Source organism: Myotis myotis, unplaced genomic scaffold (genome assembly GCF_014108235.1).
Source record: "Myotis myotis isolate mMyoMyo1 unplaced genomic scaffold, mMyoMyo1.p scaffold_m19_p_20, whole genome shotgun sequence".
Lineage (NCBI taxonomy): Eukaryota > Metazoa > Chordata > Mammalia > Chiroptera > Vespertilionidae > Myotis > Myotis myotis.
Window position 1 is genome coordinate 22,379,539 of NW_023416325.1, and position 69,638 is coordinate 22,449,176.

The 69,638-nt window shown below is 58.3% G+C and overlaps 1 protein-coding gene and 1 non-coding gene across 3 annotated transcripts in view; one reads left to right on the top strand and one right to left on the bottom strand.

Annotated features, from left to right (window-relative positions):
- Positions 1-2,061: 2,061 nt before the first annotated feature.
- FAM222A (family with sequence similarity 222 member A) lies at positions 2,062-49,549 on the bottom strand. 2 transcript variants are annotated; one of them, XM_036353988.1, is made up of 3 exons: positions 49,417-49,549; positions 22,602-22,722; positions 2,062-4,336 (listed from the first exon to the last, which is right to left on the bottom strand). In XM_036353988.1, exons 2-3 carry the CDS (start codon positions 22,681-22,683, stop codon positions 3,075-3,077), a joined length of 1,344 nt encoding a protein of 447 aa, XP_036209881.1. In that variant the 5' UTR covers positions 22,684-22,722; positions 49,417-49,549; the 3' UTR covers positions 2,062-3,074. The 2 variants fall into 2 exon arrangements, with proteins under 2 accessions (XP_036209881.1, XP_036209882.1); XM_036353989.1 differs by lacking the exon at positions 22,602-22,722 and having other exon boundaries at positions 49,417-49,542.
- A 20,024-nt stretch (positions 49,550-69,573) lies between these two features.
- LOC118678685 overlaps positions 69,574-69,638 on the top strand; it is a 133-nt gene continuing 68 nt past the window's right edge. Inside the window, exon 1 of the transcript XR_004974973.1 lies at positions 69,574-69,638. This exon is cut by the window's right edge and continues 68 nt beyond it. This is a non-coding gene — a non-coding RNA (small Cajal body-specific RNA 8).

The following is a 69,638-nucleotide window of genomic DNA, read 5'->3' on the forward strand; positions in this document are numbered from 1 at the left end:
TCCTCCCCTGGCTGCGCCTCCATGTTGTAATCAAGGTGATTGACCGTGTAAAGGGCAGGGGACGGGGGGGGGGGGGGGGGGGGCGCGATGCTGGAGGCCATTTGAGGTCAGCTAGCGCAGCTCCCAGCGAGAAGGAACCCCGCCCGCCCAGGCACCCAGGCCGCCGGTGCCAGGACAGGGTTAGAACCCCAGCGGGGCCTGGGCCCCCACCTGCAGTCGAGGGACCTGGCCTGGAGGGGTTCCCGTCCTCTGCTCCTCTCGATACCGCAGTGTGGGTGGGCCTGGCGGTGGGCCAGGGCAGGGGGCTCGGGCTACCCTGAGGCCATGCTGGTGCTGAGGTGGCCCCAGGGGTGCCACCGGCCAACACCCAGCCCTAAACCCGGCTGTGGGCCCCGGGGCCCTGCCCCCTCCAAGGACCCAGGCTGTGCCGTCTCCTTGGGTCCTCGTCTGGTCTGGCTGGGGTGTGATGGCTCGGGGCTACTGGGAGCAGCAGCGCAGGATTCAGAGCCCGCCTCCTGCCCCCTCCGGCTGCCCCAGCCCGCGATGCCCCCAGTGGCTTCGGCCAGGTCTGAAGGTGGAGGCAGCCTAGTGAGGGTGCGGGGGTGACGGCAGAGCCTGGCTCCTCCTCCCCATCCCTTGGCCGTGCCCACCTTCCCTGAGTCCTTGCTCATCTGTAAAGCGGGATGGTTGTACTTCACACCTGGGAGGGCTGTTGTGAGGGCGGCTGCAGTCACATCCAACCCGGAGGCCGCGACCCCCAGGTTGAGAACTGCTGTCATAGAGGGCGGCCACTTGCCAAGGCCACAGCTGGCGAGGGGCAGTGGGGAGGTGGCCTCTCACAGGACTCGTTTCCCTGTCACCCTGGTCACATGTCACCCGGGGCCATTCCCCTTCAGGCGTCACCACTCCCTTTTGACAAACCACGAATTGAGGCTCAGCCCGGCCGGCGTGGCTCAGTGGTTGAGCGTCGACCTACGAACCAGGAGCTCCCGGTTCGATTCCTGGTCACTTCTCCAGAGGGAGAGCTGGGAAGGGACTTAATGATGCAGGGGGGACGCCACCCCAGGCCCCTCCGCACGGTGCCGGGAAGGAGCCGCGGCCTGGGTGGTTCTGTCTCGGCCGCTCTGCGGAGGGGTCTCTGGCTGACCAAGGGGCTGATGTGTGAACAAGGCACACGACTGCGTCCACTTGAGAGCTGGGGGCGTGGGTGGCAGTGACAGCACAGGGGTGGCACCGGGGCAAGGTCCTGGCCTGGGAGGGAGAGTATGGGGGGCAGGGTCCTGGCCTGGGAGGGGGAGTATGGGGGAGGCAGGGTCCTGGCCTGGGAGGGGGGTATGGGGGGGGCAGGGTCCTGGCTGGGAGGGGGTTATGGGGGGGCAGGGTCCTGGCCTGGGAGGGGGAGTATGGGGGGGCAGGGTCCTGGCCTGGGAGGGGGGTATGGGGGGGGCAGGGTCCTGGCTGGGAGGGGGTTATGGGGGGCAGGGTCCTGGCCTGGGAGGGGGAGTATGGGGGGGCAGGGTCCTGGCTGGGACGGGGGTATGGGGGGGCAGGGTCCTGGCCTGGGAGGGGGGTATGGGGGGCAGGGTCCTGGCTGGGAGGGGGGTACGGGGGGGGCAGGGTCCTGGCCTGGGAGAAGGGGTGGGGGGGCAGGGTCCTGGCTGGGAGGGGGGTACGGGGGGGGCAGGGTCCTGGCTGGGAGGGGGACACGGGGGGGGCAGGGTCCTGGCTGGGAGGGGGGTACGGGGGGGCAGGGTCCTGGCTGGGAGGGGGACACGGGGGGGCAGGGTCCTGGCTGGGAGGGGGGTACGGGGGGGCAGGGTTCTGGCTGGGAGGGGGACACGGGGGGGCAGGGTCCTGGCTGGGAGTGGGGTACGGGGAGGTACAGGATCCTGGCTGGGAGGGGGGGCAGGGTCCTGGCTGGGAGGGGGCATGTTCCGCTCCCAGGGGAGGAGAAAGCGCAACACAAGCGCCGAACAAGCCACAGCGAGACGCCATCTGTGTTTCCTTTTTTTCTTCCTCTTCGTTTTTAAAACAATACAGTGCAGACTGCACTTCTCACAGTAGAATATAATGGTCAATTTTAGTATAAAAAAACATTCTCAGAGATTTGTAAATGCACTTAGTGCTTGAACAGGCCTTGGAGAGATACAGTACCGCTGCCGGGGCCGGCGGGGGAGCCCCTGCTGCCCCCCTCACCCCCGATGGTGCGGGCCGGCCCTGGGGGCACTGGCAGGAAGGGAGCTGCCCTGGGCCTCCCAGTTAAAGCCAGCAGCTCCCCTCCCTGGCTCCAGCAGAGAACCCCGAGGAAGGCAGGGCAGGCCCCCTGCAGCCCTGGGTTCCTTGTGCGAATGGGGGAGGGCACCCCTGCCTCAGGCTTCGGGAGGTCGCCTCCTAAACACACAAGTCTGGGTGCGAGAGGCGTCTCCTCAGACGAGGTGCCCTGTGCGGTGTGCGGCCACAGCTGTGCCAGCAGCCCCGTGGACGTGGACGTGCTGGAGGAAAGGGAAGGGGGCGGGAGCCCGGGGGTGGGGGGTGGGGATGGGGGGCGGTTTTTCTGTGCTGGGAAGGAATGGGGGAGGGGAGGAGAGTCTAGAGGAGCAGGGGGGCCGGTGGTCCCTGGAGCCCTCATGAGTGGCATTCACCTGGGTTGGCTGGTGGGGGGCCCTGCGGGACCGCCGACTCCCCCTGCGGCTTTTCCAGGTGTCTGGGGCTTGTGGGGAGCTGTCTGACCCCTGGGGGCACTTGGGGCCCTCTGGTTCTAAGCCCCGCATTTCTTCCTGCCTCCTGCCCTGGCCTGGGCTCCCCCCTGGGAGTGCCAATGGAGCCCTGGTGGTGAAGGTGGTCTCTCCCCTCCCTCGTCAGCGTGGACGCAGGGAGGCCCTCCCTGGGTCTTGGGGCCTCTGAAGTGGGGGGACAGGCCTTGGTGAGCAAGGTCACCTGCCAGACCTCCACAGACCCGGCAGCAGCCAGCCCCGCTGCCCGGGGGCACCAGTGGCCCCTGCGCGCTGACTGCTGTCCTCCGCCCGCCTCCCCGTCGGTGCCCTGTCCCTCCGTCCGTGCGGCACAGGCAGGCCTTATCTGTAGACAGGCAGGCGGATGTGGGCGTGCTGGTGGTCGAGCAGCCGGGGCACCGCCACGGTCTCGTAGCCCTTGCCCAGCATCTGCTCCTTGATGCAGGGCGGCCGGAGGTCGTTGATGAGATACTCCAGCGACTGCAGGCTGCTGCTCAGGGCCGCCGTGCTGCACGCGCTCCTGCTGGGCAGGCCGGAGAGGGCCTCCGCGGGCGGCCCCGCCAGCTCCCGGGCGCCCCCGGGCCCCAGCTCGGCCACGGCCACCGCCGGGTTGTAACAGTCGCTGGTGGGTGTCACCAGCACGCTGTTCCAGGGGGCGGCAAAGTACTGGCCCACGGTGAGGCCGGCAGGCAGCCCCACGCTGCAGGTGAGGGGGGACCCACTGGCCCGCTCGTATGCCCGCCCCCCACAAGCCTCCGGGGACTTGCTGGCCACCGTGCCGCCGCTGTAGGCCCGCAGAGGCTGGGGCGGCGGTGGGGGTGGCTTCTGTGGCCACAGCAGGTAGTCCAGGCTGCCATCCACGTACCCTGCGGGCTTGGCGGCTCCAGCCAACGTCAAGGCCGAGCTTCCCGGGCCCAGCTCGGTGCCTCTGCGACAGTCGGGCAGGCCCGCGGCCGAATAGGCCAGGCTGGGGAAGCTGGGCACTGGGCCGTGCTTGGCCGGGCTGGGCTGAGGCACAGCCACGCCCTGGCAGGCCGCGGGGGCCGCGCCCGGGGCCTGGCACTGCTGGTTGAGCTGGTAGAGGAGGCTGTGGATGGAGGGCAGGTTGGAAGGCGGCAGGGCCAGGCCGCGGCCGGGCAGGGGGATGACGGAGGCGGCCGTGGCGGCGGCCGTGGGCAGGCCGGGTGGCGGGGCGGGCGCCTCAGGAGGCTTGGGGTAGGCCAAGGGCCCCAGAGTGCTGGGCGCCGGGTAGGGCGCGATGCCCACCTGCACGGTGGCTGGCGACAGCTTGGTCCGCTTGCCCTCGGCGCTCTTGAGCACGCCTTTGACAGGCCCGGCGGGCGCGGCCGCGCTGGAGGAGACGGCGGCCTTGACGACGGCCAGCAGGCCCTGGTAGCCGGCGTGCTGCGGGTAGGGGCTGTAGCGTTGGCCGCACGTGTCGTAGCCGTTGACGGTGCGGCCCAGGTGCTTGTGCTGCGGCACCCGGATGGTGGTGGGGAAGATCTTGATGGACAGAGGGCTGTTGGCCACCTTCTCAGCGTAGGCGTCGAGCTCGGCCGGGCTCGGGTAGCGGGAGGAATGCATGGAGCTGGCCACCGCCTCGCCTGGGGGGACAGGGAAGAGAGGTGAGCGCTGAGCAGGTGACACGGGAGGCCTGGAGCCGCACTTGCTATTGGCTGCCCTTCCCTAGCGCCTTCCTCCATTCACCCCCTGGCTCCTCCCTCCTTCTGAGTTAAGCTCCATGGAGTGTAGGTAAAGGGATCAGGACACGCTCCTGTGACAATGCCTGGGCCCAGGGGTCAGGGGTGGGGCGAGGCCAGGGTCCGAGGGCCCCAGCCCTCCCGGTCGCCAGCCGCCAGGTCAGCGGCCCGCCTGTCTGCTCACTGCGAGAACCGGCGCCTGGTGTGTCCCTGGGGAGGTGGCGCGGGCGGCACTGGCATCGCGTCGGTGGCTAAAGGCTGCGTTTGTGAGGCCAGTGCGCGGTGTCTGCTCCTGGCATGGGCGTGTGCTCTCCGTGCACCTACATCAGCCTGCCTATCCCTCCTGTTACCGGTGGGAGTCGTGTCCCGGTCGGGGCTGACTCAGTGGCCCTCTGGCCCGGCGTGTGTATTCAGCGAGTTCTGTGGGAACATGGCCACGAGCAGAACCGCTGGGACACGGGAGGCAAATGCTCAGCGTTAGGAGAAAATGCCCCGACCGTTTGCCAAAGAGACTGTGCCGGGCACATGCCACCGGCAGAGCCCAGGAGCCCGGCTCCACACCCGCCGCGCTCGGTGCTGTCTTTGCTGCAGTGCCTGTGGGTGCCCACTCCTGCCCCTCCCCTCTCGGTGCCTCCCTTTCCTCACCCGTCAAATGGGGGTTTGGGGCATTGGCCTGTGAGCAGAGCCCAGCACGTGGCCTGGCGGGAGGGGCCACTGCTGTGGGCTTTCACCTGGCGCCACATTTCCTGTCCAGTCAGTAGGCAGGGGAGGGACATCGCGCTCTGGCTGCCCAGCCCCATCCTGAGTCTGCCCGTCACCTGCAAAGCCACCGCCTTTTGTGTGAACTGCGCTTTGTGTGCCAGTGGGCGCACCTGCCCCTGCCACCGGGAGGCAGGTCGCTGGTGGGCTGACCCCTCCTCCCATCCAGAGCCTCTCCCTTGGTCCCAAGACATTCCTCTCCTGGGGCCCTGAGGCAGGGGCAGCACCATGTGGATGGAAGGACCCTGCCCGGGCTCAGGGCTGGCTGGCCTGGCTGGAGGGCCCTGTGTAAGTTGCTTGCAAAGCGGAGCCTCAGTTTTCCCACCTGTGGAATGGGGGTAATGATCATGCCAGGTCTGCAGGGTGACCTCAACTGTAGCAAGGGGCCCAGCAGCTGGTGAGGCGCACAGTAGGTGCTGGGAGATCGGGACCTGTCTGGGCGCTTGGGTGAGGAAGACCCTACAAGGTTTCAGAGGCATACTGCCTTCCTGTCCTGTGGGCACCCCCAGGACCCGCCAGTGACTCCGGAGGGGCCTTCACCACCCGGAACCTCAGTTTCCACATCTGTAAAATGGGAGTGCTGCTAACACTACCTCCCAGAGTGGCTGTGAGGGTTTAACAAGTCGTTCGCAGTGGAGTGTTAGCAGAAGTGGGTGTTCTCCGTCTGTGGTCATTCCTTCCCGGGTGCCTGGGGCCAGGGCCTTGCGGGAGAGGAAGGGGCGGGGCTTGTGCGCAGGTGGGCCTGGCACTGTGGCTGCGGCAGAGTGTGAACGAACGTCCCACTCTCCCAGAGCCTCACCCATGGCGCCCTCCGGGGCCCACAGCCAATGTGGGCAAATGCATGCTGTGGGGGGAGGGCAGGCAGTGGGGGATGCTGGGGAGCCAACCCGGCCGGGCTCCGGAGATGGCTTTTTGGAAGACAGGACACCGCAGTTAAGGCCATGGTGAAAGGGGTGACGAGGGAGGCAGATGTCCGGTGGGAACTATAATTCAGAGGGCAGCAGCCGGGAGCAGCGTGCAGAGAAGCCCTGAGGCCTGGGCAGGCCGAACCAAACGGAGAGCGCTCTTCACCGAGGGCCGCAGCTCTCAGGCGTTCCTACCCCCAGGGCACGTGGCGAGGTCTAGAGCTGCATTAGATGCCACAACGTGAGGGGGTGCTACTGGCATCTAGTGGGCAGAGGGGCTGCTGAACATCCATGATGCACAGCACAGCCCCCCACAAAGAGCTGTCAGGGCCCCGAGTGCCAGCAGTGCGAGGAGAGAGGCCCTGCCCCAGGGCCTGGGCAGCCAGGGAAGATTAAGCAGGGAGGGCAGGGCAGGCAGCGCGGTAGGAAGGCCATCCACTCTGCCCCTCGGTGCAGGGATGGGGCCTGAGCTGGGCCGGGCAGCAGGGAGGGGAGGGGCGGGCAGCACCAGAGGAGGCTGAGCAGTGTTTGTCCTCTGGCCTGACCTGGGCTGGGCAGGTGGAACCGGCCAGAGGCCCCCATCCTGCCCCTGCCTGGGGCAGCCCCCACCTCAGTGGCCTAAAATAAACTCAGTGTGGAGAATGGAAATGTCACTTTGGCCAACGGGGGAATCTTTCTCAGGGATTGGATTTAAACTACATTATACAAGCAATTTCATGGGCACTTAGCACCGGGCGGAGAGGCCCACAAAAAAGGGACCAGCTCTTCATTTTCCAGCCATAAATCAGCAGTTGCTATAATGAGCACAAAAATGTCACTTTTATGCAATTTTACAGATGAACAAAACTGGTGAAATTAACTGTGGTAACCTACTATAGTCAGCAAAAGCAGCTGCCGGGGAAAAAATTATATCTGTCTGTATTTTTGTGCCTCTTAAACTCTCTTTCCAAGCAAGTTTCTGCCATTGTGGTGCGAACACTCATTTGTCCTCACCATTATACTTCCATTTGGAGTTTATCTTGAGTATCCAATGAGCCACCAACTGTGAACATGATTAAATCTACAAAATCTATCTAATGGATGGAATAAATTAGGTGTTTAAAACCTGAAGAAGGAGGGCGGGGAGCAGCGCCTGTCACTGTTCCCACTCATTGAGAGAAGGGCCCTGTCGGGCCCCGTCGGGCCCCGTCGGGCCAGCAGGCTCCTCGGCGGGCTGGTCCCTCTGGCTCTTCCTGGAGCCACTGGTGGGGGCGCAGCGGAGGCTGCCCGTGGGGGAGTGCTTGGCACATGCTGGGCCCCGAGCCTGTGGCCCCTCGGCCCCTCTTGTCTGGAGCACCTGGCAGCTCTGAGAGGTGGGAGGTGTCCCCCTTGCACAGCTGAGGAAGCAGACAAGGTGTGGCACCGGGAAGGTGGTCTCCAAGATATTCATGTCCTCTGCGGTCCCTTCCCGCTCCCAATGCGGCCGCCCTGTGCAACCTGCAAGGGGAGGAGTGTGGGGCCCGGGGTGTGTGTGTGTGTGTGTGTGTGTGTGTGTAAAAGGCACTGCGGCCTCCTCCTGGCTCATTCTCTCTTGGATCACTCACTCTGGGGAAGGCAGCTGCCACGTGAGGACGCGGGAGCGGCCCGTGGGGAGGCCTCCCGCCCCAGCCTGGGAGCCTTCTTGGAAGTGGGCCCTCCAGCCCCGGTCGAGCTTTCGGATGACTGCAGCTCCGGCCGACCTCAGACTGCAGCCGTGCGAGAGACGAGGAGCAGAACTGCCCAGCTGGGCCACTGCTGGGTTCCTGGTGCACACAGGCCTGGGAGCTACCGCACGGTCACTGATGCTTTAGCTGTGAAGTTCTGGAGCAACTTGCTCCCCAGCAACAGATAGCGAGTGCAGGCCCTCATTTTACGGAGGAGGAAATGGAAGCTCGGCGACCCCCAGGACCACACCACTGGCAGGGGGCAGAGCCGGGTGGGACCTGGTCTGTTTTCCAAGTCCCCTCCTCCCATGTCTCCTACCTCTCCCTCCGCACCCCAAGGCAGGCCTCACGGGAGCAGGAGACTCATGATGCTCTCCCTCCCCCTCCCCCACCACAGAATGAGGACTGCGATCATTTGTGGTGGTTGTTATTCCTCACCTGAGGGTATTTTCCCCTTGACTGTCAGAGAGAGTGGAAGGGAGGGGGAGAGACAGAGAAACATCCACGTGAGAGGCGCATCGATTGGTTGCCTCCCTCATGTGCCCTGACCAGGAGGAGCCTGTGACCGGGGTACATGCCCTTGACTGGAATTGAACTCACGACCCTTCCGTCGGCAGCCCGATGTCCTAGCCACGGAGCCAAAGAGGAGGACGATCTTGAGGAGGAGCCATAATCAGCCTCGAGGCTCAGAGAGACAGGTGACCCATCAGAGGCCACGCGGGCAGGCTGTCTGCCTGGCTTCTGCTTTGCTCCTCGAGGTGCCAGCGGCAGCCTGAGCCTGTCCTGCCTGGACACGGGCCTGGCTGGGCCTGCGCAGTGCTCTTCGGTTCCTGGGAGCGAGACTTCGGCCTCACACCCGGCCTGGCTGCGGCGGCCCCTGCTGCACACCTCGTCCCTGAGGCCCCGGGCGCTGCACACAGCCTTTCCCACCGGAGTATCCGGCCATGCTGGGTCCCTGGCCCCTCGGCCCAGCCTGGGTCCCTGGAGGTGGGCCCAGCCCTGTGTCAGTGCCACTGTGCAGCCTGGTTTTGGCAAATGCAATGACCCAGGCAAAGGCCTCACGTGAAGGAAGCAGCAGAGCCAGCTGTCTGCGGCGGCTCCTGAGCAAGGGCGAGATGGGGCAGCGCTCATGGGGTGACTGCGGGGCGGGGGAGGGGGCCCCATGGCGAGGGGACCCCCGGAGTTCCACGGCCTGGGGTTCGTCACCACCGCACTGACTGACTGCAGGGGCTGCCTCCCCCCCCCCGACGTGGGCTCCCTGAGCTGCTCGCTGCCGTGTCCCCACCAACATGTCTAGCTGCGCAGGGATGTCGTGTCGAATGGACAGCGAGGCTGTGGCCAGGGGCGCCCTCCAGCCTGGGAGCCCCGCTCACTGCGCCGCGACACCTAGGAGAGTTAGTCCTGGGAGGGGCTCCTCGGAGGCGGCCGTGGAGAGCGGCCTTCCAAGGCCTCGCCCCACCCATACCTGCCAGTGTTTCCCGGCCCCTCCTGGGCGGCGCTGTCCTGGGCCAGATAACTCTCCTCCCCACCTCACGCGCCCAGGGCCTCTCTGTACAGCCTTCCCAGGAGCTGGTTAGAGTGAACTCTGAGCTGCTCAGGGTGCATTCACGCCCCAGCCACCTGGCTCGGCCCTCCCTCTGCCTCCCCTCATGCCCACAGCCTCCCTCCCTGGGCCTCCCCTCATGCCCACAGCCTCCCTCCCTCTGCCTCCCCTCATGCCCACAGCCTCCCTCCCTCTGCCTCCCCTCATGCCCACAGCCTCCCTCCCTGGGCCTCCCCTCATGCCCACAGCCTCCCTCTGGCTTGCCCTTCTGCAGTCTCTGTGGCATCCTTGGTGGGTGGGCCCTGGGTTTCAGGAGGAGGTTGGACATTCAAGGAACCCGGTATCAAGCTGGGGCCGCAAATGCAAATTCCCACGTTTTTGCTGCCCCCTGGAGGACAGATTGGGCAGGGGATGAGCCAGAAGGCGCAGGCAGGAGAGGCACTGAGGTGGGCAGGGATGCGGGAAGGATGTGCAGAATCCCGTGGATGCCCTGTTCCGAGGCCTCCAAGAGGAACCGGGGCTCCGTGTGCAAACCCAGGCGCCCACCCTGTGCACGGGGCACCCCTGCCCTGCTCTGCCCACCATGGCCCCATCTAAGCCTCGTTGGGAACTTGAAAAGGCTGGCGGGGGTGCGGGCCAGTCATCACCCCCTTAAGTTCATGTCCTGGGCCTTTCACGGGGCGCTAAGTAGGCGGGGCCACCAATGAGCACATGAAGCCAATAAACAGCAGCCCTTTGAGTGAGAGTTGACGTGGCTGCGGGAGACGTGAGCGCAGGCCTGGCTCCTAGCCTTGGGGGGCTGAGCGGGGGAGTGGGGAGGAGAGGCGGGGGGGGGGGGGCGGAACGGGGCGCTCTGTGTGGAGCCTGACGGAGCAGCTGGGACCCGGGCTGGAGCCCTACGCCCAGCATGACCACGTGCTGCGGGTGACCTGGCAGCCGAGGACCGGGACGCTGCCTCCCATGTGCAAGGGAAGAGGGTGTGGACTCCGCACTGTGAGGCCCATCAGGGGCAGGTGGAGGCGGGGACGGGACGGTGGGACAGTGGTGGGTGGGGCAGGGGCCCGACGCCAGCCCAGAATTCCTGGTCCCCACACAGGGTTCTCTGTGGGAACCAGGCACCAGCTGTGGATGGACCTCAACCCTCAGGTACTGTGCTGAACTCGGGGCCTCCTGACCGCTGGGCACACCCCGGCCCCTCCTGACCCGCTGGGCACACCCTGGAGAGGCTGTTCCTTCAGCGACGTGGTTTGGGCTGGAAGTGGTGGTACCTGCAGCCGCCCACAGGGACCGTGGGGCATTAGAAGTGGGCTGGCACGAAGTTGGTGTTCAGCAGATGCCATTTGTCCTGCTGCCCCAGCTTTCCCTACTGCCTCCTCCTTGAAGGCTCAGGAAGTCACAGTGGGTGTGACCTGTGCTGAGGGGGGAGGGGTACCCAGGGCTGCTCCAGGACTGAGGGGGCCCCTGGGCACAGGCCTGGCCCTGCCCACAGGGAGGAGCAGCCTCAGCTGGGCTGCATTCCCCTGGCAGCTGATGTTCGCGGTGGCCCCTCTGCTCAGTTAAGGGGACATTAATTAGCTGTGGCGCCCGGAGAATCCCTAATGAGGCCGCCCAGGAGGGGCGGGGCCAGGTGCTGGGCCAGGGCAGGTGCAGCTGCTCTCTGGCCTCCTGGGGAGGACAAGGGGCAGGGTGGCTGCCACCCCTTTTCTGCCCCAGCCCCAGCCCACCGGCCCAGGGGGCAGCCCGAGGGTCTTTGATTTTCAGAGTCAGGTGTGAATCCTGGTACCAGCTACCAGCTGGGGGGCCTCAGGGAAGTGACCCAGCTCCCTGGCCTCCATTTCCCCTAAGGGGCAGAGTGGTGAGAAATGAGAGGATGCCTGTCAGAGGGCTGGGTACAGAATGGGTGCATGGGTGTCTGGCCCGATGAGGCAGTGCCGGGCAGTGGCTGTCTCTGGGCACAGCAGAGGAGCCTCTTAGTCTCCATGCGTGTGCACACATGCGTGGAAGCCCTCTCACACACGCTCAGACACTCAGGGACTTCCTGTACGTAAACACCAGCAGCTGCTCCCAGGCACACTCGGGTATCCACACCCCCAGGCTGGAGCTCTGGGGTGGCCACTGTGTCCCTGGAGGCAGTACCTCCCCAGCCCATTTCCCTGCCCCTCACTCGTGCCTCAGTTTCTCTCACCTGCTCCCTGACTGGGAGATGACTGCGAGCCGCGTACTCCTCCTCTCCCTGTACCCAGCCCGGTGTCTGTCCCTGCTCACCGCTGCAGAGCTGCCCGTCCGTCTTCCTGGCGGCTCTTTGCCTTCGGCCCTGCTGCCTCATCTCTCCCTCCTTCATCCCTACTCCCGCCTTCACCCTCGCCATGCTGGTCAGCTCACCTACCCGCCCTCCCACTGAGTCTGCCCCTCTCCTCCGGCCCGACCCCCCCCCCCCCCCCGGCTCCCTGCCCCTCCCACCTGCATCCTTCTGCAGCCACACTGGGCGCTCTATTCTGGATGCTGGTCCATTATAAAGGACTGCCGACACCCTCTCAAATGCTGGCTCCTTTTCACTGTTTTATGTACATTTTGCTGAGCCGCAGTGTTTGATGTGGTCCACTTGTCTCCTCCTCTGTGTGCTCCCCTCTCAGTGTGCCGAGCCTAACCACCTGAGGGTGACATGCCAGGGCGCAGCTCTCCCCGCACTGGCCCCTCATCGGCAGTTTTGCTTTCTGTGGTTTCAGTTACCTGCAGTCAACTGTGGCCCAAAAATATTAAAAAATATTTTTAAATGTCCAAAAGGACATTTCTTCAAAAAGGTATACAAAGGTGCTAAGTATTCTCCTTCACTATTAGAAATGAAAACCACAGTGAGATGCCACCGCTCACCCACTGGGGCGGCTGGAGTCAAAAAGACAGGTCCGTTTTGGGGAAGATGTGGAGAAACTGGAACCCTCGTAATTGCTGGTGGGAATGTCACATGGGGCAGCTGCCTTGGAAACCAGTTTGGAGGTTCCCCTCAAATCCAGCAGAGACTTCCCATGTGACCCAGCAGTCCCACTGCTAGGAGTGTGCGCAAGAGAATGAAAGCCTGGATGTTCACAGCAGCATTAGTCAGAACTGCCCCAAATGTGGGAACAACCTAAATACCCATCAGCCGATAAATGGGTAATAAACCATCGCACATCCATACAATGGGGGACTAGTTGGCAACAAGAAGTGAAGTGCTGATATATGCATGAACACACATATGTACATTCGACATGGATGAGCCTTGAAAACATGACACTAAGGGGAAAAGCCAGACGAAAGGCCACTTTGAATGGCTGAATGTATGGCACATACCATACACATAACGCTGTTTCCAAAAAACTGCACTGGCCTCTTTGTGTAAGATTTATGTGTCACTTCTTTGTTACAGGCGTTGAGCAGGAGTGTGCAACTCTGGCCTGCTGCCTGCTTTTGTAAATAAAGTTTTATTGGAACACGGCCACGCCCCTTCCTGTCCAGGGGGCTGGGATCGCTTTCACGCTGCAGCGACCAGTTGCGTGGTTACAGTGAGACCCTGGATCTTTACAGGAAACGTTGGCCAACTTCTGCTGTCGAGGAGGACAGTTTAGTTCGTACGTTGATCTTATCTTTGCGATCTTGCTGAATTCTTATTCTCTTGGGGTTTCTGCGCAGCTGGTTTTCTTGCTAACCCTGGTTCCCTGTCTTCCTGAGCCGGCCCGGACTGGGCAGTGTGGATGGAGGCAGGGACTGGGTCTCTGTCGTTCCCTGAGGTCACCCCTCGGGCGGCCTCTGGTCGGACACTGTGCCAGATGAAGGAGCTGCCTGCCTTCCTAGTTTGCTGAGAGCTCATTTGTATTTGTTAGTGGGGAGAGGGGGCTGACGCCATCGGCCCTGCCCTGCGTTTCCGACCTCTGTCCTCTCCCCCGTCCTCTCCCGGCGTCCCCACGGCAGGGCCGGGCCTGCCCTCCACCCCCGGCTGCATAATTGCATCTGCTGCCTGGCCAGAGGTTTGTTTTTAATGTTATTGGGATTGTAAATTGCTTTGTTTCTTCCGTATTTTATTAGTGTGAGTGGAAGCAGCTGCACCTGCAGGAATGCTCGCTCATGGGGCAGCGGCTGCAGCCTGTCAGGGTCAAGGACAGGGTCAGGGTCGCTGTGGAGGGCGGGTGAGGCCTGGCAGTGGGAGAAGAGCGCTCCCTCAGCTGGGGCTAGCAAGCCCATGGAAGCTGCCTGGGGGCCGTGGCCTCAGCTCCCCTCCTTGGATGGCAGGTCCCCGACTACCACCCCCCCCACATGCCTCTCAGAAGCTCCCTGCACAGCCTGCACTTTTGGCAGCACATGACGTCACTCAGAGTTTACAGATCAACACCACGATGAGAAAGGCAAGTATTTATCAGTGGGTCCTGAGCAGCTGTCCGGGGTAGGCAGGTCCTGTGTGGAACCCAGGGATGCCGGCAGCTGGGAGTCAAGCCTTCCCTCCCCCGACATCATTTCTCCTTTTTTCTTCCCCAGGTCACTTTCTCCCACCACCTGGAACAGGCGACGACTGCCAGCCGGCCACCCACACTCCTGGCCACAGAGCTGTCCAGCCCTGCCGCTCCCCTGCCGCCTGGCCTCCGGTCCTGGAGGTGAGCTGCAGCCTTCCTGGTGTGCTGTCATGTTCAGGGCTATGTGGTGGCCAGGCCCGTGCGGCCCTGAGTAGTCAGGCTGCTCTGATCCCATTTTACAGGAAGGGGAGGCAGGCGGGGCCCCATTCTGACATTGTCATCACAGATGGGCAGAGCTGGATGGCCCCTGAGGACCAGCTGGTCTGGCCCTTGACTTTACAGCAGGAGGAACCCAGGCCCTAACAGGCTGACCCACTTGGCCAAGGTCAGGCTGCACGTGGCCCAGTCCTGAAACTTGGGGCCTGACTGCCAAGAGTAATGCCCAGGAGGAAGGGCAGGACCCTCCCTGCCAGCTGTGCAGGCCTGGCTGGCGGCAGGGCGCCCAATTCAATTTGCTTATCTCCCTTCCTGCCTCCCTCTTCCCTGGGCGCTCAATTACAGGCTGAGTCAGTGTCTGCCAGCAAGTGCAGAGATGGCAGGGGAGCCGGGCGTGCTGGCTCGCCTCCCTCGTTCTGGCCTCGGAGCGGGAAGGCCGCCAGGTCATCATGCCTGTCCCTGCCTCCAGCAGAGGGCAAGGCCAGAACCCTGGCAGCGGGGCAGTAGCAATCAAAGGTCAAAGTGCACAGTCCCTGTGAGCTAGCGAGTGCATTCTGGGAAAACTGTTTTGCACAGACACACACACAAAGATGTCCGTGACAGCACCGTTCAGAACAGCGAGGGGCCAGGAGCAACCTAGGTGCCCACTGCCTGTGCCGCTGTGCAGCTGTTGGAAGGATGCGGGCGCGTCCTGTCGGATGGGGAACATCTGGAGGATATGCCCGTATTGGTAAGGAAAACAGCCAGGAGCTGAGAGCACAGGGGTGAGAATGGTTATGGAAAAGCATTTATTGCCCCTCAGCAGGCATCTTTTTCAGGAGGGTATTTTTTCTTTAAATCCTCACCCAAGGATATGTTTCTATTGATTTTTAGAGAAAGAGATGGACATCACTGTGAGAGAGAAACATACTCGCCCTGACTAGGAATCGAACCCGCAACCTTTTGGTGCAGGGGATGGCGCTCCGACCCACGGCACCTCCGGCCAGGGCTTCAGGAGGGCGTCCGAGAAGCTGCCGACACCGGTTTGCTCTGGCAGGAGAGCCATGTTTACTGTAAATGCTTATGCTCTGAAACGGTGCCGCGGACAACCAGGGGCAGTGAAGGACTGACTGTATAAACGACAGGGAGCTGCTCCCCCTGGAGGTCACATAAGGCGCGAAGGGGGACGTGCGTGGAGGACACATTTTCTGGAAACGGAAGGCCCTCCCAGGTTACCGGTCATTGGTCTGTTGGATGAGGCAGGCAGACAGTTCTCTAAACCCCTATTCCGGAAAGAACACCCAGAGGGCGCCCCCTCTTTTCCTGGGGATCCCCTGACAGCAACATGGATACAAACACCAATTCCAATATTGCCAAACCCAGGAGCTAGCTAACCCCCTGAACGAACAAACAGCAGAGGGGCAGGATGCCCAGTTGAGAGCAAGTGGGGCTGAGGGAGGAAGCAGAGGGAAGGTGCCATGGCCAGCGACTTCAGAGCCAGCCACCCTCACTTCCCGGATGTGAGGGACACGCCGGCGTGCAGAACCTCCGCCCCGTCTGCAGCAGTGAGACTAGCGGTGCACCAGCTGGCAGAGCTGTCCCACTGGGTTCCGAAGAGCAAAGGAGAGGCCAAGAGACCAGTCACGGACGTGTGGGACCTGCTTGTCTCTGTGGCAGCGAGGTGGGAGGTGGGCCCTGGGCTGCCTCCCCCCCCCCCAAGCCAGCTCATCGAAGCGGCACCAGCACAGCACCCGGTCGGAACATGTAAGAGAAGCGAGGAAAGGCGGCAGGTAAGTAAAGCAATGGCTGGCAAAACACTTCCCACCAGAAGAGAGAAAGACTGCGGCTAACTATTGCATTGTGAAGGGAAACGTAGTGACAACTGTTTCTATGAAGCAAAAACACAGCAGAGCTACAAGAGCAGAAGAAAAGTCTCATTGTGAAAGCAAAAGGGGACACGGGGACGAGGGCGAGGGAGGAAAGTGAGCAAATATCGGGGGCCTGGGCGAAGAGACGGCCAACCTGTGTTAGCTGGGCCCCGACGGAGGCGGCGGTGGCAGTGCAAGCCTAGGGTCTGTCTGCGGGAAGGGCGCGGGCCTGAGCTCCGGGAAATGAGCCGCGCACGTCCATCCAGGACACATGCCAGGGCAGGAGCGGCAGGAAAGAGGGGCAGGACCACAATGAAATTCAGAGGAAAGTCAGGCCTCAGCTTCTCCATGGCAACATTCCCGCGAGAGCAGAGCAAGGTCTACAGAAATCCTCAAGGAGACAGAGTGCCCGGTGACTTTACTCGCTGGAGTAGAAGGGCGGCCGACGGACCGTCCGAACGCTGGGGACTCCAGGAGTGCTGTGCGCGAGGCCTTAGGCCGCGGCCTGAAGGCCACCTTCCGGGTGACGGGAGACGGAGGCAGGACTGCTGGTGAGTACGGGCCCTGCTCACCCGGGAGGCAGGCTGACCGTGGGGGCGCTGTACCCAGATGCTAACATTACGAGCCCAGGAACGGGCAATGGCATCCCTCATGACAGAAGGGACAGGCGTGTGAGCACAGGTGCCTCCTCGTTAACAGCCGGGGTCAGAGGCATCATTTAAAGCTGACGTCAGGTAATAGAGGGTGAAAGTGAACTCCAGGAAATGAAGAAGGAAAAAGAAAATACAGTTGATCCTTGAACAACACAGGAGTGAGGGGTGCTGACCCCCATGCACAGTCAAAAATCCACATAAAACTTGACTCCCCAAAACCTCACTCTCAATAGCCTGCTGTTGACCAGAAGCCTTACCGATAATGTAAACAGTTGATTAATATAGATTTTGTCTGTTATATGTATTACATACTGTCTTCTTACAATCAAGCAAGCCAGAGAAAAGAAAATGTTACTAAGAAAATGATAAGGATGAGAAAATACATTTATGGTACTGTACGTATTTATTTTTAAAAATCCACATATAAGTGGACTGATGTACCTCAAACCTGTGTTGTTCAAGCATCAACTGCACACTAATTTCAACATTTTTTCATCTTAGGGAAAATAATAGATACTGTTCCAAAGAAATAGAAAGTCAGGGTATTATTTAAAGTTGCACCGCTAGACAGAAACACCAACCTCCCTCATGATTGGTGGGCGCAGAATAAAGCAGAGAACAGATCACTTAGGAAAGACTTTTGAAAGCAATTACAGCAAAGCACAAAATGAACTACGATGAGACATCTGTCATATCAATAAATGTAAATGGTCTAAGCTCTCAAAAATTTTTTAAAGGCATTCAGATTGAATCACAAAGCTTAATCCGGCTCTATAGTATGTGAGTCACACCTAAGCAAAGTAATTCAGAAAGGTTCAAATAAAAGGACTGGCCAAGGTTTCAAGAAAAATGTGAATTAAAAGAGCAGAGGTTACTATCTGAACAGATGAAATTGAATCTGCCCCCAAGGTATTAAATATAGTAAAGAAAGATGCAAGTCACTATTAGATTTAAGGTATTAATACCCGTGTGTTAAATAACACTGCATCGCCATTCATCAGGCCGAAGCTGTAGGTGCTACGAGAAGAAATAGACTGGAACACATTAGCAGTGGGCATCTAATTCATTTCTCTCCGTGACAGGTAGCTAAGGGTATAGAAGACGTAACTAACATAAGTAATGGGGTTGATATAATTGGTACACACCACACTCTGAATCCTGAAAACAGAGCCACATCTTCTTTTCCCCATAAAGCGTCAAAACTCACAAAAAATGACCATAGAGTCTATCGAAAAGAAAACTTTGATCATCTATACTAATAAAAGGGTAATATGCTAATTAGACCGGATAGACTGGACGTCCTTCTTAACAAAGCCAGGTGGTGGAGGTGGCCGGCCTGCAAACTGCTGGCAGCCCCTCATCCAGGCTGGCCCCACCCCCCAGCAGGGACCCCCACCCTGATCGGGTGTGTGGCCAGCCTGCAAACCACCCATGGCCCCTTGCCCAGGCTGGCCCTGCCCCCAGTGGGGACCCCCACCCTGATCAGGGGCAGGGCTGGCCTGCAAACCCCACAGCCCCTTGCCCAGGCTGGCCCTGCCCCCTAGCGGGGACTCCCCACCCTTCAGGGCAGGTCAGCTGGCCTCCACCCATGCACCAGGCCTCTATCTATATAATAAAAGGGTAATATGCAAATTGATCCTAACGGCAGAACGACCGCTGGATCAGTCACTATGAGGCACACTGACCACCTCTTAGTCCCTTCCCCAGGCCGCCAGGCACCGATCACCTGATGGTGAATGGGGAACTGGGGGTGGGTGGCGGCGGGGGGGAGGGGCCGGCTGCAGGCAGCTGGGGAAGATGGCCCTGATCGCAGGCCAGGCCTAGGGACCATACTCATGCACAAATTTCGTGCACCAGGCCTCTAGTCCTATATAATAAAAGGGTAATATGCGAATTGACCCTAATGGCAGAACAACCAGAAATGGTTGTGCACTGACCACCAGGGGGCAGACACTCAACGCAGGAGCTGCCCCCTGGTGGTCAGTGCGCTCGCACAGAGGGAGCTCCGCTCAGCTACAAGTCGGGCTGACAGCTGCGAGGGCGGTGGCGGGAGCCTCTCCTGCCTCGTTGGCAGCGCTAAGGATGTCTGCGGCTCTCCTCAGGGAGCGGGCCTAAGCTGGCAGGTGGACATCCCCTGAGGGCTCCCGAGCTGTCAGAGGGATGTCTTACTGCCAGCTTAGGCCTGATCCCCTGGGAAGCGGGCCTAAGCCAGCATGTGGACATCCTCCGAGGGGTCCCGGACTGCGAGAGGACACAGGCCGGGCTGAGGGACCCCCTGAGTGCATGAATTTTTGTGCACCAGGTCTCTAGTAATGCAGTAAAACTAGAAAAAACAAAACACAAAAGCACCTACTAGCTGGGTGGAGAAATGAAACTCAACTGAGCCTTAAGTCAAAGAAGAAATCAAATCCAAATTAAAAAATATCTAGGGAAAATACTACACATTAGAACCTATAGGATATAGGTAAAGCAGTGTTCGGAGCATTCAAAGCCTTAATTTTTTCTTGTTTATCAGTATAAAGATTTAAGCTTTGAAATAAAAAAACAAGGCAAGTAGGAAGATTTTAATAAAGATAAAGGCATAAATTAATGCATTGGAAACCAGAAAGGGGTGATTACTAATAAATCCTAAATATGGCTCCTTGGGACAAGGAGGCAAATAACCTCATTAGCTAACTAACCTAATCAGGAAAAAAGAAAAGAAAAAAGGGCCACAAAATACACAATTTAAGAAATAAGGGTGAGTTAATCATTTTAAAGGAATTATAAATTGTTTTGTGCAGCTTCATGCAAATAAATTTGAGAACCTGGATAAAACGAATACTTTTCTAGAGGAATATAATTTATCAAACTCATTCAATAAGCAGAACAATTAAAACATAAATTATTACAGAAGAACCAGAGAACATTATCAAAGAGCTATCCACCTACTCAAAATAAATGCACTCGCCAAGACTGTTTAATGGAAGAGCAGCCAATCTTTCAAGAACAGATAATCCATTTCCAGTTGAACTGTTACAAAGCATGAAGAAGGAAAGCCTTCATTCTCTTTATGAAAGAGCATAAACTGACAGCAAAACCCAACAAAACCGTTCCAACTAAAGACTACGCTCCTTGATGAAACTGAGGCAAAACTCCTCAGTAAAGGAGCTAATGCAATCCCTGCGTAGTATATTAAAAAGAAATATTCACCATAACCAAGTGGGATTCAACTAGGAATGCAAGGATGGCTCAATATTAAGAAATCTATATCATTATACATATTAATCGATCAAAGGAAATACCCATGTGATCATCTTCATAGATTTGGTAAACTTCAACTTGCATTCTTGATTTTTAAAATTCTTAATAAAACAAGAATAGATGGACACATATTTAACATGATATCTACCCCAATCCAGCATTTCGCTCATGGAGAAATCTTAGGAGCTTCTCATTTTTTAATGAGAAATGGGACAAAACAAGAATGTTTATTATGACCATTACTATTTTTCATTGTTCCGGGGATAGTAGCCAACCCTATTATATAAGACAAAGAAATTAAGGTATAAAAGTTCCAAAGTAGGAAGTAAAATTGTCATTTGCAAATGATATAACTGGAAAACCCGAGACTAAATTAAAAACCCATTACAAACAAAAGATTTCAGTAAGGTGGCAGGAGTCAACAGCCTTTCTATAAATAACCTCCATTTATGAAAGGAAAGACTTGACAAAAAAGGTTACGTATCCAGAAATAAACTAAAATAATGTGTAAGATCTACACGAAGCAAATATTAAAACATTCCCAAGGGATGCACAGGGAAGTCAGAATGCACAGAAAGGTATAGATCATGTTCTTGGAGGGGAAGACATCATCGTAACAATGCCATTTCTTCCTACACGAATTTATAAATTCAATGCAATCCCAGTAAAAACACAAACAGGATTTTTGTTCTTACCTAGGTAAATTGATCCCATAGCTCAGACAGAGAAATAAAGAGAACAGCCCAGGAAATTCCACGTGGGAGGATGGTGAATAGAGGAATAGCTCGCATCAGCAAGTGTTAAAGTGTGTTACGCTCCAGCTACAACATGGCTGAACCTCGCAAACGTTTTGCTAAATGAAAGAAGTGAGTCACAAAAGGCCACATAATGTACGATTCCGTCCTTTCATACACATAATGTATGAAAGCCCAGAAGAGGAGGTCTATAGAGAAGGAAGGCGGGCGGGTCAGGGAGTGACTGCTCATGGGTAAGACGGGTTTCTTCTCGAAGTGACAAAATGCTCTACAATGGACTGCGGTGAAGGTTGCAACATTCTGTAAACACACTGAAAGCCATCACCGTGTTCCCTTCAAATGGGTGGACTGTGTCGTATGTGAATTACACCCCAATAAAGATGCTAAAAAATGTAAAATGTATTATAACGCCACAATAATTAAGATAGCATTGCACCGATGCTGATTAACTTTGGATCCACGTCTCGAACTTTCCACCAGAGAAATTACAAAACAATCAGATATCATCTATTTAAAAAATTAAACCATAAAAAAACCTAGAAAAACCTGGGGGAGCTGCTTTAAAAGAAGAAAATCCCCATGTCAGCATGAGGAAGGACATTTCAAGTAAGACACACAATCCAAAGGCTACGGAAGCAAAAGGAAATGACGACCGATTTCTCTCCACAAAGAAAATCCCTCCATGGCGGGATCACAGGCAAACGACAAATCGGGGAAACACCTGCAATTCGTGTGACACACGGAGGTCTACAGCTACAGCAACAGGAAGAATGGACCGAACAGATCAGACAGACAGCAAAGTTACACGTGCACATGCCTCTGACCGGTGTGTCCACTCCTAGAAATTTACCCTGTGGTTTACCCCTTGTGGCGCACACCCCATGGCACTGTCTGTAAGGGCAGCAGGCTGGGTACAGTTCTACTGAAGCGACTGGTCAGGTGAGCTAGGGACCACCGTTGCAATGGGAAACTATGGCAAAAGGATGAGGAGGCTCTGTAAGTGCTGCCATGTAGGCTGTGCCGCTAAGTGAAAGAGTGAGGTGCAGGTCAGCGTGTAAACGTGTGTACAGCACAGCACAGCTCTGGGAGGGACACATGAGAGCTGACAGCACGGGCTGCCTCTGGCAGGAGGCGGCGGGCGGTGTTGGGAAAGGGAGGTTTTTGTCTGTACACCCCTTCATCCCTTTTGAATAGTGGACCCCAAGAACGTATGATCTAAAGATAAACACGTTAAACAAGAAAAAAGCATCGGTGTAAGCACAATGATAAATGGCAGCTGAGCCTGTGCCGTAGGAGAGGGACAGGGAGGGTAGGGACTGGAGAACTGGAGGTGTGTCCCCTTTAAGCGGCAACGGCTCAGTTCTAACCAATAGTCCAGGAACACAGGCCACTGTCACCGGATCCTCTGATTTGTTTTTTTCCCCAGGGGACACTAGAAGTCCATATTTTTATTCAAATCTCCCTGTTTTTAAATGTTTCCAAATACTTCAAAACGAAAACAAAACACCCAGCCTAGGGCGGCCAAAATCACCAGCTCAGAGGGCGGATCCCTGGCCCAGGGAGTCAAGGAGGACAGATGCCTGGAGGCTCCCAGTCCAGTCCTGCCCCGACACTGAGAAGCAAGGCCCCGAGGGGTAAGGACGTGCGGAGGTCCAGCGAGCAGGCCGGGGGCTGGGGCCCATCAGGACAACTGCTCCCCATTATCCCGGTTCCTGCGAAGCAGGCGTGTGATGGTGGCGACACAGACACGGCACATGCAGCGTCGCAGGAGGGGCTGGGGTGGGCCGCGGCGCTGGCAGTGGTCAGCGAAGGCTGCTAGGAAGTGGCCAGACAAAAGGCGCCACCGGCAGGGAGGGACCCCATGAGGCAGCACAGCCGGGCAAAGGCCTCGCGGAACACGGAGAGTTCAAGACAGGGTCGGGGAGGGTGGGCGTGCTGGGGTGGGGGCACTCCTGCCCAGCCGCTGCCCTGCAAAGGCCCGAGGTGGGAAAAGCCTGCCGTGTCCAAGAACAGAAAGAGCCCGTGGACTCAGAGTGGGTGGGGGGGGGGGCGGGGGCAGGGGCGCAGGGCGAGGGTGGCACTCACACTTGCGCCGCTCCAGGCTCTTGCTCGGGCAGGCCAGGTGCTGGCCCGGGGGGTTCTGGGTCCTCTGCAGGCAGGCCAGCATGGCTGAGCTGGGGCCGGTGCGCGCTCGGTGGCGGGGTCCCTGTGAGAGGAGGGAGGTGCGTCACACACTCACACACGCTGCTCCATGCCCGCAGCTCCCACCCCCTCAGCGGGAGTCCTGCCCGCAGCCTCCCCGCCCCGAACACCAGCCCCTCACAGCAGACCCGCTCCCCTTCCGCAGACAGACAGGGTGAGGCCCAGCAGGAAGGAAGGGGCCAGGTCTCCTGAGGGATGGACTCCCCCGCGAGGGGCCCTGCTCAGAGTGCGGTCACCGCCTCCAGGGTCCTCACCTCGCTCCCCTCCTCCCTCCGCAGGCTGTCCCCCCAGCTCCCGGCCAACCACCTGTGGGCAGAGCTGTGCACACCCCCCTGTAGCTCACCAGAGGCAAGGACCCCACCTGCCATCTCTGGAACCGCAGGGCGGGGTGCCAGGAGCTGCCAGTGAGCACACGGGGTTCTAGGTGACCGAAGGTGGCCCGCCGGTCTGGGGTGCTCTCACCGCACCCGCGGGCGATGTCCAGGACGGCGTCCCCCGGAGAGTGAGGGAGGCTCCGGCCCTGAGTGCTGGGTCCGGCCTTAGTCTCAGACCAAACCCTGAGCCCAGGCACCGAGCAGCTCCCTACCCCAATGGAGAGGGAGGCGCCAGGGCAGCCCTGCAGAGGTCTCCATAGGACGCAGCTCACCCAGTCGGATGCCCAGCGTTCACATGGAAACACGCATCTTTTCTCCACAAAATCCACTTTCCTGAGAACCCAGAGTCCCTGAGGAGCGAGATGACACAGGCAGGGAGGCCTCGGGGAAGGGTGGGGGTTCCCTGCCAGGCCCCTCCCTTCCTCTCTTCCCAGTGTGAGCTGAGCCCTGGGCACCTCTGTGTACCACCAGCTCCTAATCCCCGCCCCCCCACACACACACACACACACACACACACACACACACACACAACCTGAGTCCCAAGCAGCCAAGCTGGGCCAACTCAATCCTCACGCTGGTTTTTAAACCGAAATGAGAGTGTGTGTGTGTGTGTGTGTGTGTGGGGGGGGGGGTATTTAAGGGGAAGAAAAGGAAGTTACTTAATACTAAACAGGTGTCTGGAGCCCAAAATTCTGCCGCTTTCTTCTAATAATGAAGTATTCATGAGGAAAAGCCTCTTTCACTGCTTTCTTAAGATACTAATTTCACAACAAGCTCCTTGTTACCGCGCAATTATTCCAACCCGCACTTCCCGGGACGCCGCGGCCCGTCTGTCCGGCCTCCCGTAAATGAAAGACAATCACTAACCACCTTTCATTATGCTCTATTTTACTTTCAGCAAAGGTGCCCTGAAAGAAATGATTTACACTGAAAGGGACTTTTATTCAGTTTCAAAACCAATTTTCTCCTATTACTGTCTAAAAAAAAGAGGGGGGGGGAGAGAGAGAGAGAGAGAGAGAGAGAGAGAGAGAGAGAGAGAGAGAGAGAGAGAGTAGGGGGTGGGTGGGGGAGGGTAGGTGGCGCTCATCCTCTCCCCCGCCTCACCAGCTTTAACGCAGCGACGCAGTAAGAGCTGCAGCATCCACTTCCCGGCTTTGATTTCTGGTAATTGTAAAATATGCCATCACAATCAGGCAGGAATCATACAGTTTAAAAGGGAAAGGAGTGGGCTTCTCGCAGAGATGAAAGCCCTTCACTGCGGAACGAGGCGGCTCTTTGGGGACTGGGGCCGTGAGCGGGTGGGGGGAGCAGGCCTCAATGGGGCCCTTTAGGACACACCTGCACACACGGGCACACTCTGTCCGGCTCAGACCCCCGGGGACAGCCGGACACGCCTCCGCACGCACCTCCCTCATCTCACTCACCGCTTACGTCTTCTTGCAGATGGGCACACACTGTCCCGCCCTCACCCACACCACGTGACAAGCCCTCCGCGCCCTCCGGCACCCTCTCACGCACACACATGCAGTCCACGGACACACAGTCGTGTGCACACCTGGGGGGTGAGAGGCCTGTGGCTACCCCGCACACAGCCCGGCCTCTCCCCACTCCAGCCCAGTGCAGGGTCCAGTCTTGCCACCCTGATGCAGGGGCTGGGGGGCAGACGGGAGGCCGGAGAAGGCCAGCTGGCTGCAGGGCCCAAGCCTCGCCCTCCACAGAGAGGGAAACCCCAGCCAGAAAGCGGCAGCACCCTGCCCAGGGCCACCCACAAGCAGCGGCTGGGCGAGCCGCCCTCTCACCCTGGGCTCCTCTGCTGCCGGCACCCCGGGCAGGCCTGGGCCGGAGAAGAGGGCGGCCAGCGACTTGTGTGCCCAAGGAACCTGGCTGGAAGCCGGAGCCTCCCCAGCCCGTGTCCACTGTGTGGCCCAGGGAAAGCGCCGCCCTCTCTTATAACAGAAGCCCAGCCCTTCCCGGCCCCACCTCACAGGTCCCCCGGCCACGCATCCAGCATGCTCTGCAGCTGAGAGCCAGGCTGGGACCACAGTCGTCAGCAGGGAGGGCTCTGACGGCGGAAGCCCGGGCAGACCTGGGAGCTGAGAGGCCACCTGCCCCAGCGTGTGGCCACAGAGGACTCCCCTGGGGGTCTCAGCTCAACTTTTCCAGAGCAGCTGCCTGGATTCACCCCTAACTTCTGCAGTCCCGGCAGGCAGTGCGCTGCAGCCCACACTCGGTGTTCACTCCGAGAGGAGGGATTCTCTGCACCCCAGTTCCCGCCTCCCTGCGCATCCTGCCTGCCCGGTGGCTGGACAGGGGCCCGCCATGCACGAGTGGCCCGCCCATGTCGTTTCCATCCACCCATCAGCTACATACAAGACGCAGATCCCTCCTCGGCCTCACCGCCTCTCTCTGGCCTCGGAATAGAGCCCGACCCTCACTGCCTGGCCCTCATCCCTCCTAAACCTCCCTCTAGCCTGGTGCCTCACACCTCCAACCGCTGCCTGTGCAGGCCCCTCTGCCTCAGCACTGCCATAGATCCGCTGTAACTCCCATGCTGCCTCCCTTCTCTGGGTGCCCTCCCTCAGCCCCAATCGCACCAATTGTAACTGCCCATGTTCGCGTCTGTCTCTCTCCACTGGATTCTGAGTTTCTCAGGACAAGGACCAAGTCTTACTTGTTTCTTTCTTCCCAGGGCTTGGCCAAGAGTAACCTTTAATACACAGGCGTTGAATGAATGGTTGAACCAATGAATCGGTTACTGTCAGATGAAGCCCTGAGGCCCAGAGAAGCCAAGTGCCCTGCACAAGGTCACACAGCAAGCGGGGAACAGAACTGGGGCAGACGCCGAAAACACTCATGAACCCCCCCTGATCCCACCCTGCCCCTCTCTGCTTAGCAGCATCCCACCTGCAGACAGCCAGCCCGCAGAGCCCCCACCCGAACTCGTTACTGCCCAGCCAGAGGCCCTCCTGGGAGGGCTGCTCATTCTGAAACCCGCTCTGCAAATCGGGCTGTTTATAAGCACAACGTCTTTTGTGATTTTTATAATAAAAACGGGGGCGGGGGGGAAATGTCGAAAGCCTCAATGATTAGAATGCTTCACACCGTCCCTGACGCCGGGGCTGATAAGACTCCTTATCTCGGAGGCACCCCTAGGAAAAGGTCCCCTCCACCAGATAACGCCCCCAGTTGTCGATCTGCCCTTTCATAGCTGAGGATTTAGATAAAGGAAATGTGACAGGGGAGGGGAGAGAAGGGAAGGATTTTCCCGGTCCAAGGAGGAAGTGAGTCTGTGCTGCTCTCCTTGGCAGAACAATGTCTGGGAGAAGGGCATCGAAAGGCTGTCTTTATTTTTATTAAAAGAATGGGGAACTGGGGCCTTTGGCCCTGTCTGTCTTTTGTCATCTCCCCTGCCTGTCTGGCTGCAGGGGACTTTAGGGACCCCCCCCCCCCCCGCCGGTGGGAGGGGGCGACTCGAAACAGCAATACTCACCTGAGGGCTGAGAACAGCAGGGGGCACGTCCTGAGCACCGGGCCGCAGCCCGTGCCTCCTCTGTCATGCCTCACATCCCTCTGCCGGGCTCTGTTTTCAGCCCATTTTACAGATTAGGAAATGGCCACCGAGGGGAAGTGATCTGACAAGGCCCCACAGCTTCTAGGTGGCAGAGATGGGGTGTCAGTCCCCCAGAGCCTCACCCTGTACAGCCCCCCACATGCTAGTCGGCTGGGCAGGAAGGAGCAGAGGCAGAGGCCTGCGGCTCCCCATGCCCACACCTACTCTGGCTCTGCTCTAGGAGGCGAGAGTCACAGCGAGGAGGGAGGTGACAGGAGGAAGAGGCACTGACCCTTCAACACTCACCGAGAACAGCTTGTGGGCCTGCACTGGGCAGAGCAACCCCGAGATGAGGAAGCGTCGGCCCCGCCTCACCCATCCCTTCAGGCAGCAAACACCCCCTGAGCGTCTTTTGGGGGCCAGCCCTGTGCCACGCACACAAAGGGGTTCTAGATGCAACCGCCTGAGGGATGTCAAGTCTTGAGCGGGGATGAGACAGGAAGCGGGGAGAAGGAAAATCTATGTCCCGCAAACGGGAACATCCAACCAGAACTGGCTTCCCACCCCCAATCCAGCCACTCAAAATGGACGTCCTGGCCTCTCCCTCGGCCTCCAGCGTCTCCCTGAGGCGGCAGGTGGGCACTGGCCCGGGTGCATCCTACAGAGCAGCAGTCTGCTGGGCTGGCCCTGGAGCGGCAGCATGTGAGTCTATGGACTGTTCTTCCAGGCCCCACCCCCCGCCCCCAGGTGCTGTCCACTGTGGACTCTGAGGCTCCACTCAAGGGCTGAGACTGGCCGTGGCCTGGAGGGGAAGGCCATGCCAGGCCCTTCCCAGCATCCTGTGAGACTAGACGTTGAGAGAGGAAGGCTGACCCCGAGGCCTCAGAGCGGCACCTGCCAGGCAGCGGCCAACACCGGGGTTCCGAAGGCTGAGTGACCTTGAGGACCGCTCTCTCGGCTCCTCTCTGAGCCTCCGTCTCCCTCACCGAATCTCACTGAGGAGTGGGCCAGCGGATGGCAAGAGGGCCTTCCAGCTTGGATACGGGTGTGTTACCGTTTGGTTTTCACACACAGTCCAGCGCACTGGCTTCCATGCAAGACACAGGACTAGGTGCTCGGCCCATCGGCACACGAAGGAGGTTCTAGATGCAGTCCGTCCTCGGGGGATTCAGAATCCTGAGTGGGGACGAGACAGGAGCCGGAGAAACCCAGCAGGTCACGTAAAGCGCTGGATAGACTGTTAGGGCTCTGTGCTCCCCAAAAATATGCAAAGGGGATGCCTGCGATTCCCAGGGCTTCACAACCTTTTAAAAATATACATATTTTTATTGATCTCAGGGGGGAAGGGAGAGGGAGAGAGAGAGACATCAGTGATGAGAGAGAATCATGGATCGGCTGCCTCCTGCATGCCCCCTACTGGGGATCGAGCCCGCAACCCGGGCATGTGCCCTGACCAGGAATCGAACTGTGACCTCGGTTCACAGGTAGATGCTCAACCACTGAGCCACACGGGCTGGGCCTCACAACCTTCATGGAAAGGGGGCAGGAATGCTCCACAGTTCCCACCTCCAGCCCCGTGCTATACCTGAAGCCGCATTCTCCTCCACCCTGGCTTGGCACAGACCTGCCCACATGCAGGGGAGGATCTGAAGTGGTGGCAGGAGGCCCGAGGCCCAGGCCCAGGCCCAGGGCGGTGAATAAGCACTGGGCTGGGAGCCTGGGACAGCGGGGGTCAGATCCTGGCTATGTGGCCCTGGTCGGTCCCCACTACCCTGAGCCAGGCCAGCATGTAGCCTCAAAAGGCATCGAGGGGCAGGATTTGCCTGCCTTTGGCTGGAACAGAAAGGTGGAGGGACCCTTGCCCAGGAGGCCATAGGGAAACTGAGTGAACAGCCAGTCCCTCCTCCGAACAGGAAGATGCACTGTCTGTCTCTTGCTCTCCTGTCTCCATCCCCGTCTCTCACTCCACCTGCCTCCCTGTCCTTCTCCTCCTTTCTCGCTGTCGCCTTTCCCGCTCCCTTCCTGACCCCCGTGCTCCCTACCCCTACCCCCCACTCTGTCTCTCAGCAAGGCAGCCAGAGGAGAAGCCCTCCCCCATCCCTGTTCCAAGCCCAGGGCCTTCCAGGGGACCCTGTTAATAATTAAATGTTAATCTAAAAAGCAATTTGAGCTGCAGCTAGGCAGATCTGGTTAGAGATTACATTAGCATGGAGGAGGCGAGGGTAATTTTCTGTAACCCCTCTCCTGATCTCCCAAGCCCGGAATCTTCAAGTCACACTGGCTCTGCTGATTAAAGTGGCGCAGGGCTTGGCTGTGGATAAGGGGGCCTGTGAAAAGTGATTATTTCCCACTGCCATTTGGGCCACAGCACCAGACGGGGATTTTCACTCTATTTTAAAGGCTGGGGTGGAGGGGCGACAGTGCCCTCTTCAACTGGAGGCCGCATCTGCTGCCAACATTACTGCCGCACCCACCCCCACAGCCGGAGGTCTCTCTCAAATGCAAATCTGGCCACAGAGCACTCCTGGCTCCCCCTGGTCCCCGGACAGAAGCGCCAGCCGCTGGCCCAGGAGACACCCTCCATTGGGTCCTCACTCACTGTTCCCAGCCCTGGGCGAGGCACCGGAGCCACAGATGCTGGTCATTCTGGGCTGCAGGGGAGACCAAAGCTTGAACCAACAATCATGAGCTCTGGGTAGCAGGCAGCAGAGTCCGGAGGCGGCCTCCCTCAGGCTGCACCTCTCACCACCACCTGCCGGCCTTTGCCCTCACAATCCCTTCTGCTTGCAAGCCCTTTTCCGTCCCATCTCCTTGAAATTCTACTCTCCTTTCAAGTGAAGCCCAGGCCCTGAGGGCTTAATAAACGTCTGATGAATAATCGAATGAATGGGGCCCGCGTGGCTCTCCCTGATCCTCCTCCGTGCATAGTAGGCCCTTAGGAAACCGGCTCCTGAAGGGAAGGAAAGGCGAGAGGCTGGCCCAGGGCGGCAGAGCAAGGCGGGGCCCAGGAAGTGTCCACTGGGACACAGAGCTGCCATCTGGGGTGGCTGTTTGTTCAGGCGCTTCAGCACCACAGCCAGCTCCCAGCCAAGTGCCCAGGAGAAAGGGGCGGGGCCGAGCCTGGGAGCCTAGTGACGTCAGTCGCCATGGGAACTAACCATGATGCAGCTGCCCTGGGCAGCACTCCAGCCTCTGGCGAGGACATGACAAATTAAGCAACTACTGTGTGCTGGGGCCTGTGCTAGAAGCCGAGGCAGTGACAGGCCGACGGGGAAGGGAGGGGTCACAGGGGCAATTACAAGGCAGGATAACAAGCCATAATGGAGCCCCCTGCCTTTCCCAGGGGTGTCAAGACGAAAGCATAGTCCTCGTAAGGGTGCCAGTATTGTGGCCCCGGGCGTTGGCGCCAGACGCCTGAACTTTCTCTCTTCACTAAACCCCGGCTTTATCCCTTAATTCTGTGACCTCGGGCAAATCCCTCCATCTCTCTGAGCCTCAGTTTCCCCGTCTGATAAAGGAGTTAATTCCTTACCTTGAATTAGTACAAATAAAGCGCCAGGTTCACAGTGGTAACTCCCTAAGTGGTAGCCATTGTTAAGGTTTGTGATTCTCATCTACAGGTCGGGCGGAAGGAAACAGCCTAGAGAAGAAGGCAGGGGAGGGAGTCCCGAGCACAGGAAAGTGTGCGGAGACTTTAAGATACTGTTGTGTGTGGAGAACTTGAAGCAGCTGCTGGAGAAGACACCTTCTTGGTGAGCAATTGACAACACCCGCTCTGAGCGAGGCCAGGCAGAGTCCCCGGGACAGAGAGGACCAGCGCAAGGACCCCCACCCTCAAGGTGAGGGGCAAGCCACCCCCTGTGGACAAGTGCTGGTCCAGGCAGGGAGCGGCTGAGAAGGTCTCGGTGTACGGGCGGGTGCGCAGGGAAGGTGGAGGGTGGGGAGGAAGGCAGGACAAGAAGGCCCCGAGGCTCTGAAATCAGGAGCTGGGGGAGGCAGGGGGCTGTTTTGGGGGTGGGGGCCAGATTAGGCCTAGCCAGCCCTCCAGCAGGTCATGCCAGTGACTCTCCTACAAGAGACCCCTTTCCAACCATGTGCCTCCCAGCTCCCATGGCCCTGCACACATGCCCCCTGCGGCGGCCAGGCTGAGCTTTTCCATGTGGGCTGACTGCCTTGTCCACTCAGAACTCCCACACTGGCTTCCGTGGCATTTCCAGCAATGCCCTGCGTGGCCCTCTCCCCGACCCCTCCCAGCACTGTCCCTCCCCGGCCACCCTGCTCAGTGGCCCTCTAAGGGGCCGATTTACACGGGGTCTGTGGTCTCATCCCAGGGCCTTTGCATCTGCACTTTTATTTCCACCTAAAAATTCTACAACAATGCTCTCCAATGAAAATTTAATACATTTTCTAGGACCCACAAGAGAAATCATTTTTAATCTATTTTATTTAACCCAGTATATCCAAGATAGTATCACTTCAACATGTAATCAATAGTCAGAAAGTACTAATACGATATTTTTCTCTTTTTTTCATATCAAGTCTTTGAAGTCTGGAGTGGATTTTCCCCTTACAGGGCATCTCAGTTCAGACTGGGTAGCACTAACTCTCGGCGTCAGCTCCATCTCCTCGTTCACGCCTCAACTCAAACATTACCTCCTCCAAGAGGCCGTCCTCCATCACCCTGGCCACTATCCCATCACCGCTGTAGTTCCTTCACGGTCATCACCGCTGTGAAATTATCTTATTGCTGAGTGACTTAGCCTCTATCTCTACTGCACATTCTCTCCTGTGTTTGAACACTGGGGCGCACAGTAGGTGCTCAGGGTGGACAGTTGGCAGAGGATGGGGACAGAGGTGGCAGCCTGGGGCCCTTGTCAACCTACCTCATTCCAAATTCTACCCTCGGTAATGAGATGCAGGGACCAGTGTGCCCGTGTGTGTGTACACACGTGCGTGGGGGACGTACACACACAGAGACACATGCATACACATCAAGATCCCCACCCCTCCCCCATTTGTAAGAGCGGGCCCAGGAGAGGGGCCTCTTTTCAGAATCAGCCTGGCGCAGAAAAACGGCTGTGACAGCACAAAGCCGAGATTGAATCGGCGACGGGCCGACTGCCTGGTGACGGTTACAAATGATCTGATGTGGAAAAGACAGGATCAGATGTGTGCGGAACAACAGCGGCTCGGAGCCCCCCCTGCCAGACAATGGTTCCTGGCAGGCAGGTGGCTCCCAGAAGCTCAGGCCAGAACATGCCGATGGAGCATGGAGCAGGCCCTTCCTAGGGGTCAGGCCCGGGGCCAGGCCATGTCCATCAGCAACGCACACACGTGAGCCCTGCGTGACCAGGAGGGTCATTTATGCCAGGCGAAGTCAGACCCTCCCTGGAGGCCCGGCACCTGGGAGGAACGTCCCCATCATGAGACCAAGTGCTCAGCTCTGGGCAGTTGGGTGACGGTTTAATTTTTCTGCATCAGACTTGTCATTTCCAAAGACTAAAGGCTGTTACTTCTGTCATGGGAGGAAAAAAGGACCTTCCCCCTCCTTCGTGGACCCGGCCAGCCCCTAGCTTTTGCTCTCTGAGCCTCAGGAGGGCGGGCAGGAGGGAGCCACGCCCCCTGCCACTCACCGCTCCAGGACGGTCACTGGAACTGGCTCCTCCCCTACCCCCAAGGGGTGGAGCGGGGGTTTGAACCTCTGAGTGTGCAATTCCCGGGCTCTCAGCCAACTCCTACTGAACGTCATCTTCCCGCGACCCTCTCCACAGCCCTGTTTGAGGAGGCTGAGTCCAGAGAGACTGTGCAGCTTGCCCGGGGGAACACAGCAGTGAGGCGGCCTCACAGGCCCATCTCCGGTCCCTTTCTGCTCCGAGGCCAAGCACACGGTATATGCTCAGTAGGTCCCCACTCCACGACAGTCTCCTCTCCTCTCTGGTCATCTGCCTTGGGGTCTCTTCCCCCCATTTCACTGCACAGTTTACCAGCTCAACCCAACAAACCCCTCTACACATCTGGGACCCCTGGACCCCAGAGAACCGAGTGGGTGTTGGTCAACACAGTGGTGAGCGGGCAGAGGGACGGGGCTGGCAGTAAGCGGGCAAAAGCCTCCTCGGAGGCCCACTGCCACATGCCGCCCCACCCCCTCGCGTCCGGAAGCTTCTGAGGGGAGGAAGGCCCCCTGGGAGGTCTGGGCTGCTTCATCCAGCGGCAACTGCATCCTGCACACCATGTCTCAGCCCGGAGCTCACCTGAGAGGCGAGGGGCAGCAGAGGCTCCCAGAGGACAGGGTTTGCCCGAGGCCACGTGCTGGGGCTGGATGTGGAGGCAGGTCAGTGGGACTCAAGTCTGGGGCAGGCCATGCCGAGGGGAGGCTGGGATTCCAGGGAGCACCCCATGTCCTAAAGGACCGGCCGACCCTGAGGTGGGCACTGGGTCAACTCCCCCCTGGCCCTGAGGGGTCCTCATGACCGTAGAACAAGAGGCTGATGCCAATGAAGTTAGCTCTGCCAGCCCCACCAGCACGGCATCCTACCACTGGGCCTCACTCTCCAGGTCCTCGTGCACTGCCTGCCTCAGCCTCTGACCGCAGCATCCAGAAAGGGCTTGTCCAAGGCCATGGCTAAAGCACAAACCCAGAACTACTGTGTTCCAAACTGGCTCTGCCACTCAATAGCAGGACTCTCTCTCAAGTCACCGAGTCCCTTGGGGCCTCAGTTTCTCCATCTGAAGAATGGGGCTAGAAACCACACCTTCCTTCCTCGGCCATGGTGAGCACTAAGCCCGATGGTGCACACACTGAGTGTAATCACTCGCCAGGGGCAGTGGCTGCTCTGTTGCCCTCTCAGCTCCTTAAAACCCACCATCCACTGTGCCAGCAATGTCCGCCGTCAGCTTTCACCAGAGACGATAAAAACTCGAGGTGGTAAACTGTGCAATGAAATGAGGGGGAACAGACCCCCAAGGCTGATGGGCCAGAGATGACAGCAAGGGATTTAGAGAGGTGAAGGGATGTGTCAGTGGCCGCTCAGAGTGGGAGGAAGGGACTAGGGGTGTCTGCAGCCCTGGCCTGAGGACCCTCGAGTTCCAAGGACTAAAACCAAACTCCTGGCACAGTTTAACCTACAACTCCCAGGGCCAAGCCCCCAAAACCGCAGGTGAGAGTGGGGAGGAGGGACGGCTCCATCGCCAGACCTTGCTGTTGGCCAGGCTGTGGGACCAGAGAAGGCTCAGACACAACAGAGACGACCAGGCACACGCTGCCCAACAACCCGACCCTGGGTCAGGAGGAGCTTCGGAGAAGCCCAGAGAAGGGAGGTCACTCCCAGGAGGAGCAGCCTTCCGGAAGAGGGAGACTCTGAGCCCCGCGGCTGGATGCTCCTGGGGGCAAGGGTAGCACCTGACACAGCGCTGAAGGCACCCAGGGGGCTCAGGGAATCTGGTGAGCAAGTCTTTTAGGGCCAACTGAGCAGTGTGTGTGTGTGGGGGGGGGTGAGGGCAGCCCCCTGGAGGGACCGTACCCCATGCGTAGCCACCAGATGTAGTACATCGCAGAGGTTCACCCCTGAATTCTCCTGCCTCCCTGAGGTAGGAACTGTTATTATCCCAATCTTCCAGGAGGGGAAACTGAGGCACAGAGGAGCAGCCGCTTGCCCAAGGCCATCCAGGGAGGGACTGATATATCAGGCATGTGATACAAAGCCATTGGGCTGTGATCATGACCAGCCACCCACAGCCCTCCGGTGGGAGAGCAGGCAGGGCAGGGTGGAGGCGCGAGAGGAGAACGGACACAGGCTGGAAACCCCAGCTCTTCCACACGCCAGCTGTGCAGCCTTGGGCAGGTGAAGGGGGATACTGGGGGCAGATACCGGGGGATAAACTGTGCTTCAGTTTCCCATCCGAAGAAAGGGATTCAGATCAATGAGGTTGAATTTTGGCACACGATGAACTTGATGTGTTTCTTAAATTAAAAAACCAAACAAACCCCCGAAAGCTGGTGGACTGAGACAAGGCCCAGTCAGGTTTGGGGTAACCAAGTTGCTAGGCCTCGTGCACATTTTGGCCTCGGGCAGTGGGCACAGCCTGGCATACCTAGCCCAGCCCTGCCAGGTGGGTGCCAGGCGTGGAGGGGGAGGGTGGCAGCGGTGTCTTGAGCCTTCCGGGGCACGTGCCAGCATGTGCGTGCTCACGGCTGTGTGTGTTGCTGCAGCAGCTTCTATGCAAACATGTTAATTTGTTTTCATTTTGTGCGTTTTTTCCCTCACAGGATAATTGGGTGAGTTTGAAGTCTTGGCGAGGCTGCTGATTATAGCTATTTGGGTGGTGCCCTTGTGGGGCTCAGGCCCTGCCTCCTGCCTCTGGCGGTGAAGGCGGCGTCTGGGGGTGCCTTGAGGGGTGTGTGGAGCTGCCTCTGGGTTCTGGGGGCGCTTGCTGGCTGGGGATGGGGAAGGTGAGACGTCCTGGGACTCCCATCATACCCTCCACCCAGACAGCACCACATCCCTGAAGGTTGCGAACCCCACAAACACCTGCTCTGTGTGTCCTGTTTGCTGCAGTAACATTTAAATAAAAAAACTGTGACCTGGTTGCCAATACTGAAAAGAAAAACAAAACAAAAATTCCACCTAAAATTCTCACCGTCTGGTCTCTCTTGAACACAGATGAAAACTGGCCGCTGTGGAACCACTGAGTCCACATCCCCACGAGCCAGGTGGCCGCCGCGGTGTCCACCGTGCCACCTGGTGGGCCCGTGGGCACCTGCGGTTTCTGCCTTGGAGAGAGCCTGCTCCGGCCGAGGCTCCGCCCTCAGAGGCTGGGCGGCTCAGCCAGTGCTGCCTCCCTGAGTCTCCGGTCCCACCCGTCCCTCTGCCTTGCCTCGGGAGTTTTCAGGGGCACAGTCGGGGCTCGGAAGTGTTCGCTCCCTTCTTAGAGCAGGAGCCAGGGTGGGAGCGTCCTGCTCCTTGGCTGCCCTGCACTTGACCCCATTCCGGGACATGCAGCCTTGTCAATGGTCAGTTTGTATCTCATTCTCCCACTAGGTGGAGACTAGGTCCCAGAAGGCCAGGGCTGTATCTCTGTTTCAGATTTCATTGAAGGCCTACTATGTGCCATACTAAAGAGCTGGAAGAGAGATGAAAATGATTGGGGCTCTGGTAGCAGCGAGCAGGGTACAAGACTCCAAGCCTTAATGAACCAGGGGGTATTTAGGGAAGAGGCCAGTCGGAGTTACCTGGAGAGAAGGTGTGTGCGCACGCAGGAAAGCAGGGGGAGGGGTTAGGGCGCTCCTGGTGAAAGGCCCAGAGGAGGGCACGGCCGGCCAGTGACAGTGAGCTGGTCCCAGGAGGCTGCAAAACACCGTGGGAAGCCAAACAGCCTCAGGGGCTTCCAGTGGTGGTTCTGGGCGTCCCACAGCGCCGGGATCACACAGGGATTTGGTCAGTGTCTGCAGTGGACAGTTGCCCAGTGGGCCTGTGAAAGCCAGGAAAAGACTAAGGGCGGGGCTTCCAGGACGCTACCTCCCCTGGTGTGTGGCTCCATGGGACCCTGGGATCCTTGACCAGTCACTTAAGTTATCTGAGCCTCAGTCTGTGAACCTGTAAAATGGGGCTGAAGGAGGGACCCAAAGCGATAACCCGCTGCCATGAGCTGATGCTCCTGAGTTACCCCACACCCGTGTCACCGCCCACTGCTTCAGCTCGCCCGCTCACCTCTCCCAGGACATATTAGGGATGCGGGAAACCCAGGTCACGCTTGTGCAGGCTGACTGCGCGTAGTAGGCACTGTGCTCAGCTTTACCTGGGCCCCACACCCCCCAAGCCTGGAGTCTATTTCATTCCCATTTTCTCTGAGCCTCAGTGTCTTCATCTGTCACATGTGACTACTGCCCTTTACCTGCAGGGTTAGTGGAGTATTTGGCCCAGTGGTGGCACATAGTATGCCCACAGCAAACGTGATAAATGGCTGCCAGTAGCTCCATAGGAGCCAGAGGCCCCAGGAAATGAGAGGAAGGCAAATAATGGTGGCAGGAGGTGGCAGGGAGACGACGACAGGCTGCTGGCCAGCCCCCGGGTGGCAACAGGCCTCTGTGGAGGGCTCAGACCTCCCCGGTCGCACAGGGTGGCAGCTGGCAGCAGCCCTTCCCCCACTGAGCACCACACAAAGGGGCCTCTATTCCTGGCTCTGAGCATTATCCCTGGCCGCTTGGCTGCACTGCCCTCTCCCCACCCTGGTGGCTGCCCCGCCTGGCCCGAGCCTGCACAAAGGCTGGTGTGTCCCTGCAGAGCCAGCCCGGCCTCAGAAGACCCGTCCACAGGGAGCCAGAGAGCTCAAAAGGGTCTTGGGAGGGTTTGTAGTGTGTGGCAAGGCCACATCCAGGCCTCGATGGGGAGGGGGCTGGGAAGGCATGAGAATGACTTCAGAGTAGATGAACTTGGACATGCGTCTGACTCCAGCTTCCCCCCCTTTCTAGCTGTGTAACCTCAGATCAGTTTGGACCTCAGTTTTCTCATCCGTGCAGTGGAGACAATGATAATAACAGACCCACCTTTCTGGGATGCTGAGGGTTCAGTTAGGTGATGAGGGGCCTGGCATACAGTTAGCACCCAGCACCTTGGGGCCAGATCAGAGGCACCTGGGGGAGGGGGGGCGGGCAGGAGTGTCTGAGGATTTGGCTAGGTATGCTCTCAGCCCTTCCCTCCTTAGCCCTACCCTGAGACCTGGGGGGCACAGTCCCTTGGGGAGGGAGGGGGAAGGACACCACTTGTAGAGCCCTCCACCCTCCACTCTCCATCCAGCAAAGTCCATGTGTGTTGGTGCTGCCCCTCTGGCCAGGGCCTGAGCCGCCCACTGCCCCTGGCCTATCTGCTGGCAGTGGGATGACAATAGCTACTGTTCATGAAACACCTACTGTGTGCTGCGACTTTTAGCTCCCTCATCTCCTTTCAACCCATGGCTACCCTGCCTGGGAGGGAGGGCCTAGCAGGGTGATAGAATGGTTATGGGCTCTGGAGTCCAGCAACTCAGGTGCAAATCCCAGCTCTACTGCTTCCAGCAGTGGGACTCCAGGCCTCACCCTCCTGTTGGTCCTCGAAGAGTCTGTGCAACAGCCACATGAGAAAAGACTTGATGCCCAGCCCAGAGCCCGGCCCCAGCTAGTACTCACAGACGGGAAACTGAGGCCCAGCTGGCAAGCGGTGCAGTGCCTGGCGTGCAGGCGGCGGCAATAAACCCGATGGCTCATTCTAGGAGGTGGACTAGGGGCCCGAAGCCAGGTCTAAGGGACTCTGAGTCCCTCTTTCCTCCTTCAGGGTTTGGCAAACATTTTAGCAGATGGCTGGTTTCACAGACATCCTCAGCTCCGTGGGCCACGTGGCTGGGATGCGGGGGGTTGGGTGAGGGGGGGGGGAGGTAGGAGACTCAGCCCTGGAGGCTGACCCATCTCCCTGCTGACCCCAGAACTGCACCCTGCCACACAGAGTCCCCCTCTCTCCCTCATGGGCTCAGGGCGGCCAAGTGAGCAGCGAATACCAAGTAATTAAGTCAGCGCACCATCCGGGCGCCGCGAACACTGCGGAGCTTCCCTTTTATGTTTATAGCAATTGTATGAAAATGTGCAACATGAAGCCGCACCAGCTGACAAACGAGACGAAACAGACAGGATTCCAGGCCGGCTTTTCCGGGCCTGATTGGCATTAATTGTGAGCGTTTACAAAGCAGAGCTCGGCGCCTGACATTTGCTTCAAGCGAACGTTTCCTTCTAATAGTTTTAATGATTACAACGGGAGCTGGTGATCACTGGCAGGCGGGGACGGGCTGCCTGGGGCCTGGCCTGGGCTCCTGCCAGGGGCCTGGACAGCCTGTGCTTGCCTGGGTCCCAGGGGTCCCCCTTTCTCCTGCTACCTGTTGTGGGAGGGTTGTGCCAAGAACCAGGCCTTGGGGCCGTGGGCATGGGGCCCCCAGCATAGGGCCTGGCTGCTGGCACACACTGAGCTGCTGGCTTATGACGTTGATAGGGAAACCCACAGCACAGTGATCCCAGGCACAGCTCTGGGAGGGAGGGAGGAAGGAAGGGCGGGGAGAGCAGCAGACTCAGCTGGACTGGGTCTGAGGCTGGAGGGCCTGTTTCCTTATCTTGTCATTGGGGTAGGAAGGACCACAGACCTGGCTACTATCTCCCTGCTGTGTGACTGTGGCCCAATCCCTTCCCCACTGGGCTCACCTTCCTCACCCATAAGAAGGGGCAGGGACTTGGTCAGCTGGAGTCGCAGGGATCAGGGTTCCAGTCCCAGCTCGGCCGCTTTCCAGCTGCATGACCTTGGGAGAGTCTCCTGATCACCGAGAGCCTCAGTTTTCCTCATCAGGAGAATGGAATTCATAACCCCCCAGGCTGCCCAGTGGATTCCAGACTTCAAGAGAAAGGCTGTAAAAACCCTGCATTTCTGGCAAGCCAAGAGCCTATGCCTCATTCCCTCCCCGGAGTCCTCCAAATACCTCACTCATGCATGCATTCATTCACTCACTTACTCACTCACTCATTCATTCATTCATTCATTCATTCATTCATTCAGTAAACATCAAGTGTCCTGATTAGGATGCTGGGAAGGCATCAGTGAACAAAGCAAAGACCCTCTCTTGGGGAAGAGAAATGAGACCTTCACACGCAGTATCCTATCAACTTATCCCCATTTCACAGAAGAAGAAACTGAGGCACAGAGAGGGCGAAACAACAGTCTGAAGTTGCTGGGATGAGGTGCCCGGCAATGGAACCCCGGCAGGCTGCCTCAGAGGTGAATCCTTCCAGAACGCTGACGACCAGCCCCTCAGGCCTTGGGTGGAAGCCCTTTCTGAGGGCAGGAGGAGGGCTCACCCTTGGGTGAGGCTCATCTTGGGAGCCAGGCACCGTGGCAGGAGGGACCACTGGGAAGAGGGAGACTGTGAGCTTGGGCAGCCCCAGGGGGATTGACCAGCCTCCTTACGCCTCTCTGAAGCAGGTAGGGAAATCAAGGCAGCCACTGACTACCTCCTGGGGCCCATTTCCTGGGCTAGAAATGGTAGAGAAAGTGCCTCGTCTGTGGGCCCCACAGCACACCCATTCTCAAATTTCCATCAACATTGTGTGATGCTGCTCTAGCCCAGTGGTCGGCAAACTCATTAGTCAACAGAGTCAAATATCAACACTACAACGATTGAAATTTCTTTTGAGAGCCAAATTTTTAAAACTTAAACTATATAGTTAGGTACATTGTTATTAACTTAATTAGGGTACTCCTAAGCTGGCCTTTGCTAAAAAAGTCCTCAATCTGATTGAGGTACGTTCGCTAAGGTCGACCCCTTCCAACTCTCCCATCCACACTTGTCCTGTATACTTGTTTCAGATAGACGAGTGTGGATGGGAGAGTGGGAAGGGGTCGACCTCAGTGAACGTACCTCAAAACAATGTACCTCCCCCGCGCTGCATGCATACCCTGGGGCCCTCCTGCACCGCGTCTCCCGTAGCCCACCCGACCGACACCCCCCACTTCTTCTAACGCCACTTCTTCAAAATAGACTCGCCCAGGCCGAAAACCAACTTCTGTGCATGGGCCACGAAGTTTCAATCGCACTGTACGTGCGCGCCCGCACGTGGTATTTTGTGGAAGAGCCACACTCAAGGGGCCAAAGAGCCACGTGTGGCTCACGAGCCGTGGTTTGCCGACCCCTGCTCTAGCCAGTTTGGTTCAGTGGATAGAGCGTCGGCCTGTGGACTGAAAGGTCTTAGGTTCGATTCTGGTCAAGGGCACGTACCTAGGTTGCAGGCTTCTCCCTGGCCCGGGCCCTGGTCGGGGCATGTGCAGGAGGCAACCAGTGGATGTGTTTCTCTCACATCGATGTTTCTCTCTTTCCCGCTCTCTCCCATTCTCTCTAAGAACAATGGAAAAATATCTTCGGGTGAGGATTAAAACAACAACACAACACAACCTCGTGCGGTGCCCACGCCGTGCCAAGTTCTGCTCTAGAGGCCACAGGCACAGCACCGGCGAGGTGGCTGGGAAGGGCAGCAAGCACGCGAACAGCTGCAGCTGTGCCAAGGCCCGAGCCGAGCGAGCCCAGTGGGTACAGGAACCGCTGGCAGTTGGCTGAGGCCATCGCCTCCCCTCAGCAGGCAGGCTCCATGGGGCTCCTCACCCCCGTCCCACCTGGGCCCCTGAGTTTGCCAGCCCGCCCTACAGGGAGGCCCTGGGACAGGTCCCAGCTCTGTGCTTGGCTACAGCCAGAAAACCCGTGGCAACTGTTTCCTTTGGAATCAGCTTCGGGGGGCGGGGCAGGGAGAAAAAATTTTAATGCGGATTTTTTTTCCCCTTTTGCATATGGTGGCACAGATGGGCCCATGATCCATAAAAACTGTTTGCAATTAAACTCCCACTTTGCATGGCTGGATCTGTCAGTCGTCTGAACCATGAGCGCCGGGCTCCGCACTGACAGGGAGGCGGGACGTGAGGCAGGGCGGGGCCAGGTGCCCCAGGATGGACCGAGGCCCAGGAACCTGCTCTGGGCTTGGGGCCCGGCGGGTGGGGTGTCGTGCCAGCCATGCCAGCTACCTCTCTGGGCATCCCCTAGCCCTCGCCAGGAGTCGGAGTGAGGCCAGGCAGCCGGGGTGGGGCTTGGCAGGGCTTCCCTGCCCAGCAGACACTTGGCCAGTGCCGGGCGCCCTGGCTGGGGGGGTAATGACAGCGGACAGAGTGAGTTAATCACCACTCGCCCCTGCCAGAGCCTGGGCCTGGGACCCGGATGCAGGAGGGTGGTCGGGCCGGGCAAGCCGTAACGGGGGCCGGCAGACAGAGAGCAAGTGGCAGGTTCCAGGCGGAGGGGCCAGAACCCCTGGCCCAGGTGGCAGAGAGAATCTAGGGTGTGCCAAGAAGAGCTGCCAAGGGCTGGCTCCTTCCTCTCCCCGGGGAGTAGCCCTTCTGCCTCCTTGCAGCAGGTAGGGAGCTGGAGGCAGTTGTCGCCAGGGCCGGGGCCTCCCCTTTGCCGAGCCAATGGGCTCTCTGCGGTTGGGAGCCTTCTCAGAGGGGCCGCGCCCTTCCACTGGTCCTGGCCTCCAAAGGTCAGCCTGCCACCCCGGACGCGTGCTTGTTTGGGTTCACAATATACATCATTTGCCTTTGGGAAATCCTGAGGTCGCTAATAATTGTTCCCCCATGAAAAGAAATCGGGCCCCGAGCCTCCTTCCCCTACCCCCCCCCCCCCCCCCGCCCTCCAAGCTGGGAAAGAAAGTCATAAAAATAGCTTGTTATCTCACCTACTGAGGCTCCGACTGGATGTTCCTGCTAATTGGGGATAACATCCTTGTCTTGTTCTCTCAGAAGCTAAATCAAGAAAGCGCCACTGCTACGAACTAATTATATCTCCGCTGCAGCCTGCAGCTTGTCTCTCCCTTTATTGAGTTAAAAAATGGTCATGAACCTTCATCTTTTATCCCCCAAAGCGCTGGGTCCAGGCTGCCTGCCAGGCGTGGCAGCACCTCGGGGGCACTTCTTAGAAAGTCTAGGAGGGTCTGGGGGGCAGGCAGCAGGGACGGGAGTGCTGGGAGGGAAGCCCCTGACCCGGGCTCCCTTCTCCAGCCCCAACCCCCAACCCGACGTTCAACTTTTCCTAGAAAGAGGGACGCTGGCCTCTCCTCGCAGCTGAGCCCACGGAGGTCAGGAGCATTTCAGTGCAGCAAGCATTAATTTATTCACTCAACAAACATCTCCTGGATGCCCACCTACTGTGTGCCAGGCACGGTTCTGGGCTAAAGCTTCCAGCTGACCTTGCCCTGCGTTGATGGAGACATTGAATAAATACCCTTAGACAGACTGGGTCGTTCACCTGCTCACAGAGCTGCCAGTTCCCTACTACAGAGGGGCGAGTCCAAACGCCGAGACCAGCCCTGGCTCCCTCCCTCCCTTTCTCTCCACGTGCTGTCCACATCCAGCCACAACTACTCCCTCCGCCTAAACACTCTTGCCTGCCTCTGAGCTGCTCCTCATGCTGTTCCCTCCACCTCGTAGGTCCCTCTATTTTCCCAGAAGGCCCAGCTCTGCCTGCCCGAAGCCAGCCAGCCTTTAATGAAACCTTCTCCAGAGAGGCTGCCCCGTCTGCCATGCTCAGCCCTGCTCCAGGCTGTGGAGCTGGAGACCTGGGTGTGCATGCCAGCTCAGCCACTCAGCAAGGGCATGACTACTCTTCTGGGCCACGCTGACCTCGGCGTCCTCATCTCTAAAATGGGGTGAGGGTTCCTCCTGGAGGGCTGACGGGTGCCGCAGGTGCTCTGCAGAACGACAAAGGAGAGGGTGGCCACGGCGGACCTTGCTCTCAGGAGGAGCTCAAGCAACGCTGTTACTATCATTCGGACGGACAGCACCCGGAATCTGCCCAGAGCACGCACACCGAGCAGGAGCTGGCTGCATGCAGGGGACTCAGGGCTCTGGGAGATGAAGCAAGGTGACGGGTTGCTCTCCCTCCACAGCTCTTGTGGCTGAAGGACCAACCATATCCTCAGAGAAGACCCTCCAGTACCCCTCGCTCTGGTGCCCTGGCCTCTAAGCCACAGGAGAAGGGCCAGGGGCAACCTGAGCTCTTCCAGGCCAGGCAGGCAAGCGGGCTTCAGCTCCTAGATGTGTGCTGCCTGCCCAGAGCCCTGGAAAGAACCCTGCTGATTGATTCATGCTGCCTGCCCAGAGCCCTGGACAGAAGCCAAGGTCAGGGGAAGGACTCAGCAGGGGAAGAGGGCAGCAATTGATTGGAGATGTCTGCCAAGGGCACAGCAGTGTAAAGCAAGCCAGGCCTGCCACGGCTTTGCCATCCTTGACATTTTAGAGGACGCAGCTGAGGCCTGGCTGGCGTGGGGGATGACCTACTCAAGGTCGTGTAGCTCATAAAGGCAACAGCTGGCCCAGAAGTGGATCCTCTCAGCCACTGTTCAAGGATTCTGAGTGGCAGCCCACCCAGCCCAGCGCCCTCACAGGCAGAGGATAGGCAAAGGCTTGAGTGGGTAAGAAAGGGGATTCTGCTGACCTGCCACGTGGCCCCAAGCTGTCGCTTCACCTCACGGAGCCTCAATTTCTTCATTTGTACAGCAGGCAGGAAAACACCCTTCCCCAAACCACGTAAGGATGAAACGAGAGAACAGAATGCCAAAGCGAGAGGTCAGCCTTGCACAGAGCAGATGTCACCAGTGTCCTGTGATTTCCAATAATAGGCACAGGTGTTTAGACAGAAGCCCCAAAGCCTACAATTGAAAATGCCTCCACCTCCGGAGAGCCCTCCCTGGCTCCCTCAGTGGGAAGTAATAACTCTCACCTCTGGTTTCCTAGCATCCTCTGAGATTGGGCCCCACAGGGCCGTATCTGCTGTGCCCCAGCTCCTGGCACAGGGCCTGCAGACTGTGAATTCCTGTGTTGTGGTGACGGACTCACTGTACTGTGATGATGTGTTGGAGGCCTTACCAGCTTTCAAGGCAACTGGGCTTATTCATCTCTGCATCCCCGGCACCTGGCAGGGAGTCTGGCACGAAGCACTGAATCTCTCTGAATGATCGGATGAATAAAGAGCAAAAATAGCAGTTCCTGTTTACTGCCCACTTGCTCTCCCTCACTGCCAAGCCTCGCAGCTGCCCTCCAAAGCCGACCCCTGGCTCATCTGACAGATAATGAGGCTGAGGTTACTCAGATGCTCGGGGGAGGGCCAAGCCCCAAAGTTGGGCCTGGCGACTGAATTCGGCCGGGAGGCCCTGCTACCTCTGCCTCCCCGGGGCCACGCTCAGACCTGGACCCTGTGGGGCAGCTGACCCTGCCTCGGCAGCAAATCGGTGGAGCAGACAGCTGGCGGCTGGACCTCCCTCCTCCTCCAAGGCAGGCCCCTTCCCCACAGACTCTGGGTCATTAAGTTTTGCATCATCAAGTCCCCATCCCCAGGCGCCTGTTCACAGCCAGCCTCGGCCTCCCCCCTGACCTCGCAGGCCTTTGTCCCCCTTTGTCCCCCGTGCCCTCAGCACAATGGCAGGGGCTCCCAGGGCCCCAAGCAGCTGCTGTGGCTGGGATGCCGATTTGCTGTGGGGCCAGGAGGACTGGCTGGGGCCCGAGCCCTGCCCACCCCGCTCTGAAGGGCCCACCCGAGCGGCCCACACACTAACGCATTGCACCCACAAGCCTGTGAGAAAACTTGCCTGACTCCCTTGAACAGGCGAGGAAAGTGAGGCCCAGCGAGGTAAAGTGACTTGTCTGAAGGCCTAGAGCCGTGTTCCACCTCCATCCCGCTCCAGCCCCTGCACACCATTTACCTCCACCCTCTTGTAAGCTTCCCTGCTCTTCCTGGTCATGCCCCTTGGTTCTCAAACTCCCTCTGCCAGTAACATCCCCATTCACTGCATGCCGGGCAGATCACCCAGTCTTTGGGTCCAGAGCGAACACCCCCCTGTCAGGAAGCCCTCCGTGACCAGCTGTACCCTCCCCTCCCTGCCCCCCCGCCCCGCCCCTCCAGCCCTGCTCGGGCTCTGCCATAAGGTGAGTTAGCTGCAGCCGCATCTTACTCCCCGTGGAGTCTGTTTCCTTAGCGCTTTGCCACCCAGAGCGTGGCCAGCAGGGTGCCCTAGCCCAGGCTGATGACAGGTGTTTACAGAATGGAACTATGAGGGGGTGCTGGAACCCCAGTTCTGCCCACCAATAGACCTCATACTCCCCCACTCTCTGGCTGTGTGATCTTGGGCGATGACATAATTCCTCTGTGCCCTGCTTCCTCCCCGGGGGAACACCAGCATTTCTTGGGGCTACGATATGAACTCTGGGAGGTACCCGGCAGGTGACCTCTGCCCGGGAATGATCACCATTAGTTCTGTCTACGCCCCACTCCAGCGGCGACACAGGAATGTGGGGGTCAGAAAGACGCCGCTTCCAGCCTCAGCGGGTGTGTGACTCTGGGCAGGTGGCTCACTTCCCAGCGCCTCTACTTCCCCATCTCTGAAATGGCCCTAACGTCGCCAACAGGAATGCAACGCCCCTCCCCACACAGCCTTTTGTTCCAGGCACGAAGTAGGCACTCAGATATTTCTAAACTAATGGGCCAATGGTCCAGGTCGAAGAAACCCAGCCACCTTCCAGCTCCCCCTCCCCCACCCCTACCACCCAGCCTCCAGCAGCCCCCTCCCCACCCAGTGCGGACTAAAATAGTCATTAGGCAGATTTCAAAAGATGTCAGCAGCTTATAATTACAGTCGACATCCTTCTGAGATAAAAGTGATTACCTTGGATGCAAATCACTTAGCAACCAATCAGGGCGGTGGGCGGCGCCCGCGGAGGTGACCGCGCTGGCCCTCCTCCCGCAGCCCGCAGCCCGCCCCGCACAGGCAGAGGCACGGCGGAGGCAGGGAACGCGCACAATAGCTCTTGACACGCAAATGGGTTAACACAATAAAGGCGGCTCCGGCCGCCCCGGGGAGAGCGGCGATTCCCGGCCGGGAGGTGACAGAGCGGCCCTTTTGTGCGCGCCTCCTCCTCACCCCGCCCCAGCCCAGACGAATCGCCGCCGACTGAATTACGGTTCATGAATATGAGCTGCTCCGCTGGCTTCCTCCGGTTGGTGAGGGACTGGAAGGTGGAGGGGGCACGAAGGAGGCTGGGAGGGGCGCCCTGGCCAGGCCCCAGCAGCTCAGATGGGGAGCCACATATGTGGGGTGCCCCGGGTAGGTGGTGGGAGACCCAGCAGAGGCAACGGGAAGGGTGGGAGTTCTGGACCTGCCCTGCGGTCTTTGATGTTTGGCACCAAGTGGGACTGGGAAAGCCTTTCAAAGGCCCCATTCTGAGGTTGAGGCTAACAGTGGCCACATGTGGAGAATGTGCATTTATGGAGTGCTTACTGTATGCCACCACCTGTGCTGAACCCTCACTGGATGGCTCAGAGGGACAGCGGATGGTGAGCTTAGGTGGGATTAGGTAGTGATAAGGCTTACGGAGGGCGGACAGTTAACCTTGAGAAAGAGGCTGCCAGAGAGCAGAGAAGGCCCTCCACGCCTGACTGGAAGGAGGCGCAGGGATGTCTGACAAGGGAGCCCTAACTGGATCCTCTCCCCTGTTAAACCTCTCCATCCGGCTAAGCCTCCAGGACACAGACACCCAGGGCCCCCCCTCAACCTCAGTCAGCACACCCCTGGAATCACAGGCTGGCTACATGGCCACACCCACTGCCCAGAACACTTCTCCATTCCTCTGCCTGGCGGAACCCCATTTGTCCTTTCTGAGAGTCACATGGCTCCCCTCCCACCCGGCCGTTCCCCACCCTCAGGCTGGGTCAGGAAGCCATAGCTACCAAAGATGCTCTTGCCCCATCTATATCCTTGCCTTCCCACCAGCTGGGTGCCTCCAAGAGGGTCCCTGGGATGGCTGGGGGCAGCCTCACACCCCACCCAGGGAAGCTCAAGGGCAGATGACCAGGAGCCGAGGGCCAGCTCTCTCATCCCTGCCTGGCAGGCAGGTTTCATGCCATACCTTCCTTCCTCCAGTGCTGGGAAAAGGTGCCAGGGGTGAGGGGAGCAGGCTGCCCACAAGGCCAGGGCAGAAGTAGCTACTCTACTCAACCTGTCCTGTAGGTAATGGGGAAGCAGGATCCCAACCTGGGCTTCCGTGTGGCAAGACATCTGGGTGAGGCCAGACTTCCTCTAGGGCCAGTAACCCCCGAGTCTTGTAGGGACCCTGTCCAACAAGTGGGGTGCCTCCCCTCCACCCATGGAAGAGGGTGAGAGGACCTGGGACTCTTAAGTCAGCACAACTGAGAGCTGAACCTCTGAGGTTGTCTGGCTGAGCACCTGTAGCTCATCACTTCCTCTCGCGGAGGCTCGGTTTCTCGTCTGTATAATGGGCCACAGCACATGAGTCACTGCGATCCTATAAAATGCCTGGCACGTGGGAAGGTGCTGGGTAAGCTGGCACTCCCTCCTGCGTCGCCTGGTGCTATTGCCAAGCCCAGGGAAGCGAACAGAAGGAATCGCCCGATTCTGACAGCCGTCCCCTCGGCCTTGGCTGAGGGAATGTAAACACTCCGTGGAGGACCTCCAACTGCCTGTGTCTGTGGCGCTCTGGCGCACTCCGAGTTTGTTTCTAAACTGGGAAGCTTCGCGAGGCAGCACAAACAGCCCTCTGCCCCCTCTCCCACCTCCCCCCCATCTGCTGCTGCTCCTCTGTCCTTGGAAGCCTGTGTTTAACACACCATTGCAGCTGGAAAATCCTCTCTCCGCAAAGCCCCAAAAGCAGCTCCGCTGATATTTATTGACCTGTTCATCTAGCTAGACCGCGGGTAGGAGACCAGAAATAAATGCTTGCTGCATAGCGACGGGGCCTGGCTTCTGTAATGACCTCACATACACTCCCCTCGGCTCTCACCCCACCCCACCCCACGCCACGGAAGCAATGGCAGTTCTCTAACCTTTTCCTAGAAATGTGATCACAGCAGTTTCACCCACTTCCGACACTGGCAGTGACTGCTGGGAGGGGCTGAGAGGAATCAGGAGCAGCAGGATGCTGCCTGGGGCTCTGCACAAGAACAGGGCCTGTGCTGGGGGGGTGGAGGGGAGGGCTGGGGCCTGACCCCCATCGTAGCTGGCCCCTTGGCAGAGACGTGCTTTCTTCAGACCTTGGCACTGATGGGCCTCATGTGCCCTCCATTCACTTAATGAGCACCACATGGAGCTTGTCAAAATCATCCTCCACACGGAAGGCGTGGGGCAGTCGGGAGTTTAAGCCTGGCCAGGCCCTCATCTTGGCAGTGAACAGCGGGGGACCCCCTGGACCGGAGGAGCAGCGAGCAGCAGCTCCTGGCACCTTCCCCAGCTGGCGATGGGGCACCTGTGTCTTCCTGCCCAGATCAGCCCTTTGTGAGGCAGGGGGCCCACAGCTCTCGGGGGACCGGGACCGTCAGCCTGCTGGCGAGGGTGGGTTCGGGGGGGGGGGGGCTCTGGAACCTCTTTTTTGAAAGCAGAAAGTTGCTGTTTGGGAGTCCTAAGCCCCAGGCTCTGTCAGGCTCTGCGACCAACGCTGGACACCTGTCCTTGGGGGGAGCAGCATCACCAGAGACAGCTGGTGCTGCCCCCCTCCTCCCCAGGGCACCGGGGATTTAGGTCAGAGGACTGCAGAGGGTGGGGAGTCTGCCTGGGCCCTGGTTACCACGACCCGCCCCTCGGGCCTTGGGTCAAGACAAGTCATGTGGCCACCGTCACCCCAATGACGTCAGGGGCCTGGTAGTGACGTCACACCACGGGTGCACTGAGCACCCGTGTACCTGTGAATTTTTTGTAGGAATACCGGCCATAAGGGGACCCTGTCACAGTCTACACTCAGCGTCATCCTCAAAAGCAGCCGCCAGCATGTAAGGGAGGCTCCACGTGCCCTTCTGAGCGGATGCCCCTGAAGATTGAGGCTATCTGGGAGAACCCCAAGCTGTCCCCTCCTCGTGCCCCCTCCTCCAACACTCCAAAGCGCGACAGTTCCCCGGGAACCCCGGGAATGTTCGGAAGACAGAGCGCTACCCCTGCTACTTCTGCTGTTGGCTTTAGGGGCGGGGTGACCTCTGGCGGACGCCCACCCGGCCCAGGGCCCAGCAGAGTCCGCCCAACGGGTCCCCAACCTCCACTCGGGCGGCTGGCGAGTCCAGACAAGTTGTGTGAGGTCAGGAGGCACCGCGGCTTCAGGATCTCCGAGAGTCCGAGGCCCTTTATTTCCAGCCCGGGCGGCCCCTAGTCCAACCCGCAGACCCGCCTCGCGGAACTCACCGGATCGGCCAGGTCTCAGCGGCGACTCTCCGCTCGCGGGGTGACAGCCATGCAGAGGAGACAGAAACGGCCGAGAGGGCCCCCGTGGGGCCGATGCTCTCTCCGGGTGGACGGGGATGCGGTCGGCGAGGCCGAAACACGCGCCGCCCGCGCCTTCCGAAGTCGAAGTCGGAGGTGGAGGGTGTCTCCGCTCAGCGGGGGTCGCGCCCGCCCGGGACCCGGGCCGCGGGGGCGCTCAGGCGGCGCATCTTGGCCGCGGCCGGTGCTCACCGCGTCCCGCGGGCGGCGCTGCGCCTCCCCTCCGGGTCGCGCTCAGGGCGGCAGCTCAGCCCGCGCCGCTCCCCGGGGCGCCCCCTCTGCCCGCGCCTGGAGCCCGGCGGCCGCGGCCCCTCTCGCCGGCCCCAGCTGCAGCCTGTCTTTGTTGCTTCCTCTTGCTCGACCGCCCGCCCGCGGCTCGTAGCCCCCAGATTCGCCCGGAGCCGGGGGAGTCTTCTCCTTGGGGGTTGCACGCACCTGCAGCGGTCCGGGCGCCTCGCCGGGCATGCACCAGCCTCCGCAGGTTGCAAAGAGCGGCGGCGAGAAGGCACCGGCCCCTCCTCCTCCTGCTCCGAGCCCCGGTGTGGGGGGAGGGGAAGCCGGCGAGCCGCGGCAGCCGAGGCGGCGGCAGCGGGCGGCGGAGGCTCGGATGCAGTCCAGGGGCCTCGGCGCCTAGAAATCACTGGTCCGGGTGGAGCAGGGAGTGCGAGGGGCCGGCCCGAAGGACGGTGCACCGAGACTGCGAGCTCGCGAGGTGCAGCAGGGCGGCGCGCACCGGGCTCTCACGCGCCCGTGGCCCCGGGCGGCGCGCGGGGGCTCCCGGGACCTCAGCCTCGCGCCGCCTGGCGCGCGCCGGCGTCTCGCCCGCTTCAGGTCCGCGTGCCGTGCGCTTCGGCCCCGCAGGCGGCGGCCCGGCTCTTCGCCCTCCTCGGCTGTGAGCGCAGCCTCTTCGCGGAGCTGCCGGCCCGGCCGCCCTGCCGCTGCTCCGCTCCGGCCCGACTGACAGGCGCGAGCGCCCGCAGCAGCCGCGGCGTCTCGCTCCCCGCCCGCCCTCCGCGGTCAGGCCCAATCAGGGGCAGCCGGGAGGCGGTTACCAGGGTGACGCGGCTCCGCGTCCTGCGGGGGGCGTGGCCGAGGGGCCGCCACGCGCGCTTTTCGCGGCAAAATTCAAAGGCCGGCAGGGTGGCTCTCCAGCCTCCTCCCCAAAGTTGGGGCGAGGCGGGGCCAACCTCGAAAGGACTGCAACTCCCAGTATGCAGCGCGCAGGCACCGGGCGGAGGGGTCCCAACTGGGGGTGCAGGGCATGTTGGTACTTGCAGTCCCTTTGTCGGGCACAGGGGAGGGGGTGGGAGGGGAGCGAGGGCCTGGCCGGTGTCATTATTGAGCACACATTTGGTAGCTATTTGTTAAAAATAATGAAAACAATAAAAGAAGCTAACACATGTAACAAAGTACTTTACCTAATCTTCACACACAACCCTGTGAGCTAGGTATTGTCATCACCCCCATTTCACCAACGAGAAAACGGATATGGTAGGTATTAGTATTATACTCCCCACTTACAGAGGAGATTGAGGTAAGAGATGTGACGGGACACTGTCTGGAGTGCCTTGCCCCAGGGCACAGTTTCGTCAGTGATGGAGTTTTGGTAGCACATTTGAGATCTCTGGAGCACTAACCATATAACCAGACACCATAGCGAGCTCCTTCCAAACTCTATCTCATGGAATCCTCACCACATCCATGGGCGGCAGGCACTGCCCCACTTAACAGATGGGGAAAATGAGGCACAGTACAACCTGGGTTCCAAATTGTGCATCCATCAAACTATACGGAACCTTGCTTTTTGCTTTCTAAGCAGCTTCATAGGTTCTCATTTGTTCTACCTGAGAGCCCATGACTGCCTCATTTAACAGTCCCATTTAACAGCTGGCAAAAGTGAGTCCTGGGAGGAACAGTTCCCTCAGTTGCCATGTGTCCATCACACAGCGAGTTGGGGAGCCAGCTTTCCAGGAACGACCTCAGGATCCCTACAGAAATGTAAAGCAGGAGCCAGAACTCTCCCACCGCCCTCAGACCATGTCCATGTGACCCCCCTAGAATCCCACAGAACCTGGGTGAGTTCCAGCTCTGCCTTTGCTAGCTGTTGGCCTTTAACATTTGTTTTCATGACTCTGTGCCTCAGTCTCTTGTCACTATATCCTAATTCCTACTTTACAGGGTTGTTATGAGGGTAAAGTGAGTTACTGGGCGGAAAGGACTCAGAACACAGTAAGTGCTCAATAAATGCCGATTGTGGTTATCAAGACGTGAGGGCTTTGGAGGCCCTGCGGAATGCACTGTGCGGGATGAGCTGATTATAGTCGGCCCTGGCCTACTTCAGGAGCCCAACCACCCCTACCCAGAACCTGGGAGAGGCACCTGCCGGGGAGCTCAGGGCCGGCCCAAGTAGGCCACCTACTGCCTTATCTAGGACAGGAGCTGGCCCTGTTTCAGGCTGCTGAGCAGCTCACATGCTGGCTGCCTTCTCCTCTTTAGTTATCTCCGAAGCCCCACCCACCCCACCCCCTGGGAGTTGGGGCGGGGGTGGTGATTTACCTGGGAATGTGATACGGGGCCAGCTGCTTCCACTCCGGGGCCCTCCGCCTGAACTGGCAGTGACGTTGGGGCACGTTGCCTGGGCAACGTTCTGGGTGGACTGGGGTGTGGACAGGTGGGGAGAATGTATGGCACACCCAAGCCAGGTGCAGGGCGAGGGACCATGACAACCAAAACCCTGGGAAGGAAGAGGCAGGAGGGGGAGTAGCAGGCAGCGGGCCACACACAGCCTTCCCAGCGTTTGGGGTTTTTTCCCTTGTGGTAACCATGACTTGACATCAACTATGGGCCAGGCAGTGCTCAGTGCTATTTATATCACATATTCTATCTCCTTTCACCCTCACAGCAACCCTGTGACGTCTATTTGGTTATTACCCACATCTTAGAGCCCAGGAAAGCCATGTGACGAGTACAAGGTCACAGGATGACAGAACCGGATCCCAAACACCCGCCCCCCTGACCTTGATTTATTGTATGAAGGGCCAGCCACTAATGGACTGGGTGTGACCTTAAGGGCAACTTTCTTCTCCTCTCTGGACCTCAGATTCCTCTGCTGGAAAATGGAGAGTGAGGCTCACAACCTAACCTACCAATCAGACTCTGGAGCTGCCCCCCCCCTCACCCCAGCAGTTCCCAAAGGCCCCCAGTGGTTACAGTTTACAGCCAGGGGTTTAGAAGATCCCAAAGCCCCACCCTCTCTGAAGTCTGTGACTCCAGGATGTGCGAATGGTGGGATTTCAGGCAACAGCAGGCTTGAAGGTAGCCATGTAGGTGGAGGGGTTTCTGATAGGTGTCTCTCACACCCCTCCAGGCAGTGAACACCCCCTCCCCGCCCCCCAATAGGTGCTCAGTCTTGGTCCTTCACTATGTCCCACACTCACAGTGCCTACCACCCCATACCACCCCCAACATGCCCACCTCCCTGAGGTCTGGCTCTTATGCACCCTCCTTCCCAACTTCCAGCCTCAGTCCAGCCTCCCTTGCTTTTGCTTGTGTCCAGTAACTGCATTATGTGAATGGAGTCAGTGTCAAGATGGACTTGCCATGGTCCCCAGAACCACCAGGCAGTCAAGCCCTGACGCTGGCTCTGGCCAAGGGTCTAAGAGGCCCTGAGGAGACAAGGGGACAGATGGCACCTCTTTCCTCACTGCCCTTGTATGCTCCCTACATACCAGCCTTGCTACATTACCTGCACATCCTCCCATGTGTCTCTTGGACTTCCAAGCCCATGCTGTCCCTCTCCACCTGGAATATCTTCCCTCCAGGTAGTTGATTCTTGCTCCGCCTTCAGATTTCAGCTAGGGTGCCACCTCCTCTGGGAAGTCTTCCCTGACTGCCACCCTCCAGGCCAGAGTGCTTCCCCCTTTAAAGATGTACCCAGGCTGTTATAATGGCCCACCTATTTGCCAGTCTTCCCCACCAACCTTGGGTCTCTGCAAGGGAAAGGGCTGCACTCAAACTGTTTTATCCCTAGCACAGGCTGGCATACAGTCAGTGCTAAATAAAGATTTGTTGAATTAATCTCTGAATCAATGAATGAATGTGCCCATTCATTTAGTTTAGTTTTGTTTTCTTGTAGGTAGGAAGAGCAGGGAGAGGAGGAGGGGGAGAATCAGACGTACTGGTATGAATCCCGACTCTTTAGGTTACTAGCCATGAGCCTCAGCTGCTCTATGCCTCAGTTTCCCTCATCTATGAAACAGGGTTAAGTGCCACATAGGCACTGCTCCAGGGGCCTGAAGCCTGGAACTTTGCACCCACATATATAAGATTAGTCATGCCCTCACTCGCTGAGGCCTGAGCATTCCTCCTTTAATTCTGCTCATTCATTCATTCATTCATTCATCATTTCCTAAGGCCCTGTCCTGTGCCGGTCACTGAGGATTCAACAATGACCCAGACACAGGCTCTGGCTTCATGGAACTCAAGTTTCATGGGAGACAAGGAAGGCAACTAGCAGTTATCACCCAGGGTAGCAGGGAAGGGGACAGCCCCTGACCCGGCAGGGGGGCTGGTGATGGTGAAAGGCTGATCAGTTGCCCTGGGAAACATGAGCAGGTGACTGAGGGGAGAAGGGAGAGAAGAGAGCTCTTGGCAGAGAAACTGCCCCTGCAAAGGCCTAGCGTCCGGGTGAGGGTGCTGTGACTGTCCCACGCACGGAGGTGGGTCAGGGGCTAAGCGGCAGCTGGGGAGGGAGCAGACACCGGGCCTTTATTCGGTGGCGGAGCAGGCCTGCCCCAGCCTCCCTCCCAGCCCCCACGTGCCTGCCTCACCTGCCCTCATTGCTGTAATCTAGGCCAGAGCCTGGAGGGAGCCGAGCCCCCATTGGTGCACACCACGTAGATTTTTCAGAGATAATTTAATCAGAGCTATTAATAAGCAGAAAAGAAAGAGCTCTTTATGCTCCTCCTGGAGAAAAGGGAAGGGAAGGAGCACGGTAACCTTGTTATTCACCCAGCCCTGCCCCCCAGTACCTGGAGCCTCTCTCTGGGGCAGGCCTAGGGGGACGGGGCCAGGAGGCCAAAAGGGGGGCTGAGGTAGTCTCAGGGCCTGGCCCCTGCCAGGCTCCCGGGCCCCCTCCACCCTCACACGCCTCTAGCCACTTTGGCCTTTTGGTTGCTTGAAGGCGCCAAGCTGTTTCCCACCTTGAGGTCTCTGCACAAGCCGTCCCCTCTGCCCAGAACACTCTTCCTCTGCTCTTCGCACGCGGGCTCGGTATTGTGCTGTAGGTCTCAGGCCCAATGTCGCCGCCTCAGAGAAGCCCTCTCTGACTGCCCCACCTGAAGTTACCCTCCCCGGAGCACCATGCTTTGCTTTCCCTGCTCAGATTTATTGCTGTGGGCGGCCTGGAGCACCGTGGTTGGCGTTCATTTCTGCCTCCCTGTCTAACTGTCAGCTCCGGGGGGAAGGGGCTCTATGTCATCGTCTTCACTGCGATGTGTCCCAGCACCTGCATCGTCACTGACAGGAGGTTCTGTGTCAATATTTGTTAATAGAGTTGGGAAGAGTTCAAGGGGCCTTGGTTGTTGGGACAGGAATCAGGAAGTGGTGGGGGTTCCGTCCACCTGGGAGAGCCTCCGAGAATCTGGGGACCATTAAATGCCCCCCCCCTTGTTCCATTACTGGGGATCAGAGGTCCAGAGGGGGACGCACTTGTCCAAATTCATGTGGCAAGTTTGTGGCAGAGCTGGGACTTGACCCTAGAGCCCTTTGGGGTTCACAGTTTCACACGAACCTCATCTCAAACACCAGCTGTGTCGAGGAGGATTCGGGGGCCGCCCCTGGCCTCAGAGGGAAGGAGGTCTGTGCTGCTGGCAGTCATGACGTCTGCCACGGGGCTGGCTGTTGGGGAACGAACAACACGGGCTCCTCCTATGAATGGGGGTAGGAGGAGGACAGGCTGAAGTGAGAAGGCGTCGTTCCTCCCGTCAGGCCATCACCTTGGCGTGTGCCCCCCGCCCCCGACGAGTCAGCCAACTTTCCTGGGCACCAGTTTCTTTGTCTGAAAAGTTGGGACTATCCACCCTGTGCCTGCCTGTCTCAGGGCTATGATGAGAAAATAATGTAACATTTCCCAAAGCCTAATGGGCTCTACAAATACAATCAGTGGTTATTCCTGTAAAATACAGCAACCAGGACAAGAACAGCATCCCTCCAGTGAGGCCCCACCGTGGGCCAGGCCATATCCCTCGCTCCTCATACAGGACTGCAAGCCTGCCTCAGCCCGTGAGGGGGTCAGCGCCGTGCCCAAGGTGGCACAGAGGCGAGTGGGAGTGTGTGCCTAAGGTCTGAACCCTGGTGGGGTCTCTTTGCCCAGAAAGTTTCTGACTGAGCTGTCAGCCTTCACCAACAGGAAACAGCGATTGGGGGTGGGGGTGGTTCCCACGACCCCCGAGGCCGCCCCTGCGTCCTGGCCAGCTGGGCCCGGTCCTCCCCAGCTCTGGGTGCAGGGAGACTTCAGGGGATTAACCCAGCCCGCCTGCCTCTCCTCTGGCCTGGAAAGGCCAGCAGGCCCTCCGGAGCACGCCTGGCAGATCTCCTTTTGTACAAAAAGTTATTGACTTATCAAGGTTAAAATACATCCAGCGCCGGCCAATAAAACAGAGATCCCGCTGCATCCGCTGTCATGTGCCCCCGGTTTTCATGGCAACAGGCCCTCTTCTGCACATGAAACGGTTCAGTTGTGCAAAGTTCAGGCGTTACATAAACAAGGAGTTAACAGCAGCGGCAGAAATCAATGTCTGGCAGGCATGTCCTGGGGAGATAGCATTGATTGGGCCCCTCACCATCGACAGGCCAGATCCCTGCTTCCTGCCCAGTCGCCTTGGGCGCCCTCCTGCCACCCCACCCTTGGCTCAGCCCCAGAGAGCTCCAGGAAGGTGCCTCTGCCCTTGCCCTGGAGCCCCCTCTGGCTGGGATCCGGGGCAGGGCCGGGTGGGGGGGGGGACCTGCTCGGCTGTCTGCAGCCGCTTTGTAAACCATTATTGCTCAGGGACACCACTCCATTGCTTAGAGCATGTGTGTGCCATTGTTGGCGGGGGAAGCAGCCCTTTGCCTCGTAAGCCATTCTGTGACGAAGAGCAATCCCACCGCCTCTGTGTTTAGCCATAAAAACCACCCACACACTCAGAGGTGCCACAGTGAGTCAAACAGACCAGGACAGGACACCAGTGGGCTGTGCAACCTTGGGTATGTCACTTCCCCGCTCTGAGACTCGGCTTCCTGTTTGTTAAAATGGCCTGGGTAATAGCACCAGCATCAGGGGTGCAGGGAGGAAGAAGTGAGGGACAGTGCGAAGCTCCCAAGGAGGGCCTGGTCTCTCTTCTTCTGTGGATTCCAGCAGATGCCGTCATGGAGCAGAAGAGGGCAGGCAACTAGGAAGTGATCATTTGGGTTCAAATCCCAGCTCCACCACTGCTGTGTGACCTTAGGCAAGTCACTGCGCCACTCTGAGCCTTGGTGCTCATTCTGGCAGAAAACGGGGAAAGGGCCTTTGCAAGAGCGAAGGGAGGGGGAAATAAGCTCAGTCAACCACGTGACTGCTCTGGGCGCACAGGAGGTGCCTAGGAAGATCGATCAGGTGGGACCCTTCCCCCAGTGTTCCGGCGTCAGGCCCGCCCGTCCCCCCAAAACGGAAAATCTCCTGGGCTTCTTCTCAGAAAAGGAGGATTCAAGACGGAAGAGCTGCTGCCCCATTTGGTGGAAGGTTCTTAACAAGAGGGGCCTGTGTCGTTCATCTTTGTGTGATCAAGTCTTGGCACAGAGCCCACGTATACAATAAGAGCTTAATACATGTTTATTGAGTGACGTTCAACTCCTCTGGGGAGCTGGCCAGGCCCTGCTGACCTGGCACGGGGCAGCACGGAGACGAGGGGGTGCTGCGGGTAGTTTAGGATGGTCACGGGGCAGAGACAGCAGCCACCACTGAAAGGCACACCCCTCCCACGGGAGGGAATGGATGCCAGGAGGGGAGCCAGCTCGGTGTGTAGCCAGGGACTGTAGGGGTAGGCGGTAGGGGTGGCTTTTGCTAATGAAATGTGAGCCTGATGTAAGAAGTGGATGTGCCTCTTCTCTTCTGCCCCACGGCAGACCAGTCGGCCCTTCCAGATCAGAGCAAGGCCGCAGACGGATGGAGCCCGGGTCCCGACACCGCTGGCGCCCTCCTGTTGACCAACAACACAGGCTTAGGTGAGCAGTGAGCTTCTGTGGAGTTATGCCGCTAACATGCCAGGGTCTGTTTGTTACGCAGCTGGTGTTGCCATCACAGATTCACAGGGCTTCCTGCAAGGGGCCCAGACCCCCGGCACAGGCCTCTCTGAGAGGCTGCCCTTATTTGATAAAGCAAGTTAATACAGTAAAATATGAAGAGTAGAGAGAGCCCTGGCCGGTTTGGCTCAGTGGATAGAGCTTCAGCCTGTGGACCAAAGGGTCCAGGGTTTGATTCTGGTCCAGGGCACCTACCTCATTTGCTGGATCTTCCCTGGGTGAGGCCCTGGTTGGGGCACGTGCAGGAGGCAATCAATCGATGTGTTTCTCTCACATTGACATTTCTCTCTGTCTTTCCCTCTCTCTTCCACTCTCTCTGAAAATCAATGGAAAAATATCCTCAGGTGAGGACTAAAAAAAAAAAAAAAGAAAAAGAAAAAGAAAAAGAAAAAAATATTAAGAGTAGAATCCATGTAGTGGAAATTTGGGTGTTCACGGTAAATGCCTTTCAACTTCGTTGTATGTTTGAAATGTTTCATCAGAAAATAAGTTTAAAAAAATCTCCATCCATGTATTTTCAAAAAATTTCTAGGAACCTCGGGGTTTTAGGAAGATGTGTCAGGGCTACTAGCTGTGGTGGGGTGCACAGGGGAGCTGGCAAAGAGGCTCTGGGGTCCACACTCCACCCCGCCTCACCAACTTCAACGCTCAATGTCACTTCTTTTTCATACTGGAGTTCAGCGTGTGCTTTAATTTGAAAAAAGGTTTCCACTTTTCCAACAATGACGGTTTGAAATCACCGAGCTCAATTCTCTCCTGTTGCAGATGGGAAACCAAGGTTCAGAGAAGGGAGGGGACTTGTCTCAGATCCCAGAGTGAGCAGTCGCTGGCAGGGTTCTGGCCCAGGGCTCCTGGCCCCAGGGCAGGGCTCGTCTGTGGTTTTCTGAAGCTTCTCTGGGGTCTCACCCTGGGGGCACCCTCCAGCCAGAGCCCTCTGCCTTTGGCTATCTTATATGTTGGATTCCAAGGTATTTGACCAAAGGGCTCTGCAGGTAGGGAATGAGCATTTGTGGGGTGATGGGGCAGACAAGGGAGAGGACTTCAGTGGGGCCAGGAGTTTCCTGGAGTGGGGCCTCCTCCATCGCAACACACCTTCCCTCTACTGTGGTGGGAAGAGGGATGGAGGGGGGCAGGGCTGGGACAGGTCACTCGGCAGTGATGGATTTGGGCCCTGACCAGCAGCCTCTGGGGTCATCTGGGGCTGTGACCAGAGGTGAGAGGTCACCCAGCTGGGGCAGGTGGGTCAGCGAGGGCAGGGAGCTAGTTGAGGGGTCAGAGGACTGGTGATGGAAGGGGTGGAGGAGGACCCAAGTGCATCCTCTCGTACTAGCTGGCTCATTCATTCACTCATTCATCCACCCCATGCCTCCAATGTGCCAGGCCCTGGGCTGGGCACTGGAGATTTCAGAATCGATGGGCAGGAGAGGGAAGGTGGGGAATGCCAGTGCCACCCACTCCGCCCGGCCAACAACCAGCCTGTGGCCTTGGGCGGTCCCGTCGCCGCTGGGCTTCAGTTTCCCGTCTGGAAAGTGAGGTTAACGGCAGTTCCAAACTGAGAGCGTGCGTGCCTCGCGCGAGGCTCAGAGCTCAGTGCGGAGCGGCGCGAGCTCTCGTCCCCGGACGCCCCCTCTGGCCTGCTGGGACTCAGGGAAGACGGGGCACCCGTTCAAATCTGATCCCTGTAGCTGCCTGACCTTGGGCCAAACCACTTCCCCTCCCTGGATTTCTCCTCTGCAAAATAATAATAACAATATAATAATAATAATAGTAACTACTGTATCTGGTGGTTATGTTTTATTTATTTAATTTGTTTTAGAGAGAAGAGAGGAAGGGAGAGAGAGAGAGGGACATGGATCTGCTTGTTTCACCTATTGATGCATTCATTGGTTGATTCCTCTATGTGCCCTGACTGGGGATCGAACCCACAACTTCGGTGTATCCGGCTGACATTGCAACTGACCTATGCGGGTAGGGCCTGAGGTTTTAATGAACAGTTCCTGGCCCACAGCTGACACTCAAGTGAATGTTAGCCTTGGCTGTGAGTGCTGCGATGAACTCTGACCTATCAGAGCAGTAATGACAGCTGGTGAATAGCGACGCTGTGGGGAGGAGGACCGCAAGGCCATCCAAGCCCAAGCTGGTGCCTCTGCCAACGCCAGCCTCTCTGGAGGGACTGCCCGGAGCTCTGGCTTTGATGAGTTTTGCTAGCCCCTCTGGGCTCGATGAGTACAGTGCTGCTATCGATTAGCAATGCCTGCATGGGCAAGGGAGTTGAGAGTTAGAGGACGCGTGCCATCTATTAGCCATTCTTGATACTGGCCTAAGCCTTCCCCTTATACAGATGGGGACACTCAGGCTCAGAAAAGGAAACAAGACTTCCTCAGGCCACACAGGCAGTCAGGGGCTTCCACCCCGGGCCCTGGTCTGTCATTTCATCCTGAGGAGAAAAGTCATTATTCTGCCATTACATTCCCCAGCTTGCTTTCTGGCAAGGAGTTCATTGATTTAAACTTTCCCAGGGTGATGCTCCCTCCTCCTCCCCCCGGGCCCGTTTCTATTAGGGCTCTGCCTCCTGGAGATGAGCAGGTGGATCTGTGAGGACAGGCAGGGCCTCCACGCGGGGTGGAGCGTGGACCTGCCCAGGGCTGGCCTTCCCAGGTCCTCCACATTGAATGGCAACTGCCAGGGCCCAGGTACCTGGGGTTGGTCATCCTCATAGCGGCGACTTCCGGTGCTGTGTGCTAGCGGGGCTCACAGCGTTCACTGCTCTCCACATTCACCCAAAACACAGAAGGGGAGTCTGGGGCCCCAGAGCTGGGATTCCAACCCAAGACCGCCTAGCCCCAAATTCTCTGTTCTTTACTCTTCACAAGCAGAACCCAGTTACCCCAAATGTCCTTTAAGATCTCACCCCAGAGCCGTGAGCATGGCTGAGGGCGGATCAGGCACCCCGTTTGATGGATGAGGAACCGGAGGCCATGAGGTGGGGAGTGACCGGTTCTGGGCCCCCAGCCAGTGGGCCAACGCTTTGCCCTTCGCACCCGCAGGGAGGAAGGACGGGAGAGGCTCCAAGCAGAGCGGCCACATCGTCCTCCCGGCCTATTCATCTTCCGAGCTGGAATCTTTATTTACGCACCCCACTGAATCAGGAGAGGCGTAATTAGCAGCAGATTTGTGCCTCCTGCCGTTGGTATTATTTATTTCGGGTTCTGGGCGGCCACTTCCCGGGGCTGAGTGTGCACTGGGCCTGGATTTCAATCAGATGGGGCCACGGCAGAGCTCTCCCCGGGGACCTCACAGTGGCATTGCCCCCTCCGAATGATAAACGAGCCGGCAGACAGCAGCAATGCTACCAGCTGCTCCGGGGGCCGTGCCTGGGCTGGGGGAGGCGGTGTTCTCACCACCCCCAGGGTCCTGTCCACGAGGCACGCACCTCCCCCAGTGCCAGACAGGAGGCTGGCATCCCCCAACCCCAGGAAGAAACAGACAAGAGAGATGGCACTGGGCAGGCCCGCTGCAGCCTTGCTTCTAGAATCCTAAGGCTGCGGGGACCTTGGAAGGGATGCCTGTTCCTGCCTCTGTCGTGGGACAGGTTTCATCTCAGCATCTCTCCGCCTTGGCCATGGGAGATGCGCTCTTCTGCTCACGCCCCGTGGGCTGGGACGTTCCTTTTCGGCCTGAACTTAACCAAGCACAAGCGTTTGCAACACTGTCCCCCAGGCGATCCCACGAGTGACACCCTCTGTCGTCTGGAAGGAGGCGGAACGTACGGGAGCGGCAGGGAGTGTGGGCAAGGGCTCTTGGGATCCTGGAGGGAGCGGACAGAAGTAAAAGCTAACTTCTATTTTTTCAATCCTCACCCGAGGATATTTTTTCTATTGATTTTTATTTTATTATTTTTTAAAATATATTTTTATTGATTTCAGAGAGGAAGGGAGAGGGAGAGAGAGAGAAACATCAATGATGAGATGCACGCCTGCACGTTCCCTCCTGGGGATTAAGCCAGCGACCTAGGCTGTGCCCTGACCGGGAATCCAACCGTGACCTCCAGGCTCATAGGTTGATGCTCAACCATTGAGCCACACTGGCCGAAAATGGTTAATTGTTATGCTAACCTGGTAAGTTAGATCCACGTTACAGATGGAGAAACTGAGGGCAGTGCCTTGCCCACGAAATGGGCTTCCTTATCCCCGTTTTTCCAGACAAGGGAACCAGGGTCTGGGATGCCATGCCAGGGGCTCAGTGGGAGGCTCCACCCTGCACCCCAGCTCCTCTGGTGGACAGTGGGGACCTAAGCACTGACTTCACCGATGCTTTGGGAATCAAGTTACAGCATCTGCAGGAGGACCAGCCTCCTCTGGCCGCAGGAACCGGTCCTGGGACCAGCTCTGAGGAGCCCCAGGCAAGTGTTTCATGGGTCGTGAACTGATCATGGCAAAGCTGACCCAGCTCCTGGGGGTCTGCTGCCAATTAGGCCAGGTGCCCACAGGGGGATCCCATCGTCCCTGGCCTAGTTGGGACAGGGTTTGTGCCGGAGCCTTCCCCAGGGAACCGCTGCTTCCAGGCCAACTCCCCAATGAGGTCAGTGAGAGATGTGACTGTAGCGGGGGCAGGGGAGGGGGCATATGAGCAAAGTGAGACTCAGCAAGGAGAGGTAACGGCTGAGGGCACAGGCTGTAAACTCTGGAGGCTCAGGAGGGCCCTGATAACACCTCCCCATGCCCACATCCACCACGCTGATCAGATCCAAAGTGCTTTTGCTGTGTGACCTTGGGGGAGTTACTCAACTTCTCTGAGCCTCCCTTGCCTCAGGTGCCATAATGGGAATAATGGGGTGGGGTGGGGGCATGGTGGATGTGAGTCTCGGGATGCTGGACACACCTGCCACTCAGAGGATTCTGATCCCCCATCTCCACCCCCCACCCCAAAGGATCCTGATTTTATTTCCCCCAGAGGATTCTGATCCTGAAATAGGACAAAGGAGTGTGTGGGGAGGCCCCTTCTGTGCCTCCAGCTTTCCCCAGGCCCTTCCTCTGCCAGAAACACCCTCCTGGCCCTGGCCCAGGCGACCTGCAGTCCTTGTTTGGGTCCCAGCTCACTTACCACCCCCCCCCCCAAAAAAGCTCTTGCCGACCCTCTTCCATACACGGTTGAGTTCCATTTCTGCACCCCCAGCCGCACCCCCAGCCGCACCCTGACCCCCGCACTGTGTCACCTGCCTCCGCTCTGTCCGCTCTGCGGGCCAGGGACCCCGTGATCTGGTGTGCACTTCGGCTTTGGTGATCAGCACGGGGCCTGGCATGTGACAGGTGCTAATAAAGAACCATTCAACGGCCGACGCGCTCACTGAATGAGTGAGGATGGAGTCAATGAGCGGAATTCGCTGGCGTGCTGCTGTGGTCGGAATGTTTGCTCCTCCCAAATGCACATGTTGAAAACCTAGGACCCAGAGCGCTGGGGTTTGGGGGCGGCGTCTTCGGGAGAGCGAGCTCATAGATGGGGTTGGTGTCCTTATAAAAGAGGACCCAGGAGAAGGCTGCGCCATAAGAGGGCCCTCCCCCTCCCACACTGGCACCTGATCTCGACTTCCAGCCTCCAGACCGGGAGCAGTAACTTTCCGCTGTTTACAGCCGCCCAGGCCTGGGGTTTTGTTATGGCAGCCCGGACAGACCGAGGACGACACACTCCGCCTCTCCTGCTCCCCCTCATTCCTCTTCGCGGGGACCCGGGAAGCTGGCTGCTGAGTGGCAGCAGCTACCGTTGGATCCCGTGTACCAGGAGCTGACGGGCGGGTGCCCCTGGGGAGAAACCGGTTTGGGCTGCCCACCTCTGGCACCTACAGGAGCAGCTGGAAAGGCTCATCAGCCAGGCCTGGGTTCGAGCTCCAGTCTGGACAGTTTGGCCAGGTGACCACAGGCACATGCCCTCACGGTCCGGGGCCGTAGTTTTCTCGCCTGTGAACTGGACTTGCCACCGTCCGGAAGCTGCCGTGCGCGCTGGGGGAGGCCTTTGACGGGGCGGGGACGAGTCTGCCCACATCCTGACCTCGCATCCAAGGAAGGGCCCAGGCCCCAGCTCCCAGTGCACCGGGTTTGAGGGACCCCATCACCGGCCAGTCCTATCCCTTCTCTCCGTCTGCACTAATGCTGAGCCCTCCCTCTGGAAATCTCCACCGTGAGGAGAGCCAAAGGTATCCACGGTCATTTACTGAGCACCTATTACTGGATAGTCCTGCTCTTGCTGCATCCTCCCCACTGCCCCCATTTTACAGATGAGGAAACTGAGGCTCAGAGAGGGAGGCTGGGTGCATAGCTGGGAAGCGCTGGACACAGGACTGGCACTCACATCTCCCCCTGACCCCACCATCCCCCGGCTCTGGAAACAGTCTTTCCTTGGGTGACGGCTCAGGGTCCCAGTGACTTCACAGAAAATATAAACCAAAACCCATTCTGAGTGGGGCCCCCGCAGATGTAAGGCAGAAGGGGAGTGGGAGGCAGGCAAAGGACAGAAGCCCTCTGTAGAGACCACTGAGTATGATTTTTGCTGTCTGATTAATAGTGATAATGACCCCGTTTGAGCTTTAACCACATACCATACCCACTGAGGCCTCCCAATAACTCCCTTAGGACAAGCTCAAAATGTACCCCCATTATACAGATGAGAAAGCTGAGTCTCAGAGACGTGAGGTGATTTTCTGGACGTCACCCACTGGGATTCAAACATTGTAATGCCTAGGCTATGTTTCTTGGCCAGAAGCCTTGCACATGGGGTGGCATCAGGAAATGTTTGTTGATTGACTGACAGACTGTAAGAATGAATGATTTAATGAATGGAAGGCCAGTTCTAGTATGCCTACTGAGGGCTGGTGGGGGCTGGTGAGGAACCTTCAAATGCAAGCCAGGCCCTCCAGGCCCGCCTCCTGACCTCCCACAGGGCCTGCCATCTTTGGCCTCATTCGGGGAGAGGGAGGGTGGCCATCTGGTGGGCAGAGTAGGGGCAGGAGCCAGACTCCCGCTCTCCCCTCCCCCCATCTCTTGCCCCTGAATGTTCACACTCTTTGTGACTTATTGTTTAACTTTACAAGACCCTTGGCTTTTATGAGGGTTATTTATAAAGCCCTGGGCTTTGATCCGCAGCATAAAAAAGCAAACTCCTGTGTCTGAAAATGTCACCAGGGATTAGGGGAGCCTTTGAAGTCCCCTCCTCGCAGGCAGTACCCGCCCAGCTCCCCCCCCAAAGCATCTGCAGCCTGGGAGCCCGTGGCCCAGGGGCCTCCGCTGGGGTAGAGTGGCCCGTCCAGATGAGTGGCAGGTAGGGCTCCCTCCCTGGCAGCCCTCTTCCCAGCTGGGCACCCTTCCTCGTTCCCAGCAGCACTGGCCTCCCTGGTCTCCAGATGTCGGCAACATCTGTCTCTCCTGTTTATGCACAGCCACAGGCTGCTAGCTCTTGTCCCTGAGCCCAGCAGTGGGGACTGTGAGGCTCTTAGAAATGGATTATTATTACTGGCTTATTGGGAGGGAGGGGGCAGGGAATGTAAATAGGCTGGCAGGGTAGCAAGAACAGCTCTAATGAGGCGGGGGCTGTTCCCTTCCCTCTAATCCTGGCGCCTAATCTTCCACCGGCCTGGCAGGGACCCCTCCTTTGCTTCTTTCCCTCTGTTCAGTCAGGTGACAGCTGAAGGGGGGTTCCAGGCCAGCTCGCAGGGGCAGTGGCGAGAGGGACCCAAGCAGGGAGCTGAGGGGCTGCAGTGTTCCTGCTCCCTGCTGGGCCCTAGCAGCCTGAGGCCAGAGGGATGGGCAGGCCGACCTTGCCCGCCTCCATTCAAACCTTCACAGCGCCCTGGGGACTTCTCTAGGAAGTTCTCTCACTCTCCCTGGATCTTGCAGGAACTCTGTGCATCTCAGTTGCCGAGAGCAGGTGAGGAGGTGAAGTCCCTACTGGCCCCTCTGGGCAAGGCCCTGCCCTCTCTGAGCACCCCTCCTCCTACTTCCTAAATAGCAAGGTTGTGTGGGGGAAAGCGCGGTCACTCGGGGAGCACGTGGGATGCTTGGGAGCCCTCGAAGGAGCCAGTTGGTCCCACCTCCCTCCTCCTCCAGACCCAGCGTCCTTTGTCACGGCGCCGTGTCATCTTGGAGGCTGGCAGAGCTCCTGGCGCAGGCAGGTGTGCTGCCTTCTAAAGGGGTTTCCACCAGGACTGCAGGGAGGCCATCTGCGGGCTTGGCTGGAATTAGAAAAAGGCATCCCCTCTGGGCAGACCAATTAGGAGAAGACACCCCTTCGGGTGCAGGAAGTGCCCAGGGCTACACTTTCTTCAGGCCACTGAAGGAGCTTGGCACAGGCCTCCGCTGGTGGCCTTCAAGCTGAGTTTCTGAAGCATTTCACCCCCAAATTGCATCCCTCAACCAGGCGCCCCTGGGCAGGGCACAGCCTGACAACTATATCTTGCAGTCTTCTTCCCATCTTCGGGCCCCCGAGGACTCCCCCGGGCCCTGTGATACTGTAGAACACGGGCTCCAGAATCAGCCAGCCTGGAACCAACCCCAGCACTGCCCTAGCGGTGTGTGCCCTCCCACTCCCTCTCTGGGCCTCAGTTTTCCCATCTCTAGAATGGGGATGATAACAGCTCTCCCATCCCAGAGCTCAGGTTGCACAGATGACCTGTGCAGCCATTGGGGCCCCTCATTACACTTTGGGCCGTTGTTCCCTGGCACCAGCCCAGATCCCAGGCCGCACCCTCCTAAGAACCAGGTCTGCCCATCTCTCTCCCTGTGGCCGAGGAAGAAGCTGGGCTGTGGTCCGATGACTAAGGAGGCTGGCAGGTGGCCTGAGGACTATGCCCAAAGTGACAGGAGACCAGGTCCAGCCCTCTAGGCAGTGGTCCTTGGCTTTGGGGGTCATGGATCCCTTGGACATTTGGTAGAAACTATGGACTCTACTCAGAAAAATGCATCTGCACACAGTTTTGCATATGATTCGGGGGCTCGTGAGCACAGGAAACCCTATCCATGGACCCCAAAGAACTCCCACCCTCAAAGCGCAGCCTCTGCTCCCCCCACCCCGGGGGCCATCGGGGCACTGGATTCTTGGCAAGGAGAGAAGGAAGGAAGGAAATTGGCGTCACTGAGTCGACATTACATATTGCCCACCCAGGCTCTCGGCCCTGAACAGCCCACGGGGTAGTAACTGTTCCCAGACTGCAGATAAGGAAACGGAGGCTCGAAGAGGCGAAGAGACTTGTCCAAGCTCACACAGCTGGCGAGGGAGCCAGGACCGCAGTCTCGGTTGTCTGGTTTCAAAGCTGAGGCCTTTTCCTGGCGGGCAAATGCCCTGGGTATGCCTTTGCCGGGAGGGAGAGGGGCGTCGAAGGCTTGGTTTTGCTAGTCTGAGGCTGAGTGCTAGGAAGGTCGATTGCTTGGTGCCCGTCTCCTCATACGCCCTCTCGCTGCTCCCAGGGATGCCGGGGTCCTACTTGCTGCCACCGCCCATCCTCGGTCCTCCGGGTATCCGGGCTTTGTCCCTGGATCAAGTCACATCAAATTGTGCTTTTCCCAGGGGAACTGCCCACCCAGGGCCACAAAGCGACACAAAGGGCCCTGGACAGCTGCTAAGGGTTCATATGAGAAATAGTCACGTGGGCGCCTCTGTACGAAACTGCTAGCAAGAAACGGACCCACAGTGGTGTCCGGGCTCATCTACAGCATACGGATTCTAGAACGGCCCAGGGCCACACCTTCTCGGGGTTCAGGCCTGAGAACAGCCTCTTCCTGCACAGCCCACAGGTCTACTTCCCTGAAACATTGTGGGGGGGTGGATAAGGAGAACTAGCAAAGTGAACTTGTTTGCCCTTTTGCCATGACTGCCAGGAAGCTCAGAACCAGGTTAGATTTCAGTTGCTGTCATTACCTTACCCTTGGCTTTTGGATGTAATCGGTTTCCTCACATCCGGCCAGGGAAAAGGTGCCTTTTAAACAATTTCTAAGGGAATATGTTGACCTACTAACTGCCTCAAAGACTGGAAAACAGTCCCAACAAAGGAAACTTCCAAAGTAAAAAGTCAGCATCTACCAATCCATTCACTTACAAGTCCACCCGTCTATCCGTCTGTCCATCCACCCATTGAGGTGTCTATCCATCCACCTACCAACCCAAACATCCACCCATTTATTCATCCATCCACTTGTCCTTCCTTCCTTCCTTCCTTCCTTCCTTCCTTCCTTCCTTCCTTCCTTCCTTCCTTCCTTCCTCCCTCCCTCCCTCCCTCCCTCCCTTCCTTCCTTCCTCCTACCAATCCACCCATCCACCCACCCATCCACCCACCAAGTCCTTGTGTCTTTATCTATCCATGTACCATCTTGCCCACCCCTCTGTCCATCTACCCACCCTTTCATCATCCGTTCCCCGCCTGTCCAACTACTTTTCCTTAGCACCATCTCAGTGCCGATTTCTAGAGACAAAGTGGAAAAGAGAGCAGAACCTTTGTTCTAAGAGCTTCTGGTCTCCAGGGAAGATGAGACACACACATCATTTCCTCACGTGTCTTCCCCACCCGCCCCGCCCCCCAGGGTGCGAGAAGGAAATGTGGGATGTGGTGCCTATGTGTCCCCCCCCCCCCCTCGCATCATCACCACATCAGGAGATCTGAAAGGTCCAGCGGTCATGATCTCGTTTCGATCCTTTTCAACCACTTACCCAAGTGACATGCCTCTAGAACCCATTTTAAGGAGGTTGCCTGTTAAAATCCCATGGAATGAGGTCGTCTCAGAAGAGATTTGGGGGAATGCTGACAAACCAAGGAAGAAAGAACCAGGGGTGTCATTTAAAAAGCACAGAGCAGCACTGGGTTATAAGCCGAAGCATAGAATACACATCCACGAGTCCATACTGACATGACGAATGGCGAATAAAGAAAAAGGGGGGACACACAAGTCTCTGGTGCAGAAGGACCCTGAGTAATTTTTGTAGCTACTCTGCCCTCAAGGGGGGTGCGCGTCACTCCCCTCCTCAGGAGTGGGCTGTGCAGATGACTTCCTCGTGCAGAGGACAGGACGGCGCGCGCGAGAGAGCAGCTCGACAGGGAGAAGCCTGGCAAATGCCACCCAGCCCCGAGCTCAAGGGCAGAGCAACGCTGATCTGTCGGACAGGATGCATGCCCGAGGTGACAGGATGGAGATGGCACTTACCTCTGTGGCCTGCTTCCCCAAAACACACAGCCGCCGTTTAATGAGAAAAATATCAGATCAATCTCAACTAAAGGACGCTCTACACAGCCCCTCGCAGGACCTCTCAGGGCTGTCCAGGCCACGAAAAACGAGAGAAGCCCGAGAATCCGTCCCAGGCAAGAGGAGCCCAAGAAGAGACGGCTACGCGCGATGGGTCCTGGGACAGAAAAGAGGCATCAGGTGAAAAGAGGGACCTGAATAAAGAATAGGCTTTAGCCCTGGCCGGTGTGGCTCAGTGGACAGAGCGTCAGCCTGCGGACTGAAGGGTCCCGGGTTCGATTCCGGTCAAGGGCACCTGCCTGGGCTGGGGGCTCGGTCCCCAGTAGGGGGCGTGCAGGAGGCAGCCAATCAATGGTTCTCTCTCATCATTGACGTTTCTATCTCTCCCTGTCTGAAATCAATAAAAATATATATTTTTAAAAAACTTTAGTTAACAATAATGTATCAATATTGGTTCATTAATTGTGACAAATGTAGCACATATGTATTTTTTTTCTGTAAGTCTAAGGTTGTTCTGAGATTTTAAATTATTTTAAATAGGGAGGCTGAGACACAAATTGAGCTAAGTACTGCTCTAATTGTCACACCTCCCTAGAATAAACT

Excerpts from the sequence above, each read along its gene's own strand:
- FAM222A (XM_036353988.1), bottom strand. The coding sequence starts at position 22,683 with ATGCTGGCCTGCCTGCAGAGGACCCAGAACCCCCCGGGCCAGCACCTG. Across the intron at positions 4,337-22,601 it reads GAGCCTGGAGCGGCGCAAGT|GCGAGGCGGTGGCCAGCTCC; the intron begins GTGAGTGCCACC and ends CTGTCCCCCCAG.